The sequence below is a fragment of the Glandiceps talaboti genome, chromosome 4, assembly GCF_964340395.1.
Source record: "Glandiceps talaboti chromosome 4, keGlaTala1.1, whole genome shotgun sequence".
Classification (NCBI taxonomy): Eukaryota; Metazoa; Hemichordata; class Enteropneusta; family Spengelidae; genus Glandiceps; species Glandiceps talaboti.
Genome location: NC_135552.1, coordinates 15,822,725 through 15,894,693, shown reverse-complemented (window position 1 = coordinate 15,894,693; position 71,969 = coordinate 15,822,725). Strand labels below are relative to the sequence as shown.

At 36.9% G+C, this 71,969-nt stretch overlaps 2 protein-coding genes across 2 annotated transcripts; one reads left to right on the top strand and one right to left on the bottom strand.

Annotated features, from left to right (window-relative positions):
* Window positions 1-12,394: 12,394 nt before the first annotated feature.
* LOC144433958 (uncharacterized) lies at window positions 12,395-25,440 on the top strand. Its single transcript, XM_078122375.1, has 2 exons — window positions 12,395-13,506; window positions 25,090-25,440. The coding sequence occupies exons 1-2, from the start codon at window positions 13,009-13,011 to the stop codon at window positions 25,159-25,161; spliced, it is 570 nt and encodes a 189-aa protein (XP_077978501.1). The 5' UTR covers window positions 12,395-13,008; the 3' UTR covers window positions 25,162-25,440.
* Window positions 25,441-29,987: 4,547 nt separating this feature from the next.
* LOC144433688 (uncharacterized) lies at window positions 29,988-40,521 on the bottom strand. Its single transcript, XM_078122039.1, has 11 exons — window positions 40,408-40,521; window positions 39,965-40,134; window positions 39,762-39,825; window positions 36,702-36,773; window positions 35,791-36,345; window positions 35,257-35,301; window positions 33,052-33,603; window positions 32,551-32,589; window positions 31,446-31,997; window positions 30,939-30,987; window positions 29,988-30,404 (listed from the first exon to the last, which is right to left on the bottom strand). The coding sequence occupies exons 2-10, from the start codon at window positions 40,103-40,105 to the stop codon at window positions 30,965-30,967; spliced, it is 2,043 nt and encodes a 680-aa protein (XP_077978165.1). The 5' UTR covers window positions 40,106-40,134; window positions 40,408-40,521; the 3' UTR covers window positions 29,988-30,404; window positions 30,939-30,964.
* Between the last annotated feature and the right edge of the window lie 31,448 nt (window positions 40,522-71,969).

The window sequence follows — 71,969 nt, the reverse complement described above, 5'->3', positions numbered from 1 at the left end:
ATTCTTTTAAGGGTCGGTGTGAAAAACTAGATGGGGTCGGGTAACCGGAACCAAACAACTTTTTTTATTAGACCTAATAAGACTTGATTAGCATTTGAAAAACTCACGAGAATACTGATTTTTTGTCATTTTTTTCAAAATTTTTCGTGGGTTTCTTGACTCATTTTTAGTTTACTCAAAATATAATGTTGTGTGACATAACCACCAATTTCCTAGACCTTTTAAAAAAATACTACAGCGGAAACCAAGCCTTCGACTAAGGCACAGGGCAACTCTGGAAAAACATGGCAAGTTATCAATGAAATTATCAACAGTAACACGAAAGGTTTCTCTCCTAATCAATTAAAGCTTGAGAATGGTGAGACAATTACAGATAGTGCAAATATGGCAGACGTCTTTTGCAATTATTTCACAAACATTATCCAAACCTCGTCTCAAAAATCACTTCCAGTGTTGATTTTCGTCCTTATTTGCATAGAAACCACAACGAGTCTTTCTTCTTCAGACCGATTGTTGCAGAAGACGTTGTCAAAGTTTTACTCGCACTAGACCCCAATAAGCTAAGGCTCATGGCCTTGATTTGATTCACCCTCTTCTTGTTAAAGACGCTGCCGAGTATATTTCTCATACCCTAGCACATATCATCAACCGTTCATTTCTTAGTGGATGTTTTCCAGACGCTTTAAAACTTGCCAAAGTTACTTTCCTTGTACAAAAAGGGATGTCCTCTTGATGTAGGAAACTATCGCCCATTTCAGATTTACCAGTTTTTAGTAAGGTTTTTTGAAACTATTGTTAATAAGCAGTTTGTGTCCTTTTTAGATAAACATGACATACTTTTGCATACACAATACGGGTTCAGAAAACATTACAGCACCAAACTTGCTCTGGCGGACATAATTTCTGACTTAATGGATCAAATAGAAAAGGGCCAGACAACTATTGGTATTTTTGTTGATCTAAAAATGGCATTTGACACAATAGATCATACTATCCCCTTCTACAGAAGCTTGAATTTTATGGGATAAGAGGCCAACCATTACAATGGTTTCACAGTTATTTTCAATCTCGTAAACAAGTTGTTGTTATTGATGGTAAATCTTCTGAGCCACAACAAATTAAATGTGGAGTGCCACAACGTTCAATTTTAGGCCCAACTCTATTTCTTATCTATATTAACGATATTGCTAACTCAACTAACTACTTTAATTTTCGATTATTCGCTGATGACACTAATGTATTCAAATCGTTTAACTCCACCACCATCAACCTCGATAATGTCAATACTGAATTTAATAAAATCAATACTTGGTGTGGGGCTAACAAACTTACTATTAATGTCAACAAAACTAACTTCATGATTATTAAAACACTTCAAAAGAATATTAATTTACAAGGCAATTTGTTTTTATCACATCATATGATCGAGGAAGTCACTTCGGCAAGTTATCTTGGCATATCCATTGACTTATCACTTACTTGGAATTCACACGTGAAAAATGTTATTTTAAAAATTAGCCCCAAATTTGGTGTCCTTTCTCGTATCAGACATTTTGTACCAAAGTCAATTCTTATCATGATCTATAACACCTTCATCTTACCGCATCTAACATACTGTTTAGAAATCTGGGGTAACACTTACACTACATTATTAAATCCCATTCTCCGCCTACAGAAAAAAGCAGTTCAACTTATTACATTTTCTAATTTCACTGCACACTCTGATCCTTTATTTCGCCAACTAAATATATTACCACTTCCGAAACTCAGTAAATATTCCTCCTGTCTATTTATCTTTGACTCATTAAATAATAATTTCCCTACAAATATCACTAACTATTTTGAAGTCCCTACCCATACTTATTGTACACGATCATCTGTTAGTGGCAATCTCCGAATACCGAATGCCAGACTCAGTATTACTCAACACAACATTGTATTTGCTGCAGTCAGACACTGGAATTCACTGCCATATTATCTAAAACAAATAAATTCAAGATTTAAATTTCAAAAAACTTTAAAGTCTTGCTTATCAGCTTTGTGATTTTGTTTTCTTTTTTTCCGTATGTTCTTTTATAGATTTTCTTTTTCTCGACACTGTGTGACTTTTTTGTGGGCTGTGGACCCGATTAGTCCGTTGGGACTACTTCCACAGTCCAAACCAGATATAATTTAGTATTCTTTTGTTATATTTTGTTTGTTTTGAATTGAGTTTATATTCAACTTTGTTCTATTTATTTATATCTGGTTGAATAAAGATTCACAAGATAGTCACAAACTAAACTACTGTTATGTGATGAGGGTAGGTTACACAAGTGGGCTATAGCCGTGCCTTTGTAGTGGAGGTATACGGGATATTTCGTCTTAAACGATGTATCAAGATCAGTGAGACTGATCACAAGATTTCATGTTGAGATAGAAACAATAACGATAATACACAAACATCCCCTTACACCTGTCTGCTCTGTATTCTGCTATTATGATAACAAAAACAAACTTAATACAAAGTTAATGTAATAATCCAAGATACTGTAAAAACTGGAAATCCCAAAAAATGTTAATCGAAAGACCACGGAAGTCATCAGAAATGCCACCCTACTGTGAGTACACTTAAACCAATGTTCATTCAATAGCTTACATCAACATGCAACAATACTTTTAGTTTTGTTAACTCAAAGCTTGGCTTCCGCTGTCCAAACCACTGTAATAGCAAAGTAATATTGTATCACTTTTCGTCCAGGGTCTTCCCAGCATACTCATGCTGGGGACTTTACCAATGTCAATTTGTTGTCATCAAATACCAAAGCGCCCCCAAACTTTCAAAAAAATGTGTATCTTTAACAGCTAAAACTTGTGCCTACAGAGTATTCGTACATATGCTACTAAATCTTCGAGACTTTGTGAGCGTTTAGGAAAAGAAAGAGGTCTGCGACCGGAAACAATGTTAGTAGATAATAACGATAATATCTCTTGATAGCATCAAAATGAGTATCGAATGGTGTTTTAATACCGTAGAGGTTATCAAGCGCTGAGAGTGTACATCATCAAGATCTGACAATTATGCACAGATGTTTGAATGGACTCTTGAAATCGACACCACTTGGTGTGTCAGCCATCGCGTCGAGTCAATGTACTAGACCCAAGTAAACTTCATGCATGTATACGGCACGTTTCTCTCTCTTCGTGTTTTCTTGGCCAAAACACTCAACTGAAAATAGATAATAATGATTATGTTATCTGATTTGTCGAGATAGTGGAGCTGACGAATTTGGATTTTGTTTGCAGAAATGAGATCCAGTTTCAACCGCCCCCCCCCCATCATTTGCGCTTACCTAAATATTGAATGGAACGTTCCAAGTACATTTGTACTAGAATCTCTTTGGTTAAAATAGTTGTTTGTACATGTACTTGATTTTAAACACATTTTGGTGTTGATGGATGGGGGGGGGGGGTTATTTTACACCACCATTTGTGTACTGATATCAAAACTTACACAAAAGAAAGTAAAATTGTTAGATAAAAGAAAAAGGTACGCAAATAGAAGCCTTGTTTTGTCTGTACAAAAGAGTTTGAAAGTATACACACAGGTTTAAAGTAGTTCGCTATATACAGTCTATCACATGATATGTCTATAGACGGAGGTCATAGGTCATATCAAGATGAAATACAAGTAAATAGAAATGCAATGAAAGTGTAACAGGATATTTGCCATTGCATAAATCATTTCACAAGACAATGGTAATTTGGGGACCCTGAGTATAAAACAGTATGTGTTCGTCCTCCATATAACATTTAAATGTCAATGTCTACTCTGTATAAAACATCTAGACCCTATCACACTACACTATACCTACACTTTTTGTAGTAACAATTTCTATTTTTTGGTTTAACAGTCTTGAGAAAAAAAAATTATTTAACATTTCATTTATCAGCAAATACCGGCTAATTCGTTAATTGAAGTATTGTAGTATCTCGCCGTGCCAGGCTGATCCGATACATACCATAGGTTTACAGGAATCATGATCGCCGGGGTATATGGGTATATGGTCCCGATTAAGTTATTGACTAAAGTGACCATGTGGGCACCTAATCCTATAAGCTTAAAATGAAGAACGGAGTTAAAATACAATTTTGTTTTTCCCCGCTCATTTCGGTCAAGATTGTAAATTTTGGCACATTTTGTTCTCTGTCTCTGTCTCAGTGTCTGTCTGTTGAGTCTGTCTGTCTGTCTGTCTGTCTGTCTTTTGATATTTTGGTTTTGTTTATCGTAAACATATAAAATAGTCTCCCCCCTCTCATGCTATAGGACGAAATAAATGATATCGATCATTCCACAGACTTTGTCTCTAATGACAGGTTACCATAGCGATGTGGAAGGGGGACGTGTCAGAGTTCTCGGCGTGCATATTCCCAGAGCTAGTGACTGGTTAATACTAGGTAAATAGGTTAGTCTTGTTTGCAGACGGAGTAAGCCAGGACTCGATTCTGACAATGTTCCTCCGTCATTTCTCCTGTCTTTTTTCTTTAGGGACATTGTCAGAATCGAGTCTAATACTCGTCTGCAAGCCCGTGTTATGGAAAAATTGTCAGATTCGAGTCCACGTCTGCAAGCAGGACTATAGCGACTAGTAGATTGTACGACTCAAAAAATGTTGCATCTATAAATTGACAGTTCCGGAGCCCCGGGCCAAAGTCTTTGCTTTGAGTTCAATGTGCAAAACGACACTCGGTGAAATGTTACAATAGATTAATCTGAACATGTTTCTTCTCGCTAGAAATTACGTGCAAATCTTCCACTGGTAGGAGTAATAACTTACCTAAAACTTTAATCTTTATTGTGGGCCGCTATCGTTGTCCTGTTTCTAATGTAAAACAGGAAAGAATGAATCCAAGGTTACAAGATATTATAGATTTTACGTGATACCGCGGTGGCAATAAGGGAGCCTTTAGTAATTACGTAAGGGCGAGGGGTACGGTCTGTTGCGCAAAATGTGACTCTTCTCTAATTGTTTTCTAAATGTGACTCTCCCTCAATTTGCCTTTCTCTAAAACATGACCATTCCCCTGTTTGAAGTATTTCAAAAACATTGAGTTAAAATACTGTCAGATGTGAAAAGGAACACTATTCCCTGAATCAATGGCAATGACTCGATCCCACCGCTGCCACCACATTGATAATTTCCAGGGCATTGCTTGTTTCTCACTACTACAGCCACAGTGAATTTGTGTGATGGAATCATGTACTGCGTTAAAAAAATCCCATGTTCAGACCTAAATGACATAGCTGGTGGCCATACATGTAACTCACAAACACTAAATGGTCTCCCTATCATCATTTCCAGGACTGGGTCAACTAAACTCAACTGCCCCACTCGACCACATTATCACCCCTGTGAGACCCTCCCTCCGTTCCTTACATCCGGGGGGGGGGGGGGGCTTCTCCCATATACGGCAATACGGGGAGGGTCCGCGCGAAAGGGGTCGGTTTTTATGCTGGTTGGTACCAGAACGGGTATACTTTTCATGAGGTGGTGGTATGAGAAAGGGTCGGGTGAATCAAAACAGAAACTATGCAGTCAATACTGGACGCGTTTCAACCAGGTGTATATACCTTCAAAACTTCCGTACTCTCGTCACTCGTGCCACACTAGATCTAGGGCTAGCTTTCCCTGGGAGCCCTGGCTTTTAATGACTTAAAATGCATCTTGGTATCAGAAAGGGTATACTTTTTTGCATAAAATTGGTATCACAACACATTGTGTTTCAATGTTTGTGAGGAGCCTCCCCATAATGTTACCCATGGAGTTACCCCCCCCCCTTACATTACAACTAATAATTTAATCACTGCATGGTGGTCAGAAGAGATTTGACTGATATGCTCTGATATTACAGTACAATGGTAGCAGTGGTGGGATCTGGCAGCGGTGGAATGCCAAAATCACAAAGTAATGCAAAGTTAGACAGATAATACAACGAGTCAAAGGTCACAGTAAAATGTGAGATTCCCCTTATTCCCCCTTTTCTAAAGTATGACCCTATCCGAGAACTGATTTGAAATATGTGACGCCCCCCCCCCCCAATTTAATTACTGAAGACTTCCTAAGAGTGTAATGTTTGCTCTGTAGATGAGGAATATACATTCAAAATTTAACAGAGCCTCAATTGCTATTATAGGAGGACATTTTGTACCTGTTAGATTATGCAAAAACTGTTCCCGGTAGATTTGATATGACAGTCGTTGGTCATGCAGCCTTTCGGGATGAGGGGTCGATTACATGTATAAAGCCAAAACGAGTATGTGAGTACCACATGGTGTTTGTTCCAGCCACATTGGCATGCCCTTTTACGACCATGTAGTGAATGAGCTAGTAAGCAGGGGGGGGGGGGGGTAAAGTGTGACTATTTATCAGATTTATACAAGAGTGAAATTGTATTGTAATATTCGTTGCACAGACAAGATAATGTTGGTATGTAATCACATCCACAGTATATGTCATTTTTGTCAATGTTTAGATGTTTTTGTTTATTCTTTTGTCTGTCTGTCTGTCTGTCTGTCTGTCTGTCTGTCTGTCTGTCTGTCTGTCTGTCTGTCTGTCTGTTTGTTTGTTTGTTTTGTTGGTTGATTTTTCGTAAACATGATTTTTCGTAAACATAACCAATCAAGACTGACCCCCTGTGATAATAGTAGCATTTCTTTTGTTCACTTATACTGTGCTAAGAATCTGAATTCAATATTTTACTTTTATAATGTATCCCTCAGAAAACGAACCACAAACTCTTACAGAGTTTTACATATACCCACTGTGTCATATGATGTTAAGTGACGTCATCTCGTGAGCTGAAGCGATGGGGAGAGTGGAGCTGTGCGGCATAGTCGGTAGACAGGGGGCGCAGCCAATCACAGAGGGAAAGATTTCATGATGATGGACTTGAATGGGTTGAGCCGTTGTAACATGTAATCGTATGAAGCTCAGTTACGATTGAATACAGAACCGGCGGAGGAAAGTCTAAGTACGTATTGAGACAAAAGAGGACAACGCCGAAATCAAACAAGCCACAGACGCCTTATCTGTGACATGGCAAAGTGTCTTGACTAACCTCAGACCATAGTGGTAATAATAATAATTAAAGGGACACAAACTGAGTTTTCGCTGTGTATTTCAAATGTTCTCAAAGTATTCTACTTACTGAAGCATACCTTACAAATGACTGAACTACCGTGGCCGAAGATTTGTCGTCTTCGGCCACGGTACTGAACCCAAACCTTGTAACTTACAAGTGACCCAGTGACGTAATTTGTTATACGTATAAAATGTTGAGGAAATAATATACCTATTATGCAATGAACTGATCTAATAATACCAGAAGACAATTGTAATATCATAGAAGGTATACTGCATTTGCATTTAACATTATACGAGTATTTTCCAATTTTTTAGTAAAAATCTTATAAACTCAGCTTGTCCCACTTTAAATGACAAATCCCCACAGTCACTTGTGGGCTAATATTCTATTGAAGGAGATAATATTCTATTCATGGAATTGTCATAATACAAAACAATGACCATACTTTCAGGTATTTACGAAATATTCAGAAAATACCATCACTGGTGTCTACATTCGAAAAGCGTACTCTTTCCCAATGTCGACACCAGTGATGGTATTTTCTGAATACTCGTAAATACCTAATAACGTCATTGTTTTTTTTTTATAGTAGTGCAATGCAGTACAAAAAGTCTTCCTTTTCTCAATTTGACATTTCTTAAATATTTGTATTTAGGGGTACAAAACATCCAAGTAAAATCGATTTTGTAGGATGAGAACTGACTAAAATGGTTCAAACCACCCCCCCGTAAAAGAATTTAGTTTTTATCCTATACTGAACTATTGATCTCGCACAGTACAGTCTGACTATGTTGAGATTGACTTCACATACCTAGTTTAGTTGGGACTGACTTCACCCTAGTAAATGTGCACATCAACCCGGACTTGTTCCTGTTAAAATGGAGTGAACACAAGTAGAATAGATGGACTGACGTTGCAATAAAATCGTTCGATTACAAACTGTAGACGAAATACAAACACGCTCCTAGTCCACTGTGATGATATACGGGGGTCGTGGTTTATTTGCAATGAAATTGATAGTGATTTTTCTGAGACATTTGACGTAAACAATACTTTTGTTTATAAGAGCGATAAAATTCATAACAGGATCGCTTACACCCCTCTTGAAATGCTCCGTTCAGTGTTTGTCAATACTCGCCAAGTGTTCCTACAAAGTGTCTACTTAAAATACGATGGGTGCTTGCATAGGTAACCTTTGACCCCGTCTGAGTTAGTGGGGAAACGGTATATCGATTTGTCAAAAATGTTGGTTTAGATTAAAAATGGGCTGTATGATTAGTAGATTTTGAAGGAAATATATAGCGACAAGTATCTATAACATTTTGTATGGCGTGAGAAGTTAGTATAACCAAAAAGAGGAAATGTACTAACCCAAATTGACCCTGACGGGAAACACAGAGACTTGTTGCGGTCGTTATCACGGAATACTGTTTATAGCACGTTGTATTTGCCGAGGTTACGGTTTAGTTGACGAAGTAGTGACTCAGGTACTATTTTTTGTATTTTCAGGGGAAAATACCGAATAATAATACCAAAAAAATAGAGAGAGAGAGAGAGAGAGAGAGAGAGAGAGAGAACGACTACACGTATAGTATAATCTATACTAACACTTCAAAAGTCTATGTTGTATATACGTGTGTATACGTTTGAAGCTTGTGTTCAGTGAAGCAAGTTTTATAGTATTTATGTTTAAAGATTCACTTGAGTTTTATTTTTTCCATCAGACAATCAAAACTATGTTCGCTGAATATTGTTAAAATACCAATAATTAGCTTGTTAATTAGAGGTTGGGTGTATCCATAAGTAGTAACTAACAAATTGAAATCTTGATCGCAGTGGAGAGCTGATTTATTTTTGGGTGCGGACCCAAAAATCAATTTGATTGGATTTATTGTACCGTATGTGTAGAGCTGCACTACTCCCTGCATGGGTGGAATACTGTTTCACGATGTACGATATGATGAGTAATTATAAGTCATTCAATCTAACAAACATTTTGAAAAAAAAAACGGTCAATTTAATGCAGAGCAGCTTTAATGTCTCAAAAATCAAATGTTAACATTTCTACTTTGAAGCGTAAATTCTAGGAACATGGTCAAATATAAATGTGGAATTTTGCTTTCACTGCCTGTTCTCTTTATGTCACAGCCAGAAAACTAATCAAACTTAGTCTGCCAGTATTACAATTCACAGTAACACCAAATACAATGTTATGTGTGTTTTATTTGGATATTTTACAAGCTTAGGTTACATTGATAACAATATCAACTGCAGACAGCAGACCTGGACAAACGGAACCAGTTACAAACAGAGAAAGTAAACAAATGAATTGGATAATAACACCTGGCACAGCATGTTGGAAGTACAGAGACTTGTATTACATTCCATCATTTGATAAGAACAGTTTTATGGCCACTTTACATAATAGTTCATGTTCACAAACAAATTTCCATTTCCCCTGGCATTTCATGTTCACTTAAAGAGGCCATAAAACTATTCTGATCAAACCATGGTGTGTAATACAAGTCTCTGCTGTTCCAACCTGCTGAGCCAAGTGTTATTAATCCAATTCATTTGTTTACTTTCCCTGTTTGTAACAGGTTCCGTTCGTCCACAGTCTAGTGTCTGCAGTTGTAACTTGGACAGTGACGGATCTCGTTATCATTATCGTTATTAAATATTAATCCAATTGGAAATTGTTTGAACGTCTTGCTATCGGTTAAGATACATAACACATGAAGATGATACGGGTGATAGAACTTTATTCGTAATTCAATTCAGACCCAATTAAATCGGTTGTCAAAGAAGAATACACAATTTATTCAATGATAAATGTACAGGAAATATATTAAGTGATTAGCTGCGTCACACGGTTGTACTTTTACTTGTCATTCCATCTGTCAATTAAATATCAGGTGTCGGTCAATGTAACATGTGGACCAAATCTCCAGTTTAAACAAGCCGGTATAATGAGTTTCTCAGACACACTGGTGCTACGTATGTGTATTGATTTGTACAGTTATTATGATCACTTGAACAGTTAGAAGTAATAATAAATGCTATTAAACATTTTGATTCATATTCTATATACCATATATAGTTAAACCTGTACTAGCAGTAACGGGAGTACTATTTTTCGGTCGACAATATATTTACTGTAAAATTCTTAACATGCCAATGATTAGACACTGCATGTGTCAATTTTTGGTTTATTTTATCTATAGTTATGCATAGTAATAAGTTGACATTGTGAGTTATCGGGGTGCTGATTTTAAGGTGCGGACCCCAAAATCATTTCAATTGGATATATTGCACCGTACCATATGTAATACACAAATATGCTTGTCTACAGGTGATACAGTACTGTTCAGGGTGTACGTTATTACGAGTAAATCTAAGAAAACAGCTTTTTTTCCTTCTCATTAAATAAAAAAAGTTCCAGTTCCAGTTGCAGCTAAAGCAAATTTTTAACATGACCAGAAAATAGGGTAGGTAGGTCGGAAATTTATTTCAATTTTTATCATTTTAGTAATCGCTAAAATCTAAGACTAGATATTCGTTGGTCACAATACTTCTGTGATAGTTTGGTGAGATGTAAAAGAAGTAAATGAAGACCATTGTATGTGAAGCACACAATATGCAGTATGTACTGTTTAAATTCAACTTACAATCTAAAAAGACCTAGTTTCTCTGGAATAGAATTTTTTTTAAATTGAACAAAGATACTCTGGCAAGAAAAGTTACACGGAAATAGAAGTAACTTCTCACCATTTTGAATGTACATGTATAGAAAAATGTTTAAAAGTTTACACGGCGGAAATAGAAGTAGATTTTTACCTTATTAAATGTAAAAAAAATGTAGGGTTGGCGGCTAAAACTATAAAGGCTTGTCAGATTATCGGAAACAGATATTTTTTTATCTGGTCTAACTAAAACTGCTCATATTGAATCGACACAGTGTTCCCTGGAGAACGTTACGATCTGTTGACTAAAACACATCCGATGGTGCGTATTATCTTAAAGAGGAATCTAAGGAAAGTCAAGATAAACAATTTCCTCTTTATTTAGCCAGATTATCCAAGTCCTTTCAGGAAAGCTATTACACTTGATTGATGACTCTCTGAATGGGCCACTTGACAAAATACCCACTTTGTCTGGAATGATAAAAATACTCCACTTTTTTTGTTGTTGGTTTTGGAGACCATGTCATATCTAGCAAGTGTCTGAATATTTGAATGTATGAGTCATATAATGTATTAATGGTCATTGATACACTGCATGGTGCCGCTACGTCCATAGAGAGATATCATTTTTTCAAGGAGTCGCAAGATCAACTCCGGGGTCAAAGATCAGCGACAAAAAGCAAAAAAAAAAAGTTGTATTTTTATCTTTTCAGAGAGTGCATCCTTTTCAGACACAGTTTCCGAAATTCATTACTTCTGTCTGTTGTTATTTATGTCGCATATTATAATTGGTGATAGCATGTTACACCTAATGATGATGGTGTACGTACATATGATTCGGCCCAGTTATTGTTTTCAAGCAATAGACAAGCTACTCATATACACTGCATGGATTCACATTTAAAGAGAATGTCACTTTCGATGATTTAAACTGTTCTTTTTCCGATCCATCATCCCAGCATACCCATTGTTTAAATCTCTCCCACGGCCTGATATTGCAGTCTTTATGGGTCGTAAACTTTGCCCTAGGGATGGGGGGGAGAATTCAATTGATACAGAGTGGCGGTGACTGTTGACCGTTTGCTTTACTAACTAGTGGTATCTGGTTTTATTAATACCTTCAGTGACGTGTCCGGGGTCATCCGTCGTGTCCCATCACCTGGTAAACCTTTTGGGAGCTTGCTGATGGAGTGCGAACAGAAACCGTGAAATGAATGGCCTCAAATTTTACGAATAGCAACCACAGTGACATATTTCTGCCACTTTTCATTCTTGGTAAGTAAGAATCAAAACTGGTGTAATTTTTTTTTTTCAAAAATAGTTTTACGTTTTTATTATTCCCGTGTATACAACCAAAGCGGTTGACTTTGTCTATAACGCTTCACAAATTAATTCCCGATCGCCTCAGCTACATATGCCAATATTAACCACAGGAACACAACTTTGACAATGAGTAGTGTATAGTAACTATCAATTTAATCGATATGGCCTCGATTGGATGTCAAGAGGCAGGTTTAATTGATGACCCCGCAGCTCCGCCTCATCTTCACTTTTTGTTGTACTGACTTTAGACCACTTGCTTCAAGCAATGTGTAGATATAATCGTAAACATATGTGGGTAAACTAAAACTGTGTGAGACCGCTATTCCCCATCCACTTCGACTCCACATAACTTTTATTGTCGTTTCGAGAAGTGTTGAGGTATAACTTCTTCTTATTTACATACAGGCAAAACATTGCATTTGGTTCGTCGTTTGGTAGTCGTGTGCCGAACTTCTCTCCCGATTGGAAAGTCAGTCAGTCGTCTTCGTATCGGGGACCTGAATTTCTCCGCGTGGCTGTATTTATACTATAAATGGTGACAGTGCGTATGTAAGGAGTGCGATACCGTATGGTCATATGTTTCCTTTGTAAATCTGGCGTCGATTTGATGGAAAGCACTGCAATTTTATGACAATTTGTTTTGTTGTTAAAACTGAACAATTGCAGCGGTCCTTAGCAGTTTGCATCGAACTCTAATACTGCATTGACGAGCTCTAAGTGACAACTGACAGTCATTCCTACTTCGAACTTTAAACATTCATCGGATGTCAATATTCGTGTCCTGCATCCCAAAGCATTATCGACCCAAATAGCATTATTTACTCTCCTATTTATCAATTTATGAAAATTTGTGAATGCTTAACGACTTTGGACGAAGATGACGAAAGGCAAGCAGCAAAGTGACTCGTCGATGGAAGATTCGATTTCAACCGATGGCGAACATTACGGGTGCGACGATATCAAGTTTGAAATTATCGATGACGCCACTGACCAGGACAACGGCAAAGGGAAGTCTCGTAAAAGGAAAATGAAGCCGGAGAGCCCTGTGAAACCACGAGAAAACGCCAACGCAAGGGAGAGGGACCGTACACACAACGTGAACACAGCATTTATCACTCTACGAGATTTAATTCCAACCGAGCCACCAGACCGCAAATTGTCTAAAATAGAAACGCTTCGTCTCGCCGCCAGCTACATATCGCACCTAGAGACATTGTTATTGATCGGTGACGACGACATAGATCAGCCGTGCCTGCATCGAAGTATGTACCGCCAACCGTATAGCAGTGCAATTGGACAGCAACCAAGACCAATCTGTACATTTTGTCTGGCGGCTAGAGGAAGTATAGTTGCCAGAGCAAAGACCATAGTACCGGTAAGTACCGCCTTATCTTTATGACTGTTGTGTTAACGAAGAAGTATAAACTGTTTTGTCACGGTAGTTCAATTTATAAACAAAGATGAACATCAATTCTTCTTGCTAAATATACAACTATCATTGGTAAACACTGACTGTGGCGCCCACTATCCTGTTGACCGTATAACTTCGTTGATTACAAAGAATCATCACAGAGTCATGGTCGTGGGAAAATTCTTAAATATAGGAATAAAACATCTCCGTATAATTCTTAAAAACCATTCCCCTTCTCCCATTGAACGTTCGTATCGTAGGCTGATTTGATACAACAACACAAGTAAGTATGGCCGGTAATGTAACTAAATAGACTGGGACAGTTTCAACAGTTACACGCAGTTGCTATACATGTATACATCTAAAATAACAGGTTAAGGGAAATCAAATTTCAATATTTTACTCCGAGAGAAAGTGGATAACAGTAGTTTACTTCCTCATCGAAAGTTGTCATGGATAAAGCGCTTCGAACTTTTCCAGATAAAATTTGTCTAGAGTCCAGTATGGTCTTTGGCTGGCGAGAGTTGTGATATTTTAAGTCACGCGAAATCGAATCGATTCTTTATCACGTCAACCACATGAACGACTTTTAGTGTAGATGCAGTGATGGCATTAGAAATAGTTTCACCTGTCAAAATAATATGTACTTGTTGATGCAACGAATCAGAACACAAATGTTATATTTAATCGTAAAGATATCATTAGTTACTCCAGGGAGTGCATGGTTCAATACGTATCAACATGCACTCCTTTCACGAATAACCTGTAGTTTTGAGAGTATGTTGCTGTACACGTTCGTTTGACCTCTTGTCATGGTATTTGAACATAATTTCTTATTTTTGTCATTTTTTGGCATATATCCACATAATTTCAGACGAATATTGTAGAAACAAGCCTTGATTGTGGGTTAACGGTGTAATTTTGATGTAAATTTTCATTATTTTCCATTTTACATGTATGAGGGTTCGAGTCTGCGTAGGTATGTGTTCTGCTTTGCAACCAAATTCGGTATAGCTATTAAAACGGACGTGTGTTTTCAGTGGAATTAATACCAGCAGGATTCTTCACAGAAAATTTCAATTATTCAAAAAGAAAAACCAACACTTTATGTTACCTCTTTGCCTAAAATGAGCAGTGGCAGTTCTCAAATCCTAGCTACCCCAAGTTGAATTTAAAACCATTGCAAACTCTGTAGCCTAGGTCCACAATTACAATCACATTTCTTCCAAAACATTACATCCATTATATGCAGATTTAAGTCACGTGACGATTTCATTTACTTTACTAAATAAACAACAAAAGGACAAAAAGTAAGATTATTCACATAGATTAGAATTACATAAAAATACACGTAAGTGTTACAGTAATTTTGGTTTTCAACGAGGCAAGTGTTTCGGCTTTTTATCATTTTAATCAGTGTTTAGCCAACGCCGAGTTTCCTTAGACAAAACCGAATGTGACCAATACTGGCTTACAATATATACGACCGGCATTGAAACTTTTACAAGGCATATATCACGAATTGCCAGTGTAATGTCAATATTTATATAAGTTTGTATCAGCCAAATAAAAAGTTATCTACTTTCATTACACACAACGACGTCTTGTTTAGTAGCAAAGCGTAAACTGTAACAGTTGTACCGTACCACCACACACACGTATCAATGCTAAAGTACTTACACAGCTCGATAAAAACAAATAAACAACACGACTTTTGTTTACAAATTCTGTAAAACAATTCGAAAGAAAAGATAACGTTTTTCAATCTTACGATTGACGATTTGATCGAAGTATGCGGAGCGACCACTATTTTACAGTATGCACATTTCAGACAACATTTAGTTATAACACTATGTGTGATGGTTCATCATGGAAGCACCAAGATTCAAACACTAGTTCTCTCTTCTTTTACTTTGGACAGTCATAACTAAATCTTCGAACACAAGTTCTCTTCTCCCATTTTAGAAGATTTAGTTATGACTGTACAGAAATTTGTACAGAACTATTATGAAACGAACTCGAAAAAGGCATGCTTGTTTTATGGGGCAACTTATATACAGTGGTAAATCATACGACCGATGCGTCTGTTTACATGTAAAAAGGATGCGATATTTTAAGATTTCCCATTCTACTTTCTAAATTTAGTAACACAATTTGACCATTACCACAGTACATGGACTTTGTTCCTTGATGGTGTTTGGCCTAAGAGAAAAAAACTGGTAATCTTCACAGTATATATACACAGTGTTTTGCTAGAGTTTTAGAACCCTAGTGACATTGTCGCAGACTCTGTTTTATTCGTAACTCTTTAGATAATTATATATGTAGCGCTTTCTAGAGTTTTAGAACAGAGGGGTGGAATCTGGTAAAAACTGTACGGTTTTCTCTATTAGATAGTCTATAGTATTGTTCTAGAGTTTTAAAACCCTGGTAACAGATCGAGGTGCACACAGAATCTGGTAAAACTGTAATGTTTCCTACAGATGCAGCGTTATTGCTAGACTTTATAAACCCCGTGAGTACAGAGGGAGAATCTGTTTTTACCTACAGATGCAATGTTGTCGCTGGACTTTATAACCCCGCCGTTAACACACAGGGAGAATCTGGTACAGTTTCCTCTACATCAACTGTTGAAAGTATAGGAAACTGTAAATTTTTAGCTGCAGTTCTTAACCTTTTGTAACAGGAAGGATAAACTTTAATAACAGTTACACAATTTAATAAGCATCCATTGTTTTGTTAAATTTTTATAACCATGGTAACCCCGGAAAGTCGATACATTTTAAACTTTTCTACCCAGGTGTTTGCTGAGATTTCAATACTTGTATTCGTGTAACAGAGAAAGTTGAACATTATTGTGAAAGTTTCTACAACTTCTTACACGTCAGAACATGTAAGGCGTAAAAAAATATTGCTTAGTTCCGGTTACCTGACCCCACATAGTTTTTCACGCCGACCCTAAACTTTTTTTTTCATATTCGAGAAAAAAATAATAAAATCGCGAAGATTGTGAAGTCTCGCAAGAAATAATGGATGCGGAATCTGACATCAAGTTGAAAAGACAATATAAAACTGTTCTTCCAATCTGTAATGGCTGTACATCTAATGAGAAGAAACCGATAACACAGAGGCCATATGGAAAACAACGGAAACATAACTACCTGAACTAGACACTCACATACAGAAAAATGTATTTTAAAAAATAAGATAAAAAATCTACCTACCCCCACCTATTCTAAAATTGAGCGTCATCGGAACCACACAAATTTTTTATTAGGCTTTAATAATGGTTAGAGTTATGCATATACATACACACACACGCATATATATATATATATATATATATATATATATATATATATATATATATATATATATATATATATATATATATATATATATATATATATATATATATAAATATAATATATATATGGATTGTGTGGATAACTGGAACACATGATAGCTACGGGTTATACTTATATTAACATTTGTACCTATAATACATACATACATACATACATACAGACAGACAGACAGACAGACAGACAGACAGACAGACAGACATGCTAGTACTACTCTAATTTCATTGTTTATAAACATCTAAATATTATATTTGTGCGGAAGACTAACTCATGCATGTCATTTACATGATGTAGAAGTAAAATATTGTCTCAGAGTGGCAGCAATAGAACTGTATGGTGAAGGATCTAGGGTGAAGATGCCAGTGGAGTTCTCGAAGCGCATATAATATACCAGTATCCTTGATCGGCTGACGTTCTCGAGGAGAAATCGAAATCACAACTGAATTTGTGTGTGTGTATATACCTGAATGAAAAATAAATCGCTGGGGGTAATTCACAGTATAGAAATAAATTTTCGAGATTTCCGTTGGTGCTAACTTTCCTATTCTCAAATAATAATTGCGAATGTAACAACATTTGTTTTTTGACGATAAGTTTACATCCAAATGTCTGACCGAATTGTCTGATTTGTATTAATATTTGATATAGGGACATTATACATAGCGTAAAATGTGTACGAGTAACCTTTTTAGTGTAAATGGAGAGAGAGAGAGAGAGAGAGAGAGAGAGAGAGAGAGAGAGAGAGAGAGAGAGAGAGAGAGAGAGAGAGAGAGAGAGAGAGAGAGAGAGAGAGAGAGAGAGAGAGAGAGAGAGAGAGAGGGGGGGGGGGTACATGTCAGTTCCGTTCAATGATGTTGTAGCATGACCGAGTTACATTTGCGTGGGAAAGAAATCGACATCACCTGTTCTCATCACTCGTAATAATAGGGAAAAAAACAAAGAAATGTACATGATGCCTCAAGGCAAACATATACAGCAAATTGTAAAACTGTTTTAATTGCCAAAACCATAGAAAGGCTAACCTAATTTTAAGATAGGAATGTGTGCACATCATATTTCGTAATAGGTTGATATAGGATCGACATACATTAATTATCAAGTGTTTCATTGATCAATACATAAAGTTGTATGATACATAATAGGACAAGGCTTTCACCTCTGTTATGCAAGACTTCAGACTGCAAGACACATGTGCATTGCACGTCAGTGGTAGCTGATACTAGCGTGGCAAGAATGCCGTACCTTACAATCAAGACTGTTGCAGTCATAAATTAAGGTTTGAGAAGAAGGCGACCCATTTGTAAAAAGTGTATCTATCTATCTATCTATCTGTCTGTCTGTCTGGCTGTCTGTCTGTCTGTCTGTCTGTTAGTCTAGTTCCTTTACAGTATCGTTACCATTTTCAACGCCACTCACAGTTAGAAACCACAGTTGGCATCCAGACTTCTGTCTGTCTGTCTGTCTGTCTGTCTGTCTGTCTGTCTGTCTGTCACTCTGTCAGTCAGTCAGTTTGTCATTCTGTCTGGCTGTCAGTTTTTTTGTTTTTTTGTTTGTTTGTTTGTCTGGCTGTTTGCAAATCATTTGTGTATTGTATTGTATTGTATTGCATTGTATTGCATTGTACTGTGTTGTGCATTTCAGTTATGGATCAATAAAGTTTTTGTATTGTATTGCATTGAATTGTATTGTAAAGTATTGCATTGTGTTGAGTATTGTATTGTATTGTATTGTATTGTATTGTGTTGTATTTTTTGTATTATATTGAATGGTATTGTATTGTAGTGTATTCTATTCTATTCTATTCTATTCTATTCTATTCTATTCTATTCTATTCTATTCTATTCTATTCTATTCCAAAGTATTCAAACGACCAATTTTAAATGTAATATTGGTAATTGTTCAGTTCATAAAGGATATACACTTTTACCGATTTTATTCGTATAGACGTGATTATCCTAATATGAAGGGGGACATACGTTCGTATATACTGTGTTCACTGTATATGTGCATGTATATTTATACCAAACACATTTCCTACAACATTCCAGAATATCATAGTCCGCATATAAAATAACTGTGGTATGGTGTAACATAAAAATACACAGTAATACATCTAACTAACATGTGTTATAAATGATACACATGACAAACAATAAATACGCAGAATTCATTACACAAGCAGAGAAGCAAAAATCTTAGCCAACATTAAGACAGAGGTCAAGCAAGACGATAGAATGTAGTAATATTAGTAAGATTGTTGTTGAGTCAGACGATAAAATGTAACAATATTAGTGAGCCAGACGATAAAATGTAGCAATATCAGCATTTTTGGTGAGCCAGACGATAAAATGTAGCAATGTTAGTAAAATGTTTGTTGAGCCAGCCGATAAGATGTAGCAATTTTAGTAAGATTTTTCTTCAGCCAGACGATAAAATGTAGCAACATTAGTAAGATTATTGTTGAGCCAGACGATAAAATGTAGCAATGTTGGTAAAATGTTTGTTGAGCCAGACGATAAAATGTAGCAATAATAGTAAGATTTTTGTTGAGCCTGACGATAAAATGTAGCATTGTTGTTAAGATTTTGATGAGCCAGACGACGTTTTGTTTCACGTATCGTGATTTTAATTGTAAAACATTTTAGCGCCAATTTTTGTTTTGCCTGCTGAAGTCCTCGACATTCGTATAATATACCCCAATTGTCGTGTGTGTATGACAGTACACCCGTGAAGGCACGACTCGGTCACAAATGACGTCTGGTTTGGAAAGATGGCTCCCAATGTTGACGTAAATTACATTCCATGGCGACCACATCCTCTCAAATGTTACTTTCTATCGTTAACAGTCACAAATAAACTATGATTTACAGCAAGTAATTATGACCATCGTCTGTCACCATCGTAAATTATCTAAAGCATTAATAATGAAACGACAGCCAGGATAATGTAAAGTGACCTCACCTTGGTTTTCAGATACTGTATGGAGATCTGTATACATTGCAATGACTGAACAGATTCCAAAGTCTAAATTTGGTAGGGAATTAAACCTGCCCAGCTGTAACTGTGGTGTTATTTTTTCGAACAGACAACCAAAAATATTTTCACTGAAGATTCTCTAAACACCAATAATTAGACATTTTACATGTTAATTGAAGGGGGGGGGTATTTTTAAGTGACTGGAGGGCTGGTGTTTTTGATAAGGTTCGTTGTGAAAAACATAATTTGAAGTGTGGGGTCATTTGGAGAACACCACTTGAAGTGGGGATACTTTGGAAAACAATAAGATAGGTATATTTGTCATTTGGTGCCATGAACTAACTACAGAAAAACTCTAATTAGTCAAAATGTTCTACCGCAGGAGGGGCTATCCCCTCCTGTACCCTTCCCATTCTTAAAACTACATATGCATATGCCATGTGCACTATACAGTCAATCTTTTAGTATTAGGTATACATTCATTCAAGAATGGCTGGTTGTATATTAGCTTAGGCTAGGGTTAGATTAGAGTCAGACCCTTTCAGGCTCTAAACGTCACTGAATTAACCATAGGGACCTGGCAGGGGCTATATATATATATATATATATATATATATATATATATATATATATATATATATATATATATATATATATATATATATATATATATATATATATATATATATATATATATATATGGTAATATGTTATTTATTCGATTTGTCAACCTCATAATAAAAAGTTTATGTGACTGAAATTGTAGACGCATTATGGTTTATGCAACATCTGGATTTATTAAGGGAAGCCATAAAAACATCGAAAACTATGTATAAATTAATTGCTTTCAAATTGGTATTAATAACGGCGCAGAAAATTAAATTTGATTTCGCAATGTTTTGTTACATGTCATATTGCAGTGTAACTTAGGGGTGTCGGTGGCCGAGTGGTTACATTTGTAAACCACTTGCCTCTTAGTCTTACCACTGCGGTCGGGGTTCGAACACATTCTAGGTTTTATTAAATTTACCACGCTGTAAGTAAGAGTGTCATTCAGTTTGACTTTATACCGAACAACGCAGGTTTTCCCGGGGTACTCCAGTTTCCTCCTGCACTAACACTGAACCTTCCTCTTGTTATTGGGCCTAGTGGATGGCATATATAAACAAATAAATATCATACACTGTTAGAGTTTATATCTAAAAAGACATACATTTAATAGATTGTGAATAAAATATTGCCGCGTATACTATAATACCATAACAGTTTTATACACCATTAGGTAGCGTTATTCAAAAACTGGTTCCTGTCAACATTTGCCAAATTTGCGGAGACCGGTTATGATAGATAGAGTTATGCTGTGTACTGAGGTACACTGAAGACAAATATACGTGTACATAGAAAACAAAAATTGAATCACCAAAGTAATCTATGCTTTTAAATTCAAAACATTCAAACTTTGAATAGTATTAAGGCATAACAAATGTATTGGATAGGGGGGGGGGGTCATTTTGGAAATTGTGGTCTTCCTGTGGGAGTCATTTTGGCTTTAGTCATCAGGGTCAGTTTTAGAAGAAGAAAAACATGTTCAACTTCAAAGCACCAGCCCCTGCAGTCAGTTAGAAATGACCACTCGATTCGGCTTAATTGTATCCATAATAACAGATTGAATTATTAGCGCATTGAGGAGCTGATTTTCGGGTGCGGACCCAAAAAATTCGATGTGAGTTATTGTACCATATTATGTGTATAGCTACACAAATGCATTTACCCACATGGGATTCGATATATTCGTGTATATTTTATACATGAATGTGGGTCTATATATACAAATGTTTATACATGTATGTATCTGTACTGTGTCTGTGTCTGTGTCTATGTACATGTATGTGTCTATTTTTGTCCCTGTCTCTAAAATTCCGACCTTGTAACAACTACTCTTGAGTGAGATAGAAAGTAGGTACAATGCTATTACAAATGGATGGATACGTTATTACGTCCAGCCGTGAAGAAGCAGCATTCTTTTAATAATGATACACCAACTATGATAATTTACCTGTGAGTTTGCCACTCAGTTTGTAGATGTCAAAGTCATTAATATCCTGTGATAAGTTTCGCGTATTTATTCATTTAGCTGTGTATTTTAATTAACTGAACAATATTTGACTTGAAATCTAATCTTTGCTGCATGAGTTAGGTGATCGGTACTGGATTCAGTTTACGTTGTGTTATCTGGTAAATCAATCTCTTGAATAGTGTTATCGATCCGACTAGACGATACTTGTTTCTCTCTTCAGCCTTTTCCAAAATAACAGAACGCTGTCAAAATTACATTTGTAACATTACAAAGGAAGTGAATAGGAAATCCTATTGGAATACCCCAAAAGTTACCACTGTGCATGGAATTATATAGATTTTGAAATGCAAGATCTTAAGTGTAAGAACGGGTTCCTTGTGCCTATTCAGTATTGTGAGGCAGACACGTGGGGAGGGAGAGAGAGAGAGAGAGAGAGAGAGAGAGAGAGAGAGAGAGAGAGAGAGAGAGAGAGAGAGAGAGAGAGAGAGAGAGAGAGAGAGAGAGATAGAGAGAGGGAGTGTGTGTGTGTGTGTGCGTGTGTGTGTGTGTGTGTGAGAGAGAGAGAGAGAGAAAGAGAGAGAGAGAGAGTGTGTGTGTGTGTGTGTGTGCGTGCGTGCGTGTGTGTGTGTGTGTGTGTGTGTGAGAGAGAGAGAGAGAAAGAGAGAGAGAAAGAGAGAGGACAGACAGACAGTCAGACAGACAGACAGACAGACACATAGAAAGACAGAGGCAGAGACAGTCAAACAAACAAACAAACAGTCAGACAGACAGACAGACAGACAGACAGACAGACAGACAGACAGACAGTTAGTTTGATGGATCTTTCAATTGAACATATACATGTTTCATGTCCACCTCTGTAATTCATTTTTACCCAAAGTATCAATCAACTTATACTAAAAGTTGGACAAACATGTGTAAGCTCTCTAATATTAAGATTTACAAGATACACGATATTCTTTAATTAACCGGTCACATGTACACAACTATCAATTTCACATTGAACACATGAAGCCTAGTAATCCAAATGAAAAACAGGGTTAATTAGCTGGTTAGAGTTACCAGTAATGAAACAATAACCGTAGAACATGGGTCATTATGTTATTTTTCTTTGCTCTAGATACAATAAATCATATAAGCGACCAATAAATTATTAATATTATCATTATTATAACCATATTTCTCGAGTATCATCTTGCTAATAAAGTAAATTATAGAAACCGCGAAAAAAAAACCACCGGTGCGTTTGCTTGTTCATTGTAAGCAGAAAGGAGACAAGAGCCAGGATCCCATGACTCTGTTTACTGATAGAAAATGATGGTATAACAATCGAGTATGACTGTAAGTGTTGCATTATAACTTCTGCAGATATAAGAGTCTGCCTGAAGCTACATCAGAGGCACCCCTGTTGTTTTCGTATCATTTGCATTGTTGTTTTTACAATCTAAGTTTGTCATTATGCGAAGTCTTTCCTTAGTTCACCCCATTACATGTAAGCAAATGCAACGATGTTTTTTTCGCGGGTTGCGTTTATGTTTACATCCATCCATCCATCCATGCATGCATGCATGCATGCATGCATGTATGTATGTATGTATGTATGTATGTATGTATGTATGTATGCATGCATGTATGTGTGTATGCATGCATGCATGTATGTATGTATGTATGTATGTATGTATGTATGCATGCATGTATGCATGTATTCATGTATGTATGTATGTATGTATGTATGTATGTATGTATGTATGTATGTATGTATGTATGTATGTAAACATGACGCCATGTCCACTATCATCTAGTGATGTTTTATGATATCTCAAAACACTGTACAGTGGAGGACTGAGAATAGACAATATGGACAGATAAAATTGTTGACACCAAATGTGGAGATTTAAAGCTTACATGGACAGCAAATTAAGAAATAAATAGCAATTCCACTAATAAGTTACTTTGGATTAGGGCACCTTCAGTACAAGGGGAGAAGACCAGAGGCCGAAGTTAGGGAAGGTCACATTTTACAAATCGGTTCTCGGTGGAGTGGGTCACATTTTACTTCGACGCGATGCATTGTATTATCTAAAAAAAGTATCTGCATTATATTTGTGATTTTGGAACCCCACTGCTGCCAAACCTTACCACTGCCACCGCTGTATCGTAAATTTATATCATATTGGTGATATTATAGTGAATCGTCTGTTTTCTTTGGTACTGCAAATTGCTCTCAGCGATTTTTTTTTATACAGACACAGTATACAAATACAAATTAAAACACATCGTACAGATTATTGATTCGGGTTTGGGTCTTGGTTTAAATTACATGTAAATAAAGAACAAGTGAAATACACATTTTGTTTATTCATCCAATAGTCACACAGAAGTAAAGGTTTTTGTAGGGATGTGTGTTCTTCGAAGACTTGTTTTGTTTAAGTAGGCTTGGTTTGATGTGTGGTGGTATGGTGTGGCTTGGTATTAGGTTTGGTTTGGTTAGGTTTGATTTGGTTAATTTTTGTTTGATTACCACATTCAACAGAGATTTTTTTTCAGATATTCCATACACAGTTTTGGATTTTTAAGTTTGTGTGAAATGCTTAAATAAGAGAATGTCTTTCTACATCAACTTCTACAGATATATATTTTTTCTACATTATCAATGTTGATGTCTACTTCTAACAATAGGGTGGCATCTCTCGGGATGTTTCTAATGTTCTTAAGATATAACGGGACAGGCACAGCTCCAACAACGACAAAAATACAGAGATCGCAAACAACATATTTCACTTTTAGTAATACTTCACACTTTGTACATAAAGAACCGTGAGAACATATTTGTGTTGCAGCTGCTTGCACCAGTCAACAGGGAGAGAGCTGACCAGCCGGAGACACTCGAGTAAAACAATCCGTCGAGTGGATGCACTATGATGATTTGGCAACGTTCTGGTCATCTTCACCAACAAGCAAACGTGACAATTTGAAATATTTCACCCGTATACAGGGAAAACGGTGATGTCCATAATTTTTAACTGTTGTCAAAATAGCCAGACATTTTATTCCGTTGAGTCATGAAAACTAGATAATTTATTGCCAAATTGACTAATTGCTTTCTGTCAACCTTCTTCTGTCTTACAGGAGCCTTCGAGAAGCAAGACAAGGCTGTTATCAATGCACGATCCAACCAGTCTGAGTGGCGTGTTGAGATAAATAGAACTCTAGCTGGACGGGGACGGGAGTTAACTTCACGTTCACGCGAGAGTTCTACATATGCAAACACTCAAATCGAAGCTGGAGCTATAAAAAGTGTTGGATTTTTATTACAGTTCCGTGGCATATTAATGAACGTCGTTACGAATTGTTTGAATGTGTCAATTGGGACAAAATTCTTGACAGTTGAGAAATTCGAGAAAAGAAGTCGTGGTTATAATTCAGTATTCGAAAATTGAATTTTCGGACTTCTTCCACACTTGTTGCTGTCAAAAAAAAAATAAAAATGATGCACCCAAATGAGAACGACTGATAAAACACTTCTCAAACACGGACCTCATCAATATACATATACATAACGTGGCTAAATAGCTTTTATTTGCCGCGTTAATAAACCGTTTTCTGACATCGCACGCAATGCTTTGTGAATTTTATGATGACAGCCAAGACTGTTTTGACACTCGCTCTCTTAAAGACGAGTACTAGAAATATTATAAATAACGTTTTATAGATGAGATGTATCAAATCACCTGAGACAGCTCAACTTTTTGCAAAAATGCCAAATGTACATCGCATGTTTTTTTTCCTTGTGACCTGCACATTGAAGACAATTGCAATGTGTCAAATGTCACCATTTTTTATACTATCACGTATTGAACGAGTTTCATATTGAGATGATAACGTAGATAGTCACAAGCTGGGTTTAGATGTTTTTGGTTTATATAGTTTTTTTTTTTTTTTGCTGCATAATTAAAAATCACTCATTGTGTTCTATTTACTGAGACATATGCAATTGACTGAACTCAAACCTGGTATAAGATACAGTGATGTAATGTCCCATGAGTGAAACACCAAGCCTACAACATTTTAGCTGTAATGTCCCATGAGTGAAACACCAAGCCTACATCATTTTAGCTGTAATGTCCCATGAGTGAAACACCAAGCCTACATCATTTTAGCTGTAATGTCACATGAGTGAATCACCAAGCCTACAACATTTTTAGCTATAAAACCTATGCATGATCAGATGACGTAATTTATTCGAGGAAATCCTTACAATGCGATCAACAGTTCTAACACAAATTGTAATGTTATAGAAGGCATACGTCGGCATTAACATTACTTTAGAATAGTATAATCGAGAGTTATGTAAGTCTTTTCATTGGACTATTAAAAAGTCTGTAAAATCAGCTAGTACCATTTTAATTTGCTCAAAACGAAGGCAAATAGTAATCAGTCAGCCAGGAATAGGAAATATATTTTTTAACAATGAATGAAATTGACAACCTCTTTGAACATGCTGTCTATAAATTTATAGAACGATATCATTTCCAGTTCCGCTTTTCACATTTTAGTAGAACTAAATACGACGATCGCATTTTTTCCCTTTTGTTTACGATGACAAGACTAATTTGGTGTTTTAGTCGAAAAGTGTAAATAAGTAAACAAAGAGTTAAATGCTCAATTTTTTTTTAATATGTATTTCTCATTTCCTTTGTAATCGTAGAGATCTATATTGTGTACATTGCAAACTAGTCATGTGCGCCTACGTACACGTATATATTGTTCGTTTTGTGAAGGACTCTAGATACATGTGTATTCCTGAGCTTGCAATGATAACAGGGTCTAAATTTGTACCTTTCACTTGACGATGGAATACGAAACAAAAGTGTCTCCTAAATGTCAGTTAATTTAATTCTATAATCATAAACCTCTTTCGGTCCTTTTTTCGTCACGACTGTTTCAGTTTTGGTCGTTATCAACCGTTGATGATACTAACAGACATTTGCTGTCATTTCCCTATTTAGTATGGCTATACAAATAATGCTGATTTGACCTATGACCTTTCAGGTTGTATCTATTTTGATATGTGTCACCTGACGACTAGCCGATGCTGCAGGCTACAAGTCTTGTCGTTTGGTTTTAGCTTAGTTTAGTGTTATGTTGTGTTATGTTAGTTCATACCATACACGAGTAACTTATTAGTTCTTTTCACCTGTATCGTTTAAATAATTTAGTAAATAAAATGATGTTTTTGAATTTATTCATGATTTGTGTCTTACACTTTCCAGATTGTTTAAATTGCCATGGTTAAAAGGCTTGGGAAAATGTTGGGTTGGGTTGAGTAATTCTATCACAAAATGTTATAGATTGACTAATGCGTATCATTGCATAAATCACCGAACTTACAATAACTAGCCCCCCCCCCCACCTTCCCCTAATGTGTAGCGTTGCATCAATCACCGAAATTAACTACCCCTCCCCATCCGAGTACAAACGATGCCAAAATTACATATATATGACATGTAGCTCGTCGAATCTTCCATTGTGAAATAGCAAGCGTTATTCTCAGTTCAAGAATATTGTATACTGAAATGGTCATGGGGAAATGTCTCATTGACAAATGACAGCTTGCAGCGTCAAAGTGTATTATGTATGTAGTAATTGTGGCATTGACTGAATACTATAACGGCCGTCTGAACACATATCTCATCTCGGTGGGAACAGGAAATACATGTAGCGGGGGAAACAAATTAAGCAGTGTGGACATCTTTATAAATTACTAATTTCCTAGAGTCACAATGTATTATGTTACTCTAGGGAGTGTAACAGCAAGAGGTGACAGTAGAGAAAAGTATGGAAGTGTTTTATATTGAGTATAGAATCGTATAGAGTGAAAGTCCGAGGGGACAGGAGATATAACCCACCACAACGCAATTCGTATGGAAGGACGGCTAACAGCTTTGCATGTCATTAAAACGAGAACTTCACTATAAATATGAATAATCACTTCATACGTAAACAGTGGTAGTAATACTGTATTTATCAAATCAAATTCATAATATGAGCCTTCGTCATGATTGTACTGAACTGTCCTGTCCCTAGACTGACGCACCAGACCCTTGGGATAATTTTCGTGCTCGTAAATTTTCACCAATGTTTGAGTTTGTAAATTCACTTTTAACAAGACCGGCCACAATGTGTCATGGGATAACACCATGGTTTTAGGCAGAGAACAGGACTGGTTGAAACGTAAAGTAAAGGGAGTTATCTACATCAGACAGAGGAGACCCATCATGAACAGGGACCATGGATATCAACCACCACCAACTTACGGACATATTATTCCGCCAGTTCAGAGATAAACATTAACGCTGAATAATTAAATCATTGCGTGATCAAGGATCGAAACGTCGCACTCGTTTCCAATTTACCCTTCCAAAGTAACTATATTGTACTGTCCAATTCACTTTTAGTTTATGTCATTGCATTTTATTCTTTTTTATTTTTTCCGGTTACTTAAGCTTGTAGTCTCACAATACTGGGCTCTAGTGTTCACCCGACTGTCTCGCAATCACTCGATCACCCAGGTTATCATTTCAATACAGTGTGTGGTGTGATGTGCGTGTGTGTGTGTGTGTGTGTGTGTGCGTGTGTGTGTCTGTGTGTGTCTGTGTGTGTGTGTGTGTGTGTGTGTGTGTGTTTGTTTTGGTGTGTGTGTTTTTTTGTTATTTATTGAAAAAGGCCCTTCGAATTCTACTCTGTTCCTTAAGCTTCCCCTGATGATATTCATTTTGGTAACAAAAGTGCTTTAATATGAGCATTTGCATTCCTGGGTGTTTTCTGTTTTTGAGGAAATTGTGTCATACAAAAAACAACCTATGTAACAACTCCATGCAATTCTTTATGTCTTTGGGTTGATTGAAATGTGATAATGGAGACCTGTCGTGTCTCTATAGTCTTGGTTCTCTAAATCTACTGAAGACGGTCTAAGCAACATATCGTGTCTCCTACAAAATTAAGTCATCTTCAGGTTATATCACTCATCGGATTCATAGCTTTGGTTCAATTCTGATTAAGAGAAATATTTTTCTTTTTCTAAGTTTGTGTTACTCGTGAATAGACGTTGAATTTTGCTTCGGAGAATATAGCCCTGCTTGCAGACGGTGCACGGGTCTAGATTACTGACATGACCCTCAACATAAACAAGGAAGGGACGACTTAATACTCCGTATGCAAGCAGACATAAGGAGAGTGGTGCCTTTTTAGTAAATGCACATTACAGACTGTCGGGTTTGTTGTCTTCATGGTGACATTGTTGTCATCATCATCATCGTCCGTCACCGTCGACTGTTGTTATTCGTGTTGTTTCATTTGTGACCTGTATGTTCAGTCCTCGTGGCGTGGAATGCTGTATTCATCCCCTATTATTCATTCCAAGAGATAGGTGCCGTTTTAATAGCATGTTGTGAATTTGATATTATCCGTGAGAAAGTCATAATAGTCAAACAGAACCGGGGCACTAAATCCATTTACAACAGATGACAGTAATTTAAACCGGAAGAATTCAACCACCTGAGGTCATTTATCATATCGCCGGACCACTTTACCAATAAAAAACAAAACAAAGTAACTTATCTGGCATCTACAGAGGGCGGTACAAAGCGTAACGAGTGAAAGAGGCGCACACAAAAAAACATTATGCCGAGACATGGTAGTAGGGATACAGGCGCTACCCAGAGTCGACAGTGGGCAACCTACTTGTGTAATCAACGTTGAACAACAATAGTAAGCTTAGTAAACAAAAATCTCAACGAACAAACGAACGAACGAACGATAGAGTGAGTGAGTGAGTGAGTGAGTGAGTGAGTGAGTGAGTCAAGTTATCATACGCCATTTCATACGTGATCTAAAGCCAGGTAAATGAGTACGTTGCGTCTGGTAGTTCCCTCAAAAGTACACCGCACCCGTTGATTGTCGATATCGATACACATAGCCAGTACAAAGAACGTGACATGTTCTAGCAAAGCTTTATTGAGGCCAAATTAAGGGAGTGATTTACATTGACACAACACTCCCAGAAACGATTAACTGTACCTAGTAGATGAGATAACAGTCTCACCTTGTCCTATTAAGTTTGTTTTCAATCGAATAAATGCCATTGCTTGTTACTTTACTGCGGCGATTATAATAGTCTAGTCCCGGTATCGTTACGATTTACACCTCCAATCATGGTTTAGCTAGAGACCATGTTGACATCCAGACTTAGTGATGATGTAACAGCAACTTTTCCCCATATAGACGTACTCTTCACGTAGCAATGAATGGCTTACAAATACTCGGAACTCTCAAATATTTCATTTTACACAAGTTATTGGTATGGATATAACATTTCACTGTAATGACGTCATTATTAGCTTCTTTTGCGCGTGCGTATAGTTTTAGTTACTGAATATATATATCTGTAAAGAGATAGAAAGAGATACGAGAACAATGTCAAAAAGGCTTTGGAAATCGCGGCTTCTCTGTCTCTACGAAACTTTATATTTAATATAATAATAAGTTTATAATCATTTTTTTTACTCAAAATAAATATAACAGTGGGTAAATAGGGAGTCAGATAGCTAGTCTGGGCCTGTCTCCTCACATATTTATATACAGAAACTCACAGCAAGGTACTCAATATGACTCAAATTATATAATGACACGCGATTAAAATTACAAATAAAATACAGTTGAACAGTTATACTGCACCAGGAGATGTTGTTTGAAGGTTTGTTGGAGTTACATTTTAGAGTTACATTTTAGAGTTACATTTTAGGTTGACTTTGATGTCGTTCCAATTTTTTGCGCCATAGATTTTGATATATAAGCATAAACGACTATCATAGTCGTGACCAGTTTAACTCTAACATAATTATAATGAAGAATGTAGTAATCGTTGGTGGATCAAACCATAAATATTTTTTTTAAACGCACAAATAAAGTCAACTCACCATGTAAGACACCCAATTTGTCAAGACTACTTGTCACCACCACGAACACCTGCAATAAAAATAATGTGAGATTTATAAAACTTCCCCCACATCACTCAAAGCGCTCTTTACGAAACAAATAGATTCGAGTACACTGTCACTAGGTTTATATACAAAAAGCGAAAAGCTGATGACTAATAGATTTACGAAATTTGTTTGGCGACCATTTTATTGTCGGTGGCCGAGTCACCCAGGCTGTGGTCGGGGGTTCGAGCCCTAGAATCAGTGAACTCTACAAAACACTGTGACAATTCAGCCTCAGGTAATACTAATAGTATAGGTATACGTAGTTCCTGAATGTAAATACTATGAGCTGAATACTCTCTCTCTTTCAAGCGTAATGAGGGGTCAATGGAAATTATATTGACAGGTGGACTCCTACAACAATAACAAGACATATCTCAAACAAACTTTGAAAATCAGATGAAAAATTAAAGGAAAATCACGTGACCACAGTTATATACTTACAAGTGTACTGAACTTCAAGGTATTTGAAGGTGCCTACACAGGGGTCCCCAAACACGTTGTTGCTGGCCTGTACGGAGCACGATGTCTGGCCTTCACACTGTCCTTGCACAACATCAAAGCTAGTCTCAGCACCACATTCGGTAGTTCGAATCGAACGGTGTGGACACGTATTGCCATCAACAGTACGACCATAATTAGCTGATACAATATGGATACATCCGTAATCACATTCCAACGCCAACACCTGATGTTCACAGACGAGTGCGTCTTGTACCAGGACATAGACGTGGTTCGCCCATGGTCCTCCCTCACCGTCGTTCATACAGCTGCCTGATGGACCATATTTGTCGTATGTGTCAAGGGCATCAGCACTGGAAGCACACCATCCACCATGCTGGACAGCAAATATGTTAAAGCCACAACGTGATGCGGCATTAGCGCATTTGTTGATTGCATCCTGACGTCGTTTGTAGGCGCCATCGAGACGATAGTCCTGTCCTTCCAGTGTTGGTATAGCACGTTGGCTTGTATCACGGAAGCAACCAATTGATTCTGTAAGTATTTGATGGTATGAAAATGTGAAATAAGTTTCTGTTGAAATATAGCAGTGACATAGTACGCCGAAACTTAAATAAATGGATTCTATTCCGAAAGTGAACAACTTGGCGGTGATCTTGGCCAATAATACACAATTCTTACACCATCAACGTAAAAAAGGCCTGCAAGACTAGTAATAATTGGTAGTCAATGGCAACAAAATAATGGTGATGAATATCGCAAATTCTCACTAAAATATTCTTGACAGAATTAAGAATCAATTAAACATAAAGGACAGTATGTTCCAGAATTAATTGACACAGAAGGCAGAATATTCCAATATTAATTAACGTAGAGGGCAGTATTTCCAGGTTTCACGACTATCGCATTCTTATATGAAGTCTAGAACTAACGCTGCTAATTGTGATAACTGGCAATCGTCGTTTGCTACTAGAATCATTCGACGTGCGTGTTATGTGCAATTATCGTAAACATGGGTATTTGCTGTCCAGTGTTTCCATGGACTTATCATTCAAAACAAAACGGAATTTGAAATAACCTTACATACCATATTGCTGCAATGGATCCTCCTCAAAAGCATCAGCACCTGTGCGATAGAAAATTTGAAGAGTTTCTCCTTTTTTTGGAAAAATCACGACAGTCAAAGATATGATTTTGTATGTGTTTTGCGGTATAGGTATCTGCTACTTTTTACTGGCATTTTTGTTTCCTAGTCATAATAATAGAAACATATACAAATTAATATTGTATATGCATATATACGTTTTGGAAAAAAAAACGTAAGTCCAGATTGTTCTAAGTATGGTGAATCATTTGGTTTTTGTTCCTCAGACAACCAACACGAAAATACATGAACTTCAGAAAGCATGGAAATTCCCTGTCTATTCCCTTTAAAAAGAGTATGCCATTCATTGGTATGTAAAGCTGTGTATGTTAGATTTCAGGTACCATCAAGTTTCACGTATACATATAGTTCATGGTGTAAAACATGTTTGATCATCCAGAACGTTGTTAGTATTACACATTTAAAATAACCAAAAGTACTCACAATAATATTTGACTTCCAAGTATTTGAATGTTCCAACACACGGATCACCAAAGACACTGTTGCTAGCTCTGACACTACAAGACTCTTCACCCTCGCATGCTTCAGTAACAACATCCACACTGGTCTCAGCCCTACATTCTAGATCTGTAATGGAGCTGTGTGGACACGTCTCTCCGTCGTCGGTTCTCCCGTAGTTGGCTGCTACAACGTGAATTTTACCATGAGAGCACTGCAAGTTAAGTTCTTGATGTTCGCAAACCAGATGGGAATGGACGACAGCGTAAACCTCGTTGGCCCATGGACCACCTTCTCCGTCATTATGGCATGCTGTTGACGGTCCGTATTGGTAGTACTGCTCTCCGGCGTCTTGACTAGATGCACACCAACCACCGTGCTGAACAGCAAATACATCGAAACCTCTACTGACGGCCGCTGCTGCACACTTATTAATGGCATTATCTCGTCTCCGATATTTACCATCCAGTCTATGATCACTACCCTCCAATGTTGGTATAGCACGCGCAGAAGTGTCTCGGAAACATCCCAGAGTTTCTATTCATGTCCGAAAAGAGAAAGAGAAAAAACCGCACAAGCAAAAAGTTTGTACTTTTTGGGGGCGTAATATTCCCTGCACATTTCAAAGGTACACACAGTATTCTGCTATACTAAGGCATTCTTAACCACCACAAGACTGAAATCACATCTGGTTCTAAGCTTATAAATGATCCGATGACGTAATTTATTGTACGTGTTAAAAATGTAACGGAACTTCAAACCATGCAATTAACTGTTCTAACAATATAAAAACACAATTGTAATATCATAGAAGGCCTGCAACAATGTTAACATTATACTAAAATAATCGAAGTACTTAGATTTGAGTAAAAAAAAACTCACAAACCCAGCTTGTGCCACTTTAACTCTGTTCAACTATATATACATCGTTTGAATTACAAATGTATGTTGTATAACGAAATTAAAGAATTTGGACATGCAAAGAAACTTATGATTTACAACACTTTCAGTTTGGTGTGATATTCGAGTAAGAACGCACACCATACCGTGTATGGAAGAATACTTGATGGGCGAATGGTTAGAGTGGCCGGCTTTGAATCTACAGGTTGCACTGCAGGTTGCAGGTTCGAACCTCCTTGTTTCCGTTTGTTTCTGAGTTGCTAAAGTCCTTGGGCACGATTTTAACCACAGCTGTGCCTCAGTCAACCCAGCTTTATAACTTGGTATGATAGACGTTGCAATGTGAAGGCTTTAATCCTATGTGAAGGCTTTAATCCTATTATAGAGGCTGCAATGGATTGTATGCTCCCAAGAGAGTTGAGGACCGGTTGTGAAGGGTAAAGGGCCGGTTGTGATCCTTGCCAAGGGTAATAACTGTAAATGTAAATAGCTTCAAAACGCCTACATATAATGAGAGTCTATAATAGGTATGGTGCCAGCAACAAAGATTTAAAGCGTATTTACATTCTCCAATGTTATTTGGCAAGGAAGGCTCCCAGACAATGTGTGTAAGATGTTTGCATCGTCGATAGTAAAGGACAATCATAGACTTCATCACTCACCGAATCATCACAAGTACCATACCAAATACAAAACGACGAGAAAACAGTCCCGTTGTGTATATAGCATTAGGGTGGCTGAGTCATTGGTTTTTAGTTTTGTTTGTTTGTTTGTTTGTTTGTTTGTTAGGTAGTTAGTTTCTTGTGTTTTTATTATTTATGTATCCTTGGTTATTTCGCAGTGGTTTGTTCGTTTGTTGTTATTTTAATATGTACCGGGTTTTATTATTCCCCATAACTGCATTTTAACTTTAATCATTGTACTTTGTATTTGTTAGACTTTTACGACTTTTAGGACTTGTTTTATTGATCAACTTGGTTGTTGTTGTTGTTGTTGTTGTTGTTGTTGTTGTTGTTGTTGGTGTTGGTTTGTTTTTGTGTGGGTTTTTTTGTGGGGGGGGGGGGTTTTGGGGGGGGGGGTTTGTTTTTGAACATGTTTATTTTACTGATGTGTGAACTCAAGCAATTTTACATTTTTTATTTTGGTCACATTTTTGTTTTAATAAACCTGGTCCATGTGTTATTATTGTTTAAATGTAAAGCGCTCTGAGCACAGACTGGGAAAGCGTTATATAAAAACCAACATTATTAAGAAGAATGGCTTGCAGACTCTGTGAATATTTTTACTCACCATAATCAATATCTGGGATGGTGTAATCCAATGGAGCCTTGCCACCTGTGAAAATAATGGACCATGCAGTAACGTCAGACTTGGCTCTATTTCATTGTCACAGTCAATGATAGATAATGTCTAACCAAGGTCCAGTTAGTTAATTTTTGTTAGTTGCTTTATTCCCGGAAAATAAGTATGTATGTAAAATGATAGCCTAAGGCTAGAATATAGTCGTGTGGTGAATTTTGATCTGGTCTTTGAATGGCCAGAGTACAAATCCCTTACAAATGGATTCCATACTAGGCTAGTGAGACAATGAATCATTCTCATTGGTCCAGGCTCCTGTTAGTGGCCTGAGGTTCTTGTTAGCACATTACGTTGTGATTGGCCCACTGTGACTTATCAAACTGTCGTGACATTCTAGTAAATTTCATTTTGTATTGAAGTGTCCCGGGGAATTCTTATCTTTGACCATGGTTTTACAATGTTACAGTACAATATATCAGACATTAGAATATGGCATATAAAAACATACATGATATATGTACTTACAATAATACGTGACATCGAGATATTTGAAAGTTCCGACACAGGGATCACCGAATACACCGTTGCTGGCATCAACACTACACGATTCTTTCCCATCGCAGAGATCCTTAACAATACTCAAGCTATTTTCAGCTCCACATTCAGTTGTGCGGATGGATGGGTGAAGGCAAGTTTCGGGGTTATCTCTTCCGTAATTCGCTGAGATGATTTGGATCTGGCCTGCCTCGCATTCTAAGGACAATTCTCGGTGCTCACAGACGAGTTGCTCTTCTACAAAGGCATACACCTGGTTCGCCCACGGTCCTCCTTCTCCGTCGTCTTCACAAGCGGAAGAAGGACCGTATACATCATAGGTTTCAGATGCGTCAGAAGTTGATGCGCACCAACCACCATGTTGAACGGCGAAGACAAGGAACCCACGACTATGAGCAGCTTCAGCGCATTTAGCGATGGCATCACTACGTCTTCTGTAACGACCATCAAGACGGTCGTCCTTTCCCTCAAGAGAAGAGATTGCTCGCTGGGCGGTATCTCGAAAACAGCCAATTTGAACGTACCCTGAGATTAAAACAAATATATTTGAATACCAGACATCTAATTTCAGGAAGTCGAATTGCCATTACATAGGAAAATCAATCATCATTGCATCAAGATGTCCATGTGATGTCATGACTCACGACCGATATCTTTGGGGTAGCCTGTCCTCTATAATAGCATACATTACAGAATTAATATCATATATAAAAAAGAGAAAGCAAACCGTTTCTTTCTGGTTTGGACATACAACTAATACATTTGACAATCGTGCAAGAGCTTATCAGTACCACTACATGTATACGATATGTATAAGATACAGTGCTCACCTAGACGTTAGCGTTAGGTAAACTACAATGACACTATATTTAAATACTCACGTAATGATTCTTGATCGCCCCTGCTTTGGATTCGGTCGAACAGATCGTTCGTCATTTCTTCGTAAAAATCAACTAAATGAAAATAAACAACGTGGATTGAGCACAGTATGTATGTATGTATGTATGTATGTATGTGTGTGTGTATGTATGTATGTATGTATGTATGTATGTATGTATGTATGTGTGTGTGTGTATGTATGTATGTATGTATGTATGTATGTATGTATGTATGTATGTATGTATGTATGTGTGTATGTATGTATGTGTATGTATGCATGTGTATGTGTGTATGTATGTATGTATGTATGTATGTATGTATGTATGTATGTATGTATGTGTATGTATGTATGTGTGTGTGTATGTATGTATGTATGTATGTATGTATGTATGTATGTATGTATGTATGTGTATGTATGTATGTATGTATGTATGTATGTATGTATGTATGTATGTATGTATGTATGTGTGTATGTATGTGTGTATGTATGTATGTATGTATGTATGTATGTATGTATGTATGTGTGTATGTATGTATGTATGTGTGTATGTATGTATGTGTGTATGTAATAAATGCCGTCCGGGTAAATACACGCCGACGTAGGAGGCGTGTATTGCCAGGATGGCATTTATCTTGTACCCCGGCTAATAATTCGATGGTGTCATATTCTTACCAGGAAAAAGTTCATACACCCATTGTTTATGTTTTGATTTTCGACAAGACACCCTGACGCCAACGTGACTTCCAATCGAAGCTGACACGTGTCAACAAACTGGATACACGCCTGTGTCAACATTCAATGTCACACACGTATATCGCTATGTAGCACGACGAAAATAGCAATTTACATCCCAATGTACATCCCAATGTACAGTGTATTTCATACCACTATGTATTTGCTCGATATTATTATGCAGGACATTCATACTACAAACTACTCAATACAATCACATCCATCATGTGTATGCAACTAGTGATATGAAATTTAATCGCCACTGATAAAACGTACCCCTGGCTACTGACATCAAAAATACAACTTTCAGCGAAATTGTTTATCTGTGTCTAGTGTAAAGAAACAGCATATTAATTACATGCAAATGAAATACATCATTCAAACTTTTGAAATGTCGTGTATTACGAAGCAATAGCAGTACCGTCTACCTCTCGCAAGTTGTAAGAAAATACACCATTCAAACTACAATGCAATACCGTCCACAATTATTGTGACTTTTTGTCCATTCCGTCTTCATCCCTATCTTCGCCCAACTATTCCAAACTTACATGATGAGCTAGTATTTTTTTCAGTGTATTTCTGTGTGTTTTTCAGTACACTTGCCTTCAGTTTCTGATCTATGTCCTCAGCTGTCATAACAGCAAACCGTCGCTTTCCCCCTGCCATTATACCGTCTACCTTGTAGTATGTGTATTTTATTCACCTTCTAAATACACTCTGAGGTAATGTTTATTATTACGAAAATAGTGTTCAACGTGTGAACGGAAGTCTTATCTGTTCAGTCACAGTCTGGGGTCATGTTTTTGTTATGATTGTCTGCGTCTAATCACTCTTCCCTGGATGCCATTAATTGGATCTCATACACAGAAAATACACTCCCGCCACTAACATTTGATAAATTTGCTACTCTGCTCATACACCTGTCTTCACGCTTTTCCCTGATTGGTCAATAGCCCTCATTTGTAACTGTCAGTCGAAATTTAACGCCCAGCCGGAGTACAAGTATGTATGTATGTATGTATGTGTGTATGTAATAAATGCCGTCCGGGTAAATACACGCCGACGTAGGAGGCGTGTATTGCCAGGATGGCATTTATCTTGTACCCCGGCTAATAATTCGATGGTGTCATATTCTTTCCAGGAAAAACTCCATACACTCATTGTTTATGTTTTGATTTTCGATGAGACACCCTGACGCCAACGTGACTTCCAATCGAAGCTGACACGTGTCAACAAACTGGATACACGCCTGTGTCAACATTCAATGTTACAACTTTCAGCGAAATTGTTTATCTGTGTCTAGCGTAAAGAAACAGCATATTAATTACATGCAAATGAAATACACCATTCAAACTTTTGAAATGTAGTGTATTACGAAGCAATAGTAGTACCGTCTACCTCTCGCAAGTTGTAGTAGTAAAATACACCATTCAAACTACAGTGCAATACCGTCCACAATTATTGTGACTTTTTTGTCCATTCCGTCTTCATCCCTCTCCTCGGCCCAACTATTCCATACTTGCATGATGAGCTAGTATTTTTTTCTGTGTATTTCTGTGTACTATGATTTTTCAGTACACTTGTCTTCAGTTTCTGATCTATGTCCTCAAATATCATAACAGCAAACCGTCGCTTTCTCTCTGCCATTATACCGTCTACCTTGCAAGTACAAGTTGTAGTATGTGTATTTTATTCACCTTCTAAATACACTCTGAGGTAATGTTTATTATTACGAAAATAGTGTTCAACTTGTGAACGGAAGTCCTATCTGTTCAGTCACAGTCAGGGGTCATGTTTTTGTTATGATTGTCTGCGTCTAATCACTCTTCCCTGGATGCCATTAATTGGATCTCATACACAGCAAATACACTCCCGCCACCGACATTTGATAAATTTGCTACTCTGCTGATACACCGGTCTTCACGCTTTTCCCTGATTGGTCAATAGCCCTCATTTGTAACTGTCAGTCGAAATTTAACGCCCAGCCGGAGTACAAGTATGTATGTATGTATGTATGTATGTATGTATGTGTGTATGTATGTATGTATGTATGTATGTATGTATGTATGTATGTATGTATGTGTGTGTGTATGTATGTATGTATGTATGTATGTATGTATGTATGTATGTATGTGTGTGTATGTGTGTGTGTGTATGTGTGTGTATGTAATGGCTCAAAAAATCTATTTGAACAATATTTTATGGTTAACTCATTTCGGTTGATTTGGTTGATTCTCGACCTCATCCGTCACTGTTTGTTAAAATCTAATACCTGTATGTGATGGCATGAGGCCAGTAAATACAACAAAATAAAAAAGTGAAACCATACCTGTATTTGCGTGTTTACGGGTGAGGTAATCCTTCTTGGTTTCTGGGATTTTTTCGTCCAATTCCTGTCGGCAAAAACAGTTATCATTGATTAAGTTACAAAGAAAAGAGAGAAAGGGAGGGGGAGAGAGGGGGGGGGGAAATGAGCAACAAATTTAAATAGGCAAAGAAGGAGATAGAGGGGATGAAAAATTATAGACTTACCTGTGTTGTTTTATCCTCCCTTTTTATGCTTTCAAGCATATCCACCAAATGTTCCAGTTCGTCCTTCTCCGTTTCCAAGTACCTGGCGGATACTGCACATGCGCAGACGAGGAATAGCATGACCGAAATTGAACGTCCCATTGTCCAAACTGATGGCTGTGCTTGACTTTCTGTATTGGGTAAAATGAACAAAAACCCATACACACTAAAAGGACGTATAGTCTCTCACGCATATATTCAAATGATTCTACTCTACTACAAGACACAATTGTTGAAATGCAACAGGACATATGAGATGAGTTATGGTTGATGTACCAAATTGAGTTAAATTTGAAGAGTGCGTTTTTAAGATATAGCCTATCTAATTACTGGAAATCGTTAATTTAGCAAATGACTTACTAATGAACGATAATAAGATATCGGCTTAACACCCTCAGCCTTACCTTTAAAAAATCTGTGTGACTTATGAACGCTTAGAGTAAAGGTACGCAGATTACAAGAACTATCAGTTCGGATGCCGGTACAGGTAAAAGTGTTGTTTTTTTTAAATTCTGAGTTGTTGCTTTATATAGGTGCAACATCGTGACATAACTCGGACGTTTGTCTTTGACTGTGCAACATCGTGACTGAATCGAACCCGGACGTTCTTTAACTGTGCAAGATCGTGACAGACCCCCTCCCCCGGACGTTCTTTCATCAAGAAACATGATGCAATACAAAAGTTAACGTTACGACTGATTTAACATAGACAATGGGGCATTCTTTGGATTGGCAATATCGTGTCAGAATCCGGACTTTCTTCGCCCACGTAACACGATACAGTATACACAAGATGTATCTAAGAAAAAACATAAATGGAACATAGGGGAAAACAACCGTCAAATTAAGAAAGCAAAAGCGAAATTCTATGTAACATACGTAAGAAAAACGTAAGGTATTTAAATATTACACCGAGTTGTATACATCTAGCAGTCCAGTTTTAAATACGGCAGATATCTATGGGTTTTTTACAATAGTGATAACATTTCTAAAGTGAAGAATGAAAAGGTTGGTACTTGTGACGGATTGTTATCAACGGAAGAGGTTTTTCAAACACTTGTTAGTGGAAGCCAGTCTGAGAATTTTTCAACAACATTGTCCCTAGTATCTTATAAGGACATGGAGGAAGTCATTTAGAGACATAACATTTTGCCTATTTTCGTGTTGAGCAACATTAAACCTTTCCCTGATGACAAGTCTAGATTTTGCAGTCTTTTTTCTCTGAATAGTCTTTGATTGTGTATTCTCAGACTGAGTTGGTTTCAAAATGACTTGCCCTACTCAATTTTATCGCGTGATGTGTTTGACAGGTTTTGAACGAAAACGTTGAAGGGGTACAGGTGTAACACCAGAAGGTCAAGATATTCAGCGAATAAAGATGGCATGCTCTGTTGAAGGTATGAGAGAGTCTATCCACAAATACGTCATACACGATGGGGAATTTTTCAGGAAGGGAATTGTGGGCGATTGGAAGAACCATTTCCCGGTTGCTCAGAACGAAATATTTGACGAGGAAATCAAAAGTTCACAAATGTTAACGTTACGACTGATTTAACATAGACAATGGGGGCATTCTTTGGATTGGCAATATCGTGTCATAATCCGGACTTTCTTCGCCCACGTAACACGATACAGCATACACAAGATGTATCTAAGAAAAAACATAAATGGAACATAGGGGAAAACAACCGTCAAATTAAGAAAGCGAAAGCGAAATTCTATGTAACATACGTAAGAAACACGTAAGATATGTAAATATTACACCGAGTTGTATACATCTAGCAGTCCAGTTTTAAATACGGCAGATATCTATGGTTTTTTCAATAGTGATAACATTTCTAAAGTGAAGAATGAAAAGGTTGGTACTTGTGACGGATTGTTATCAACGGAAGAGGTTTTTCAAGCACTTTAGAAGTTCCAAAATCTCCCAGTGATTTGATTGGCACACTCCTGACATCGTAAGGAGCTATGTCAACATCTCTACAACATTGTCCCTAACTACATTTAATACCGATATATCTTCTCATTAAAAACTCCGATTCGCATGTGTATGAAATAACAGTTTCCTAGTGGGGAGAGTGTGGGAGACGGTGTCCCCACCCACGCTGAAAACCTTTCGGAAAATAAGGACATGAAGGAAGTCATTTAGAGACATAACATTTTCCCTATTTCCGTGTTGTTTTTATCTAGCCATTTTAAACATCAAACCTTTCCCTTATGACAAGTCTAGATTTTGCAGTCTTTTTTCTCTGAATAGTCTTTGATTGTGTATTCTCGGACTGGCTTCCACTAACTGTGAGTTGGTTTCAAAATGACTTGCCCTACTCAATTTTATCGCGTGGTGTGTTTGACAGGTTTTGAACGAAAACGTTGAAGGGGTACAGGTGTAACACCAGAAGGTATATATGGTGCATATGATTAACTGTAAACATTTGTCTATGGGTGAATGGAGCTATAAAGAATTCGCACTGGGATACTTCTGACTTAACGCTTTGTGTTGGTCCCACTCAATCCTCGAACTTTATCTCCGGTTCCATTCACTCTGCTTCAGTGACCTATGTTCTCTCCAAGTATCAGAATTGCCGAAGCAGATACAAACATGTCTTCGTTTGAAATATATATGAATTAATACGCCATGTATAAATTGAAACTGAATGTTCCACATTGGTTGTAAAAGAATATCAAAACTACATGTATATTTTCCAAGAATCGTTTATGATACAATTGTATGTTCACAGTTCAGTGTTGATAGACATTCCCACAGAACCCTTGTTCATTTTGAGATAAAATTGAGGAATTAGAATGTCAATGGATCATCATCATCTTAAGATAAAAATTGAATGTCTCTGCATCATTGTTAAAAGATACTGAATCACAATATGTCTGATTTATACGATGACGAGAAATAACCAAAATAAAATGACCGACGGCGTGTCCTATATAAGTTATAACACTATGTACACGTTCCTATTGGTAAAGACAACGTCTTTCAAGTCATTTACTTTACCCACGTCCTGTCAAGGACCTTAAGGGAATACTCACCAACTTCTATAAACTTCTCAGATGTGTGAACTGCAAAACGCAAAGTTGTCAAAAATAGCCGCGACTTCAGGTTTTTCGAATAGATATACGCTTGCGTGTGTGTTGTTCACGTATTTTCTCGTCGTGGCAGAAAATGACCCGGGGACACTGAGCTGATCCGAGGACTTTCTTCAGGGCCACTTTTAGTCCCGAGCATGTCGTCCTCCTCTGTAATTTGGGTCCCACTCAGTCCTCGGACTTCATCTTCGGTTCCATTCACCCGAATCTGCTTGATCTATGTCGTCCCCTGCAACTAGGCTATATGTCTCTCATGACATTCACGATGCACCAGCAGAGTTGACTCTGACTTTCGACCTTGGCCTTCATCCTCAAGGTCAATAAAATTTGGTCAATAACTTTAGAAGCTTTGTTCATAGGGTCACCACGCAATTGTCTACACCAGTATTATCAGAGGTAACTTTTCTGATAAACACTAAGTCGTGAGTTTGCCCTTTGTTTTCATGGACAGCAATTTAAAGGGACACAAGCTGAGTTTGTAAACCTTTACTTTACATGAAAATACTTGCATGGAATCTCGATTAACCATAAGTTATAACGTTACGGTATCAATGTCAATGTATGCATTCTATAACATTACAATTGCCTTCTGACATTGTTGGAACTGTTTATTGCATAGGATGGATTCCTCGACATTTTTGGTACGTATAAAATATTACGTCATTGGATTGTTTATACGTTATATCTTAATACCAGTTTTGTGTTCATCATAAATCTCGCCCAAAAACTTATAAACTCAGCGTGTGTCCCTTTAATCCATAGATTCAAAACAAGTGTGTACCTCCATACTGTTTTGATGTGTGATTTGTGCGTAAAACTGACCTCAGAACTAAATAAAGTTGGCGCCAAATTGCAGTGTATTGGGGTAAATTCACCACACTTTTTGTGACTTTATACATTGCTGTGTGATCGTGTGACCTTACTAAATTGCAGAACTGTGATCTTAGACACTAGTTAATGGCACATTGATCTAAACAGATAGTTTTTTTAACGCAGAAAAATTGTTACTCTCAACAAAATCTTGGTGATTATTATTCAGGTCCCCAGTGATTGTTTAAAAGGGGATTTTTCATACAGTAGAACTCCTCATCCGTGATGAAGGGTTTGACCAGTATTACCAGTAACATGAGTAGCCGTATGTGGAAAGTAAACTTTTATTAGTGTCAATTTGTTGGACATGTTGGAATTCCGTTTTGAAAATGCAAAATTTAAGCTTAGAAATGAATTAAAATGTATCTCTGTTAATTCTTCAGTTGAATAGTTAAGAAAACGTTGTGTAATACTCTGTAAACCATAGGTCAAGTTGGTACTTATACTATGTTCCCGAGTAATAGCGCCCTCAGTGGCCGAGACGTCTTTATTCATAAGTCTGGTGTAATAATATACGCTGTCCCTTACTCTTGGATCTCTTTACTGCCGAAAACAACACATCTAGGAAGCCATCAGTAATTACAGGTGGAGGGACCAGAGGAATTGGGGTGGGCCGGATTTTACGAATTGGTTTTTAGGGCAGGGTCATGTTTTAGAATATAGAATTAGGGAACGGTCAGATTTTACTTTCTTATATTATGACTTATTGTATTATCTAACTTTGCATTATTTTGTTATTTTGGCATCCCACCATTGCTACCGGTGCACTGCCTCATCCGACTACTGTCACCACTGTACTGTAATATGAGAACATATTAGTCAAATCGCAGTTGACAACCATGCAGGGTACCCGAGACTAAGACTAAAATAACATGCAGAAAGTCATACCCGTGTACAGCATTACGTAAAGGTGGTGGTGTTCGTGGGTTCTGAACTGTAGAGCGCCCCCAACGACTGAAACATCATTATGTATTTAACTAATGGGTCAAAAAAACATCCTTTAATAGAAGATAGGGACGTGGACGGCGCATCACTTTAAAATATATCCAAGTATTTACACACCCCTACGGTGACCCCAACTCCCACCCTACCTCTAGGGTGCTGAGACCTGAAAAGACTGCTGTGAAGCAACCAATTACCACAGTCTCATCCAAAAATCATCTAACATTCCATATACAACTGTCACTATATAAGGAAACCCTGCGAAGAAAGTGATTTTTCAAGTGTTAAGGCGATGTGCAAACCTTTCATAAAGACATACCAGGATCATAGTGAAAGTTCAATAAAGTGTCAACAAATCAAAATAGGGCAAATATTAAGTACAAAACAGTCTCCTGCCACTTTTCAGAAAAATTATACTTTCTTCGTCGGTTTCTCGTTTCGTGTTCCAAAACTAGCCACCTTTCAATATTTTGAAGATTTGCCAGTGTGTATGCAACTGAATTATGGAAATGAAATAAGCGAACGTGACAAATGAATAAATGTATAAATAAACAAATACACAGTAAATATATACTTAATGAATACATTACTTGTTTTCATATATTTTGTTCTCGAGAGAATCTAACTTGCAATCTTGCTGGATTTAAAATTTGTATTATATATTTCCGCCGTCGTTGCCATATTTCAAAAATTATCTGGTTTCCAAGAATGATATTCTGCAAGTACACCTGGGGTATTAAAAGAGCCAATCTGTGTTAAAACATAGACCCTGGCACGTTGGTGGAGGGTCTATGGTTAAAAGACACACAAGCTGAGTTTATAAGCTATTTGATGAGTTAAATTAGTATACATAAAATGATAATGGTTTTAAACGCTATACCAGTACATGCATGCCTTCTATTTGTACTCTAATCGGTGTTAGTACACTTGGCAGCATTACCTCCACAGTTTAGTATACGTATAATAAATTACGTCATCGATTCGTTTATGTATTACAGCTAAAATGAAGTAGGCTTGGGGTTTCACTCATGGAACATGACATTTGATACACACCGCCCTCAGACAACTTCTAATGCAAAAGAAACAATTACATAGGTGCTGCACACAGTGGGGATGTAGAAGTAGTCAAATTTGACATGTTGATTATCGGTTAGAAAATGAACAACTGCAGCCATTCAAATCATCAAGTCCATGTGTAATGTTTTCATTAGAAGCCTGTTTTTACTGCACTATGAAAGAATAGCAATGCTTATCTGTGTTTGATGTGATTGGACAAAGAATCCTGCTGTGTTTATTGTGTCTATGTTATTGTTAGTCTAGAGTTGAAATATGTCTATCTGTGTGTCAAAAACGTAATGTCCCATGAGCGAAACACCAAACCTACATCGTTTTAGCTGTATGTGCGAAATATCAGGTTTGAGTTTTGTCAATAGCAAGTGATAGTAAGATATGCTTATGACTACAACATATATATTTTACAAACTGTTATACATGTATTACAAAAAGCAAACATGCCACAGCTTTGAAAGAGATAGGGTATATTCCATAGACCATGTGTGGATGAATATCTAATCTGACCAAAAAAAATGTGTGCCTATTTGTCCGAAACATGTCGTTTGATGTCGACTATCACGTGACTCTGTAAAAATCACTAATAACACTCGTACAAAGCTTCAGTCCCAGATTGTAGACAAGTTTGGGTGATTTTTGTGTTTCGAACGGACAGATTTCAAAAGTTAGTCAGTACAAAACGCAATCCTTACCCTAGATATAAGTACGGTGACCTCATTAATTCCCCCATCCCCCGCCCCCCACCCCCGGCTTCACAGAAGATGAGGTGTGTGTATATAAAAGGCCAAATGTCAAAGGTGACCACCCCCATAGCTATAATAGAATAATCAATCAAAGTCGTCAGTCGTGGTAATACCAATGTAATGATCAGTATTTGATGAAAACTCATCACATTTCATTCAAGTCATCGTGAGAGACAATATTTCGCAGCAATACTCGTATTTCTAGCTGTAAACTTACCCATTTGTGTCATGGGAAAGTTTTGAAGCAAACAGCCGAACGTTCGGAACGTGACGATTTTGTTTTCAGAACGGGATTTCTACAGAGCCGTTTTTAGTTAACGACCGACAAATATTGTTCGTCAATCCGTGGTAGGTTAGATGACAATGAGTGTTTTAATGACCTTTCTTTGACCTTTGTGGAACGTGAACACAACTCGTCAAAGTCTCTGCAGCAGCACTTGTTTCGAAACGTGGCATATAAATCCTCTCGCTAACGCTATGTGGTTTTTAGCTCAATGTGAATTCTAAGCTGTAAAGTGCATATTTTTGAAGGAGTGCTACTGTATATATAACAAACACTGAGTTCAACAGGGTTCTCTCTATGTGTTAGGATCTGCCAGCGTTGATGGTAAACAGTTCAAGATAACTCGATCTACCCATTCAGCCGGTCAACATGTCTTATGATTATATGAACTTATTTCGACACATAAGGTGGAAACTATCAATTTGCAACAGAATAAATGAATTGTTTCGAATTTTGTGTATAAAAATTGTAGTCTTGAATTGCCTTCTCTCATTATTAGGTCATTTATTGCAGTCCATGACCATCAGCTAAAAATACAAAAAAAAATATGTTTATAATAACAGGAATTGAAAATTTAATTTCCTGTATTGTAAGTATATAAAAAAAGCTTCTAAATCAGCCACTATTTCTATCACCCTTGATATCATACCGTGTTATATCTAGTGCAGGTCACACAGGTCAAGTGTTTGCAGCACCTACGTCACACCAAACCACGCTGAGTTTCAGTGATTCTTTGAACAGTAATCTCAAGTACTGGGATTAGAATATAACATCAAGAACTCATGCTTTTACCATTAATTAAATGATAATGTTGACAACAGATACGAACATTGCAATTGTGTTACTTCAAATTCCCTTATTAACGTGCTTCCATTTGTCTGTTCAGATCAGGTTTTTTTTTGTATATTTATTCCAAATTCAGTAAGTTTAGTGAAGCAATTAAAAGTTTTAAACAGGCAGAGAGGAAAAAAAACATTTACGATAGCAACGGAACTTATCGCAGAAATAAGCTTGAATGTGAGCGGCATTTAGATGATTCCAAAGCATTGAACGCGAGTATTTAAAAAAAAAAAATCCCGGATGCCAAATATTTCGCAATCTAGCAGGTGTGTTTATCAGTGAGCTGGACGGCTTACTCAGATAGGAAACATTTAACGGCGTCAGCTGAGTCAGCGAACACTCCCACAGTTTCCTATACAGCAAAAAAAAAGAAACCCTGCACAGAGAGTAGAAGGTATGTAGGCCCACTTATCATATCAAACTATTGTCAAGGAGCCGGTTGTTGACCTTTGAATAAAGGTGAGCTAATTCTATTCAAGGTGTATTCATGATACTGGCCACTGATATTGGAATGTCTGTTTATTGGCGATGGCTTTTCCAACGACGAAACTCCTCTAACCACGCTACGGTTTGCGAATACAATAAATTATGAATATGCGGGTTTCAATTTTATCGATCTATTTGTCAGAAATCGGATTTTTGTATGATTTGGGCTAGATTGGCGAACAGCCGAACGTCGCACCAAATCTACAGCTATCTGAGTAAGATGGCAGAATGTACACATAGCACGACACTTGACTAATTGTGGGTAAATATTGCATTATTTGGTCTCTATCGCACTTATTGACTCAGGTGCGTCGCTGAAAGCGTGAAGTTGATGACAGTTTAGGTTGGAAGACAACTATAAGAATACACAGAGTGGATATTTTACTTTTCCTTGGCACCTATTACCCGTCGATAAATCCCAGGTAAAACATTTTTTTTTGGTTGTCCAGAGATAATTACAGGAAATGTTAACTTGATGCATGTGGTATTGTTTTAATGTTTTGCATGCCATATAGTTAGTGTATAAAGCTCTTAAACTTGGCCTTGCGTGCTAGCCACAGAACAGCACTGTTGTATTCTCGATACAACACCACTGTTTTTTGAGGCTCTCAAATGCCATCAACTCTGCAATGGCTAACACGTGTGGCTACACGATAAAAGCTTTTGGTCAACACCGCAGACTAGAGACTGTGAAATTTCGCCACGCGTGAATGCAATCTGTCGGTCTCAAATTTGCAACCTGAAGCTTTTTATAAGCTTGTAGGACGAGTTTCTATACATGTATTAACCTGGTAAAATTGGGCAGACCCTAGTTGGATTTACACTTTTGTGGAACACAATTTGCATCATTATAAGAATTGGTAAGTTTACGTTAGTGTATACTATATCATATGGCTTTGTCGATATTACAGCAGTGATCACATTCAACGCATTCGTATCAAAAGCATTGCACTGGCTCAGTGTCGAACTCAACTATTGCAATGATGTCATAGTCTTGTTGGGTATAATGGTCAATTTCATTATCATGGTGTATTTAATACATTAAGGGGTGGGTAGCACGGATTAACGTCAAAGGTATGTCACTGATTACCAACATCCTTATCTAACTGTTTACCGCTCAAAAAAGTGTACACATGTAGCATACTCAAGAAGTACAAACTTAAACCAATTTTCGCTGGCGCCTCCCTCAGCGGGCCTGACCTATTAAGGGAAGCTCGCTGGCTAATTGATGTCAAATCGCGTCCATGGATACGTTTATATTTTACGCGAAGCTGTCCATTTCTTGCGCCGTCGTGGAAATAAATATGGAGGTATTGAAATGGCACTATGATGTGAATTTCAAGTAGGTGAGTTGTGTATATTTCGTTTTTTTATTCCATGTGGTGCGATACAGTAACTTGGCTACCCATCCAGTAAATATGTCGATTACAGTATTCCGTTTGTGTAGATTTGATACTACTACATACGAGATGCCATCGGAGGTTTTTTTTGCACTCATTTCAAATTGTCCACAGTTGCCTCTCAAAATAATTAGCGTCACTATAAAACCTTCGAGACAAAGTAGACAGCTACCAGTAATAATTGTTGTGCCTAAGCATGGCGTCCTATATACAGAGAATTAAAACGTGACACTTCTTCACTGTTTTCTTCAAGATGTGAAGTATTACAAGTACGCGTCTGTGTAATGATTTAAGCCAGTCATGCAAAGAAAAATGGAGAATGTGGGGACGAATATAATGATGGCTGGAGTTTTATATGAAGTCTGCATGCAATCGTTATACTGTAAATACAAAAGTTCGAAAATGCACAATTTAGAGATTTTGCTTCTCTTAGAGCGAGTCTCCCCCTACCACCACCACCACCACCACCATAACCACCACCACCTTCAGAATTTTACTGGTGACAAAGTGCATGGTATCAAAGCTGGCATGGTTTATCAGCCCACTCAGTAGAGCATGTACTTAGATAGCGGTTAAGTACGTCCACTGGTGCTGATCAGTTTTAATACTTCGTTTCATCTTTGCAATAACTTAAAGGCTACCAGATACGCCAAGGAATGAAACTCTTCCAGCTGTCACATTAAATCAGACCAGAAAAGTTGCAGACTACAAAATATATATCGTGCGGTGAAAGCCCCTTTGGAGAAGTCGTTATTTTCGCTGTAATTAGATCGTAGCCATGGTCTAGGCAAGAATTAAAGAACTTACAGTTCAATTTGTATCTAATTTCCGATTTAATTTGTGTCAGTTTATTAGCTAGGTGAGAATATATGCAAACATTTTTTTTATTTCAATAATTAGGTTTAACGTTTTTGCCATCGTGATTAGCTGAGAAAACTTAATACTATAATTGTTTGAGACAGGTTAAGGTGGAATACGCCTTGGGTAGAACTTTCACTGAAAGCCACCAAAGTTCTACAATTCTCACCAAACTTTGCCATATCATGAGCTGTTTTCCTGTCTTTTTGAAATAACAAAATTTTTTTTGGATTCACAGTCTTGTTTTCAAGGAAATTGTCAATCTTTTAATTTTCCCATAAAGTTAACACAGTATTCGGCAGCCATATTGGATTCCATAATGGATAAATGTTGATATCATTTTCACATCTATTTCAAAACTTTGTAAAGGATAGAGTTGTGTTTTCTATCAAGGATAGAGTTGTGTTTTCTATCAAGGATAGAATTCAGTTTTCTATAAAGGATAGAGTTGCATTTTCTATAAAGGATAGAGTTGAGTTTTTATAAAGGGTACAGTTGAGTTTACTACAAAGGATAGAGTTGAGTTTTCTATAAAGGATAGAGTTGAGTTTACTACAAAGGATAGAGTTGAGTTTTCTATACAGGATAGAGTTGAGTTTACTACAAAGGATAGAGTTGAGTTTTCTATAAAGGATAGAGTTGAGTTTACTACAAAGGATAGAGTTGAGTTTTCTATAAAAGATAGAGTTGAGTTTACTACAAAGGATAGAGTTGAGTTTTCTATAAAGGGTAGAATTCAGTTTTCTACAAATGATAGAGTTGAGTTTTCTATAAAGGGTAGAATTCAGTTTTCTACAAATGATAGAGTTGAGTTTTCTATAAAGGATAGAGTGGAGTTTTCTATAAAGGATAGAGTTGAGTTTTCTATAAAGGATAGAGTTGAGTTTACTACAAAGGATAGAGTTGAGTTTTCTATAAAGGATAGAGTTGAGTTTACTACAAAGGATAGAGTTGAGTTTTCTATAAAGGATAGAGTTGAGTTTACTACAAAGGATAGAGTTGAGTTTTCTATAAAGGGTAGAATTCAGTTTTCTATAAAGGATAGAGTTGAGTTTTCTATAAAGGATAGAATTCAGTTTTCTATGAAGGATAGAGTTGTCAATGAGTTTTCTTGAACAAAGTAACAGCTATTTTAAGGTAAATAAGAACTACTCAAATAGTAAAATCAGAAATTCATGTTGAAAAACTTCTCTTTTGTTGGATTGTTATCCAATCATTCGATCCATTATAAATCCAGTGGTAGCATTAAGTATACCAGGAAAAAGTTCAAATAAAATGGCATACATACACTTATTATTAATTATAAGATCAAATAAAAAAATGTGTTTCCAATAACCCGACCCATCCTATTATAAGCCCACGACTCTAAACATTTTTTTGCATGTAAAAAGGGCAATGTAATACTTTAGGTCTATTTCCGTGTACACTTTCATGACTTTGCCTCATCTGTGGTCACTTTTTAAAAAAGAAATTGTATTCCAGAGAGAAACCAGGTCTTTTTAGACTAAAACAGTATAGTCAGCAGAACGTATTCGTCCACTTAACTTATAATTATCTTCATTTACCTTTTTACACTTCAGCAAACTCTCTCGGAAGTATTGTGACTGACGAGTAACTTATATCTTGGTGTCAAATAAAATCAAATTGAGACCTACCTCTTATCATGTTATCGGAAACAATTTTTATTTTGCCTAATGGTGAAAAAAAATTCAAATACACCTCAATGTCCACTAGGTCTAATAGAATTGAATGTACACTATATCTAAAGAACCGACTGTACACTCGACTCTACCTAGTTAATTCCCCGGAAATTAAAAAACCACTCGTGTCAATAGCTATGTGTGATGTGTTACGAACTGAGTATACCTCTTATTTTAATGACCATTTACAAATATTGAACTTTTTTATTAAATTTGAGCGATGGCATTGTTTTTCTCGGTCGCCGCCACTCGTGTGTGAAAACCTTGCCCAGTGACTTGTTATGTTCTATTAATACATGTTTATATATTTGCCAAACATAATATTGCATCTTTTGTGACCCTCTCAGCTGATAGTCACGGAATGGATTTGGATTTTCCGACAAAGTCCAATTTCTGTTGCCGTCTCAATTTTGAAGAATCCCCGGGAAACGCAGCTGTAGCCTGCTGACTTTGAATCCAGTTTTAAAATTTGCTTATAGCAAGACTTTGAACTTAACAGTTGTAAAGTGTTGTATAATTTGATATCTTCGTCAGGGTACGTTCCCGCTTTGAAATTACCTGACCATAATATTGTGCGTGTTTGTTGGTAAGCTTTGAAATGTCTTAGCTTCTTTGTCACAGACTTGAATCAACGATATAATGGTTTGTATGTTCATTTTAATGTATAAATGTATCTCGACCTGGTTTTGATTAAGCATACAGTAATGTTCACTAAAATCAGATCTATAAGCATGATTGGCAATATTGACACGTCCATGTGTGGTACTCTAATACAGCCCTTTTCATGTAAGTGTTTACTGGCTCTGTTTGATGCAACCATACAGAAATCAATAATTAAACAACACATTCTATACTTTAACTGAGATGGCAAGATGGCAGTTTCTTGCTACATTGTGCCTACATTAATTAAACGCACCACAACTAGACACAGACACACGGGCGCCAATGTTTTGATGTCTGCATTTGATGTCTGCATGGTGACACGTTAGACTAGATCATTTAGATTAGACATAGTGTGGCAAGAAACCTTATTCATTCAATTCATCTGCCTGTCTTAAAGTGTAGTATGGGCAGCAGTTTCTTATCGGTCTCTGTGTGGTTGTATCAAACAGAGCCAGTGAACACTAACGTGAAACGGGTTGTAATACATCATAACTATTAGACATACCTTTTCCATCCAATAAACGATAACATTAACATGTATTGTGCTAAACTTTCTGAACACACAGTTGAAAATATATTATTGCCGGAAATTTTCGACTGCACTTAGTTACCACCATCGAAGAATGTTCATTTGAAGATAAAATTAACGTGTGTTTTAAATTTTCTATTTTCTAAAGTTTCCTGTCATCAAAGTGTGCACAGACTTATTTTAAAAGAAGCATGAATAACTTTCTGCAGGACATCTTATTGAGATACATGTAGGTCATTGGCAATATGCGATTTGGGGGTCAAATGTCATTCACTACCGTAGCTCTACCATAACAGTTGGGTTTGGAGTGTTAAATCTGCACCAGCAGCAGCAACAGGCACATTTTTTCATCGAGCAACCAAAGATATATTCACTAAAACTTATTCAATTACTTATGGAGACGTTGTACTTGTATTGTAAATGTACCTTCATAGTGGTCGATTTTATCCATTATTTACTGTGGTTACAGATTTAAATCTTGAACAAGCACTTGGTTTTTATTCCAACGCCATATTATTTGTTATACTTGCCTTGATAGCTGTTATATGACAGTGCTGCTCTTTACATATTCAAGCACAATCTAGGCCAAACAATTTGCAGCCGCAACGATCACTATTTAGTATTATTTCACGGCGTGTCTTGTGAATACTCATGTTTTAGTGTAAAGTCAACATGTTCTGGTCGACAGAGGTGCTGTGTTTTGAGCCCGTCCCATAAAATACAAAGTTATTACAATTTTTACGGTGTTATGTGTACAGCTACATACACACAAGTTTACCTGTAAATAATTAAATACACCTCACAGTGTACCATATTGAGAGTAAGTGGAAATGTACACATATGTCACATTTCCTTTTGTTTTCATATAGCGTAAACCCGGTTTCGTCACGGTAGATAAATTAGACTTGAAGCATAGAAACAGACAGACAGACAGACAGACAGACAGACAGACAGACAGACAGACAGACAGACAGACAGACAGACAGACAGACAGACAGACAGACCACAAGAAATGTTTAGTGATACATTTGTGACATTTAATTCCCATACAGAGGTTCAAGTTTAATAGAGATCGCAGGATATGAGTCAAACGTTATTGGGGTTAGGGACAGATCAGTTTCTTCGGCGGCGGGTGTTGGTGTTTGATGGATTCGTAGGGGGTCACGCTGTTTTTTAACGCAGAAGTAGGGGTATACCTGTATTGAAAGTGTCTAGTGTAGGGGGTGACTTTGCGTTTTAAATCATGATTGGTGTACAATTCATTTCTACAATGACACGGTAGTTTTGAAGTATGTTATTTCTGCTTCCATCTATTTCCTACGGCCATTATTATTTTTTCACTTAGAGCGAGAGCAATTACAAATGCACGGGCAAGCTCTAGAAATATATACCCTACATGGACACCAAAACGTCCAAGTCACCGTGGAGCATATTTCCAGCCTGACAGCGAGCCATGTACCTGGTACATAACAACATGTTTGTTTTACCTACCATAATAGTTATTATACAGTATGATCTAAATACTGTATAATAACTTAGAACTTACATAAACAGCAGTAAAATGCTGTTGCCTAAAAACCTATTGATAGACCAAAAAACTGCTTTAAGACCTTCAAAACGACCAGGGAGGCCTAATTCTTCCCATAGCTGCAGAGCTCTCGTAGGAAAACAGATAATATTGCATCGAAATGAAAAATGAATTTCATGTACACAAAATTGACAACCCCCCCCCCCCCTCACACACAATCTTAAAAACCCAGGGTTTCTGGGGAAACCTCATTAGCTTCCTTCGATGACATTTGCCATTGGATATGCTGACCTTCTACCACGCATCATGATACTATTGAACTTTTATTGACCATACAACCCTGTGTATGATAATTCGAGGCTTGTATATGATGAAATTGTCTTGTAAAGTATTTATAACTGAGAGATGTAGAGTCAAATAGTCGAATGAGACGTTTTACCCCTCATGTGTAAAAAGGGGGCGTCATCGTTTGTTTTATAATTAGTGATTGGGGAGGAGTATTGTGTGGTTTGGTTTTTGCAGGGCGGGAGGGGGGAATCAAAGACATTTTGTTATACGTATGACAAAGTCCACCGACCTCATCCCCCCTAGACCAAAGAAACAGACCAGACCCTTCATTGAAAATATCAGTGCACTTGAGTTTAGAGTTAAAATAGTTAAAATGTTTGTTAAGTGCAGGAATGTTTGCCCCTATTGTTATATTGCATTAGATTTAACTTCTAAGTGTTCAGTCATCCACTTGGGATGACAAACGAAAAAGGAAACCGTATCACGATGTTTTTTCTGTCTTATTTTTCTAATCCTTTGAAACCGGATGATTTTGTATGAAGAGTGATGGACATACACCATAGAATAAAACTATTTATCATTTGGTTATATCGCAGAACACAATTTATCAGAGAGGGAGAGGGGGAGAGAGAGAGGGAGAGAGAGAGAGAGAGAGAGAGAGAGAGAGAGAGAGAGAGAGAGGGGGGGGAGACAGACAGACCGACAGACAGACAGACAGACCGACAGACAGACAGACAGACAGACAGACAGACAGACAGACAGACGACTAACAGAGACAGAGAGAGACGGAGACAGACAGACAGACAGACAGACAGACAGGGAGGGGGATACGTCAATAAAAAGTTAAATGGAATATGGATATATCGTGTATATGAAGTTTAATTCTTTAATTGATAACAAGTGAATGGAGATATACTGAAGACCAGTTGAATGGCACTATTACCAAAACTATTACAAATCAAATCAAAATTTAATATAATAATTGGTCAACCAAAACATCAAATTTTTTCTCGAGTGCATGTTGTCGAAATGCTATAGCGCCAACATTATCAGGGTCCTCTTCGTAATATCCTTCGTTTTTGCGGACAGTTCACATATGTACAGTTGACATGGTTACCAGTGCTGTTCGTGACCATGGGGTATCTTTGTAAACCCTATCCCCACCCTGCATCCCATCCCATCAACTTGCACCCTCGGCATTATTTTGAAGACATTTATTCATAACGTTAAACACGTGTACCTTTTGTGATTTCAATTTGGCATGATTCTCCCTTTTCATATTTTTTTTTTCATTTTTAACTTTATGCATACCTCATTTAATATTCAAGTGGCAAACAAGATAACATTTTAGTTCGTATATGGTCAAAATATCACAGGCGTTACGGTCATGAATGGGATATTCACAGTCAGAGATACCGTAAATATCACGATGTGTCAGAGCGGGTGCCGCCTTTAATCCACCGTCACCGTTTGAACTATGGATTATCATTCCCCACGTGGTTAAAAACAACTTGTAGTAGTAATACACTTACACAAATTGATCGAATAACTACAAGAATTCACAGTTAGTATTAAATGGTCGTGAACCCTTTAAAATACATCTGTCGATGGACGTCTTACTGATGGCCATTCCTATATATATATAGTTCACTGTTGGAAAATCATGTAATCACCGTGACTCCATGACATCATGACCGACATTTCTGGTGTCCTCTTAGTCCCTTCAAAGCTTTATAAAATGCCCGCTTCACCATTCTAATATCTCACTATAGAAACTTTTCCTCAGATTTCTCGTCCAGTTTCATTTACCTTTTGTACACTCTATAGCTAAAAAGTGATTCACCAATTCTTTCAATGACGAGGGCTTAGTATATATTTGTACACTTTGATCATATACATATCCATGTAACCGTTCAGTACGTCGAAAAGTCATACACTTTGTACGTGTTTCTGAGCGTTTTGTAAAGCGAGGTCGTATTTTACTTCCATCTTATCTGAACCATGTGTCCGTAGAGAGATATTCAAACCCCCATACACAGTGGAAAACGATTATTTGAGAGTAATACAGGACTTGCATTCACTTGGTCTGATTAGTTTCAAGAAGCAGGGAGTAAACACGAAGACCATTTTTCAAGAGCACGTAAGTGTTCGTTTAATTGTCAATCTTAAAATTTCAGGTGTCGCCATCTTTGTCAGGTGTCACTTTGCATAATGCGTATACGGTATACTGTTACTGACGAGAAATGGGCTTTGTAACTTTTTTGTGACGGTACAGAATACGTTTCTGAACAATGTAGGATGAAAATTGTGGACACTAAATAGTTTAATTCTCAAACGTCCACTTTTGGTGAAAACTATTGAGTTTTCGTTTGCCAACGTATAACACCGTCGGCCATGTTGAAAAAATGGTGTTTTGCATGACATCGTGTTATTTGTTCTTCCTACAAACTCACTCTGGTGCCATATAAGTCTTACATTTATCTGCGTTGTCTGAGAAAAAAACAGTTGATGAAAAATACAGCACGCGAAACTTTTTTCTCCGTTCGTTTTGATGTCGGAACATTAACATGTTATTTAATTTCACTCATTCGAACATACATTGCTGGAGAACTTAGCTCGATATTAGTACCAAGGAATCGAAATGGAACTGAAATTCGACTTTCGACCTTACCTCTGAAAACGTAACGTGGTACATTCGTTTCACAGCCAGCAGTGTTATGATTAAACTAGACCCACAAAAGACTTAGAGTTTTATAAATAACACACGTTCGAAAATGATATTTACTTAGTTGCTAAGCTATCTGTGTCGTTTGGCTGAAATTGGGTTAGGTAAAGTTATCTTTACTATTCAAAATGTCGTGAATTTGTATTATTTCTAGAAGCTGTATTATGTGTTGTCAACTCAGTGAGCTCTTATGTAAAGGAATAAGTTTTCCAGATGGCAGCATTTTAGTTTTGAAAAGTCAATGTGTGGTAAACGGTACACAACATTGAATTTCACCATATGTTTCATACCTTGTACGGCATTTCTGTTTTAGTTGATGTGTGTTTAAATGGAGAGCGGCAGAAGAGGATCGCACGCAGAACGATAAAATTAATTAGTCTTTTGAACTTGAAAGAAAAAAAGACAGACAGTAAATACACTTTAGCGTGTTGTTGAAAACAAACCTAAATATTTTCCTGTGCGGTTTCCAGTTAGGTATGGGAGGACATTCTACCAAGCCGAAAACAACAAAAACAATACGCGTTAGGGTCAAAGACTTTTTAGTTTTGAACGAATTTTTGCCCTCTGCGTTCGATGAAATTGTTTGTTTTTATTCGGTTATTTAGATTTTGGAGAACAAAACTCACTGACCATTGTTTTAAACGGAAATTAGTGATGTCATCGCCACGGTCGGACACCGAATCGAGCTAAACTTGATTCTATGAATCACCAGTCGAACGGAAGTGAAATCAAATTGTTACAACAGGTGTCATCATGCGATCGGTTGTTTTTGCAGACTGTTACGATGACCCGATTTCCTGCCCCGTCTGAGTTTTGTCACTTCATATCTCAACTCAGGCAGTACAATCGGCTCGTATTTTCAAAATATTTTTCCTGCTTTTAAATAATGTAGAGTTCCGTTTCTTTTGCTCGTTGTGGATAACGGTTCCGGTGTGTATGTGACGGACCACTGGAGATTTCCGATCCCAGAACTTACCATGCAATTCCTTTGCTTATTTTTTCATACATGGTGCATTCGTTTTTAATCAAATTGAATGCATCGTCTACATAAATCTTACTTTGCAATGTTGCCGGCAGTGGAGCCCACTTGTCAGATATTTAAAATTATTTGTGATGATAAACACTAAGGTGAATTTTTGATGGCGAAAATGGACGACATGCCATTCAATCATTCACTTATTCACCAGAGTATCCGAGTCTAAAGACACGTGGTTATCACACTTTGCAAATTTTTGATCGGAGAAATCACTCTTTTTAAGATCTTCCCGCGCAGTATGCAACTTTCCAAGCAGTCTTTGTTATTCCGTTATTATAATCATTCCAAATTTATTTCAAAACATCTCGTAAAAATATGCATAATTACGTAAACTCGATGGTTAATTGTTTACTTGACGGCCCCATTGGTTTTTTCGCAACCGCCATCTTGTAATTGTCAGCATGAGATGGACTGTGGTTTTCAGGAACGATTACTTTTGAAAGAGTGCGTCTAGTAATAAAACTTGGCAGGAATATGTAGGGTAGAGACGTTATTGGGCTTGAAATAGTTGACTGGCGACAAAGCAATGACTCCCATGGCTAAACTTAGAAGGCCTGTCACAATGATTTTCCCGCTCGTCCTCGGAAGCTTTCAATGTTCACAGCGTAACAAATCCACTAGTGTGGATAATTATTAAGTGTAGGCTATGGAATTCCTAAACTGAGCCACCACAGCGTCTGTAGTCATAATGCATTTATTTTTGAAACGTTACTTCACGGCAGGAAGACGATAACTGCTGGAATTATGTTAGTAGACACTGCACAACTCTAACTTTTTGAAAGTGGCTAAGCACCGTGACGCGACTCCATTACCACTAGTTTCATTCTGCCCGTATTTCGTTTGATTTTGTCACCAAAATCTAAAATTGATTTCGGTTAATTATTCACTTTTCGAAGTAGGCGAATAAAGCCATGTTCTCGGGGGGGGGGGGGGGGTTCTGAGTCAAACTTCTGATTTTCAAATCAACGGCATTCTACACCACGCTGTGTTTGGTAAACTATGACACACAGATCAATCGACTTTGTAGTTGCTGTAAGTCTTTTATTCCTAGACGGACAAATAAATTACATATACATGATCTATCTAATTATTCCCTGCAAATACCAGACAAACAGACGATACAAACACACTAGGTTTCCCGCCCAAACATGAATATTTGGCTGACTGTCGTCTTCTGTATTTTTTGGTCCAATTTCACAAATTCGTTCAACTGTGACTATATCTACCTGTAAGGACATTCTACAGTTCTGTGAATGGCAACTACAGCAGTGACATCCTTAGGTAGTTTTAAATCAACGATTCCAACCAAAAGTAACGAATGTAGTGTTTTTTTAGCCCCTGCAAAACTTCTTGGTGTATTTTCACCTCCTATATTTCGTTCCAGATACAACTTCTTGTAAATATGTCACCAACATGAATGGACTATTGACTGAATTATGAATTGTACAGTCACGTGTGATATAATTTAGTAAATGTTTGAACTGACAACCACTCAATACACACCTGAAATAATTATCGCCAAAATGTGGCAATTTCTTAATTCTGATGTTGATTTATTTTGTAGCCTTTAAAAAACACCATCAAATCTCAGAGCCGGTAAAGTTCCGCACATTGTTAATGCGCATAATTTCTGACAGTTTATTGATTGGTTACGTTTGACGAACCAATTACTACAGTAGTAACTTACAATAAGGTATCGATTCAGTTAAGCAATGAAAATAGAAAAACTGGGGGGGGGGACATCTACAGTGCACTTGAAGTGCTTTTTGGAGAACATTTATTTTAACAAGCGTATCTTTGAGAGAAACCATACCTGCCACCATTGTCGAGCTCTTCGACGACCTAACTGAGCTATATGCTGTGTGTGTAACGCGGTCTCTAGAACTCGCTCCATCGACCCGTTGTTACTATAAAATAATCATTTACTATATCGTAAATTGTGTGCATTCGGTTAGCCCAGTCATGTCCTCCTTGGTGACATTATTCATAAATTATATAAGCTTATGTATTGTAATATGTAGGTAATAATTGCCATACTATTTATAAATTAATATGAATTACAAATATGTTGAAACGAACCGATACTCGGCAAATCTCGGCATGTCCTAGTAGGGCATTCTTGTTATGAAAACCCAAGACATGTGAACGGTATTTGGAGTAATTAACAATGTATTATAACAGGAATTTTTGGATGTTAACAAAAAAAAATCATACAATTAAATATTTTCGAGACCAGGAACATTTTAACCTTAGCTATAAATGCCATTTTTGAGTTGCATTTTAAACGTAACGAGTGTTACTGTTGATACATGCCATGGTGCTACGTAATGAATGTATCCCAGGTCGACGCCGTCCCCGCGTGTCAGCCATCATCGTCTTCGTCGTCGTCATTAGGTGCCGAACTTAGACCACAATGCCATGGGTCAGTGGTTTTCTGTAAGAAATGGTTGTACGTTGAACAGTTTGGTCATAGTCAAGCCATTGCTGTACACAGACTTTGATGTGACATAATAATAAATATATTGTTGATAAATTGCACCAATTGACGCTGTCTCCTTAGTGAAAATTGTCATGGTACGAAAAACAGTAACTCCGAATAAACGTCGAGTCTTTATTTTCAATACTTAAAAAAAGCATGCTCCAAACATACAATACGGCAAAATAGTATCTTTTTACTCACCAGTGAATTCACCAATTGCCAATTCAATTACAAAGCCGCATTCTTCTTATGAAAACCCAATTTGGTGAATTTTAAACTTATCATTAGTTGAAATACAAGATACTTTACCTACCTGGTAGCGACTAGTAGTTGCCTTTGAAAGTTTACAACAGTGTGCAAAGTTGTTGAGTTTAAGAACAAATACGGGATTTAACGTTTTTAAAACTCATTTTACGATTCACGTGTATTCAGAAACGAATGGGAATTATGTATAAGTTGGATATCATTATTGTTGATTGAGAGAGGAAAAATGATGCAATATAGACAACCGACAACGTGTTTGCGGAAATGGTCAATCGGAAAGGGTGGTTTTCTAACCACGCATGTTTTTAAAATTCAAGTCATTTGAAACTGGTAACCCTCCAAGGCAAAGGGCAAAAACACCCGTTATACACATGTAACTGTGCAGTACAATATGAAGACTTAGTGCATAAATATCGGGACATGCGTCTGCCCATTCTTTCTATCAAAATAGTATAGTTTTTCAACTGTATGCATTTGATGGTATTATTTTACGTGTACGTTTGCAACATGTGCGGTAACATTTTTTTGTCACAGTAGCTGCTGTAACTGTGCTTCAAAAGTCTGGTTAAAAAATCTATACACATTTCTTTTTAAAAAAACATGTCCAATATTTTATAGTTTTATTACCGAGTCTACCTCTCATTGCACAAGTGGGCTGTAATAATTTTAAAGTACTTATTTGGTAACGAGTATCGCCCAACTTCATAACTGTGGAGGCCACTCCTTTACGTACCTGTACCTGCATAAAATATCATGATGACCGATGGTATACCTACTGTCTCTGTGCCTGTCACAGTCAGTGGTAAGTTGTAGATGTATTAAATAGGAAATGGTTGCAAGAATAACATACAGTCTTGGGTGTACAGGAAAATGAACTCCGACCACTGACTTTGCCTTAAGTTACTAAATCGGCTCCTGAAACAAAATAAGATAAAATAAAAACAAATAAATTTATCAACAAAATATAATTATAAGAACAGTTTCCATAATGTTTATCGTGAATTCAGCGACAGATGAAATTATACGTATACCAATCTAATTGTATGTTTTTTAAATATTGATATTATCTTTTTATGTATTTGAAATCAAAGTTTTACCGTTACGTTGACACAGTGCACAATTTCGTCAAAAACTGGTTGGATTCAAACAAACTGAAAAACGGCGGAAAATGCTAAGTACATGCAGTAACGTTGATTCCTCGAAACTGTATACATAAAGTACATATTATTATATCGGCATGTCAGAAAGTTGTATCATAAAATGATCCTGTCAATGAACGGCTCAGTTGTGAAAAGAAACTGTCCGGGAGAGTGATATTTCTCACCTGTTTCCATGGGTCCTCAGAGTGGTTAACATTTAACGTGTATCTGAATTATTCTCCGTTCTGTTTTGCACGGGATGTTAATCAGTTCGACGTCGGACACTATTCCTCGGTGTGTGAACTAGTGGATTGCCTATAGAGGTAATCACACACTCGCAGTAGGTACAAATTCGTCACATGTTTTCGTTCAATTTGATCTGTGATGACACGACGTCAAGTCCGCGACCTCTCCAACATTTTCCCACACCTCTAACGACGCAGGCTCCCCAACCATATTCACAACGTCGATTCCACTCGAGGAATTCCGACTATGTAAAGGTGGTCGACATTTCAAAGTTCCTACGGTTTTATCAAATTAAATCCCAGTGAGGATATTACTATTGTTGTTTACAATAGTTGCATGGACACTCGTGGGTCGAGCCTCGTATTACAAAACATAAAGATATCGAGACGACAGCACTTGACTCGAAGGGTTGATCACTGCGTGTTTGCAACTGCTGTATTCCAGATTCTATGGTAAAATATTCTAGCAAATTAATCGTACAAAACATAACTCTGAAAAGTCGCAGACTTCTCTCTCACTTCTCCGTTTTCTCTCTGTTGCTACCTTTCTCTTTCCCCCTCTTTCTCTCCGTTTCTCTGTTTCTATCTCTCTTTCTGTTTCCTTCTCTTTCTTTCTGTCGTTTTTCTCTCCCACCCTCTTATCTTTGAGTCTCTCTCTCCCCTCTCCCTCTCCCTGTCGCTCTCTCCCTCCCCTCTATGTCTCTATGTCTCTCTGTCTCTCCATCTCTCTCTCCCTCCTTCCCCTGTCTCTCTCTGTCTCTCTGTCTCATACTTTCTGACACAATATTTCACTACTTCAAAATTATCGCTGTCAGCAATATCACTTCCCTCTGAGCTTAGTACTTCTTGTTTACAATTATACATCAGTTACCTTCTGTTCTTTATAGTTAAAGTCACTGTTAATCATATCCGCTGCAACCGTGGAATACGACATCTGTTATGATTACCATCGTATTTGAAGTAACCCCCTTTTATTTTATTTTATTTGGGGCAAAAATTAAGAGCAAACTTTTTATATCAATAATTAAACATGGAAGTTTAGTGACAGACTGGACTGAACATACAAGAAATTAAAGTGCACTCATTCTTAGAATGAGAAGTGAGCAGACAGTCACGCTTATGTATTAAATTTGTCTTCACCTTTAAAATGCTATCAGTAACAAGTTGTACTGCTGACCATATTGAAGAAATCGATTGAGAAAATGTTGTTATTTATGCATTCCAAAACCTGAAAAAGTCGAATCTATAAGAGACACGCAGAATCGTTTGATGTGGTCTTTCCATACGGTAATCGTATAAATAGTCATCCTGTAGACAAACATAACAACAATTATGTATCAAAAATCTTCAAATCAAATTTCATCAATAATATCGAACTGAACTTATGTGCCAAACACAAAATTGAAAATTGAAAAAAAAAATCATGTTTAGTTAGTTTTTGATAACATACATTGTGAAAAATAAGGAATATGCTATATAGAGGATTGGACTTTTAGAAACTTTGGAGTTTATTTCAGGTTATGTTATCATTATACAATATTTTACCCACAACTCTCTCACACATAAGCTGCTCCAATTCAAACAAATCTCACCAGTGCAAAGAGTTTTGTGTGAAAACACTTTTTGTCATTTTTAAATTGTGCTTTTGTCACTGATGAGTTTCTAAATACAAATTGTTCATTGGTTCATATATATCAAATGATTTTTTTTTATAGAAGGAGGTAAATTTTTATTAATTTTTCAACATACGTTTTTGAAAAGGCATGCAGAATATTTGCAAGCAAACTAAGGAAAGTATTTGCACTTGTAATTACTTCACAAATATATTGTTGGTGATTATTTGGTGTTGAAAAGTATTTTATTCAAAAAGCACGTGTATCATGCCGCTGTGGGTATGTTTTTATGTTTAACTTTGCAACTTAAAGTTTCGTACTTTTGTTACATACCATTCAACTATAATTGTTATGATTAATATGGTTGTGTGGAGGAAGTGATAAATTAAGGAACATCCAAATATACAAATAAGATAGCGTTGTGGGTAAAATATTGTACAGTGTTATGTTACGTTGTGTTGTGTTGTGTTGTGTTGTGTTGTGTTGTGTTGTGTTGTGCTGTGCTGTGCTGTGCTGTATTGTATTGTATTGTATTGTATTGCATTGTGTTGTGTTGTATTTTAATAATAAGTTTATTCACCAATATAATAATAATAAAAATTAATCTTAAAAAAAAGATACATATACAGAATAAATGGCAAAAAGGGATCAAGAAATAGCAAAGCTAGTCAAGCTTGTATCCCCTTAGTGACTAACAAGCACACTCGTACTTGTAGGTGTATATATTCGATGTTCAAGATTGCCATAGAAACTATAACAAATAAGAAACATAACAAAATGACAAGGCACAACAATCAAAAGTGGAACAGTAAAATTGATACACATACAATCACCACAGTCAGTTCACGAAAGAAATATAAAACTGTACATTGTATTGCACCATTGCGCTGTCGTGCATTGTATTGTTTTGCATTGCATTGCATTGCATTGTATGTATACATGTATCCCTAAAAAAAACTAGTTTATGGTCATTCAAAATACATTTCTTGAAATGAAAAATGCACTGTCTCTTTTCACGAAGTGGTACAGATCTAAGCAGTAAGGGTGGTACAATTGAATATTAAATATACACAGACATATTGACATGATTTAGATGAACTCGGTCTGTCAATATGGGGCTAACAGAGATAATTGAACGATCAGTTTTCAAAGTGCTGCAGGTATTTACGTTTTGTTGTTTGAAAATATATTTCCCCATTCTCATAGTTTTCTTTCACCAAGTCTATAAATATTTTCAAATAACGAGTCCTTACATCAGACTTTGTAGAACGAAGTGTAATACATCTATCTATATGCAAAGGTAATCTTGTTCACAGACATATCCAACCACAACATAACAAGGTCGTGAAATAAATAAATCACTTCGTTTTACAGGGGGATTACTGATTCCAAAGCAAAACAACATAACATATATCATGACTTAATCCAAGTGTAAAGTACATTTTACATTCACTGAGGTTATGTGGTCTTCGGTCCAGACACTGTGGCACCACCGACTTTTGACAAATGCGAATTGGCATGGCAACGTAGCCCCCAAATCCGGGGATCGCGATAGGGAGAGCCGGGTCACAATGAAATACCAATTATGGGAAGTTTTTTAAAACTGATAAATCAAGACTTTATGTTAGTCTTCAGGTTAATAAATCCGTGGGAAAGAAAAGCAAACTAATCCCCTTAGATTGACGGTAGTTTGTTTTCATTATAATACTATCTCATCTTACAAACACTTTTACGGTAAATGACTTATTTCATACATCAAAATGTCACATAGTGATTGTATTATCAATCGTTAAGGTTATAGAACATATATCTCGTACCAATATTTAAACTACTTCCACGTTTATTGTGAATGTAAGTGTTTTGGAGATTACTTGTTGTATATACTGTTTTTGTTCAAATTGCTTTTTTTTGAAAAGATTATCTTCATAAAACAAATAATATGAGAAGCTTGAGAATAGCATATTCATATAAGTTCTACTAGCCAATTGCAATCAACAGGTTTCTGAACCACTCCTTACTTCCCTCCTCTCCCATACCCCCCTCAAACATTCTTAGACTATATTAATTCAAAAAATTGAATGACTCTTTCCCTCCCTCCCCTACCCCTCTATCTCTCTCCCTCTCCCATTCCCTCCCTCTCTCTCTTTCTCTCTCTTTTCCTCTCTGTCTTTCTCTCTTCGTTTCTCTGTTTTTATCTCTCTCTGTTCCTCTCTTTCGTTCTTTCTGTCGTCTCTGTCTGTCTGACTCTCTCTCTCGCTCTCTCTCTCTCTCTATTTGTTATTGTGTGACTTAAAACACTCTATTCATGGAAGTACTTGATTCGTTTTATTTTTAATATATTCTACAAATAATAATATTTTGGTTAATTCAATGAAATCTTTAACTTGGCGGGGTTTCCTCTGAAAATTCACAATTATCGCTATATATTTTTATCTATTTATTTATTTAGTAATCTTTCACATAGAGACACAATTTCAACGCTTAAGCACTGCTCTCCCAAATGGAACCTGTTGCAAGACAGAAAAATGAACAAAAAGGGACAAACTAGGACAAAACGTTACAGAGGAACAGTGTACTTGAAAAGATATCCAATTACATGTACATTACCAGAATACATTCTTAAGACGTCTTTTAAATATCGATGGGTGCGGAGCTGATCTGATGGATAGGGGTAGATTGTTCCATAGAACAGTACCACTGTATTGGAATGCCAGTTTCCCATATTCAGTTTTAACTGTAGGGATGTATATGTTACCTGTACTGGCCTGTCTTGTGTTATGGAGATGAATTTGGTTGGTTGGATAGACTGAACATTTCATTGAGGTAACTAGGTGCATATCCTTAAACCCTGCGTCAGTGTACATACGAGTTGAAAACGTTAAAAGAAACAGATTTAATATCTGATATTCATTTCGTCATTTTTTGTCAAATTATACAACTGCATGATACCTGAAATGAAGGAAGACACGTGAATTATATGGTTGTAACACTGACGTCAATTTAGTCCAAATAGCATTGAGTTTTCGATTTTTGTTGTAACCTTTGTAATTCGTTTGATCTGCCAAGGTGCATTAATGGTCATTTATACAGGAAAACATGTTTTTTTTAAAACATATATCAAAAACGAACTGACTACTAATAAAAATGTTTCAAGTACTTGTATATAAACGATACCTGCTTAAAATCAAGTTAACCAAACCTTCTCGGAAAGTAAAGATAAAATTCTAACTATTCTTTTAGTGTATTAAAAAACATGAACAGTTTGTTCATCAGAGATCAAAGACTGGAACAGAGGCGCAATCGACTAGCTGTTAGTAATTTTCGTCTCCCTTTCACACAAAAGTGTCGTATATCACAATGTTGTTATACATTATACTGTATGAATAAAACTTGATGTATGTATGTATGTATGTATGTATGTATGTATGTATTGTATGTATGTATGTATGTATGTATGTATGTATGTATGTATGTATGTATGTATGTATGTGTATGTATGTATGTATGTATGTGTGTATGTGTGTATGTGTGTGTATGTTTATTTGTAGTAGGTAGGTAGGTAGGGAAGTCAGAGTCTCTGGTAATTTTACACTTTATTAAAAAAAGAAAATAAAAGAAAACCACATCATACACACTTTATCAATTGTAATGGGAGATACTATTATCAAATTTCTTATGATATTTCTTTTACAACTACAACATTTTTATTTTTCAAATTGTGTTTCGGTTTGTCTGATCAACGTGGTAACAATTAGGGTTTCTTTAGCATCCATGTACATTTTTTGGAAAAAATTAACAAAAGTAATACACGTTATCTTTAAGTTTGAATTCGCCAAGTTAACAGCAGGTTTCTTTGCTCCGTAGGCTAATATTTACCTCCGTCATGTTATTTTAGTTATTTTCAGTTGTAAAGGTTTTTACATCAGGTTTGTTTTGCACAGTTTTCCTCTGGCTTTGGTTTGAACTAAATCAGCTATTAGCTATACGCCTAAAATAATTGTTTGGTTCCGGTTACCCGACCCCATCTAGTTTTCACTGCCGACCCTAAACTTTTTTTAGTACATATTCGAGAAAAAAATAACAAAATCGCGAAAATTGCGTGAGGTCTCGCGAGAAATAATGGACGAAGAAAGCTACTTCCAATCTGTAATGGCTGATGAGAAGAAACCAATAATTAACACAGAGACCATATGGAAAAGAACAGAAAACATAACTATCTGGACTAGACACTCACATATGTAAAAAAAAAAAAAAATTAAAAAATTAAAAAAAATCTACCTAACCATCTATTCTAAAATTGAGCGTAATCGGAACCATACATTTTTTTAGGCCGTAGCTAGATATCTCACTTCTAGTTTCCGTGTGATTTGATTTAGTTCTTTGTTTTCATATTTATTTTACTTTCACACACTGGCTTGTATCTCACTATCCACCTCGTCAAGCCTGCTGATAGACACTAATGACATCACATTAGACAGTAAAACATTACAGCTGTTCAAAATATACAGTACTCACAACTGTGCTGCACCCTCAGAATATTACAATATGTCATATAAAGCAAAAACTAAAGTTAACTTACTGTGTGTTGAGGAATTAGTAGTGCATATTGAATATCATAAACAACATTACTGTTACGTTAATGTTGACACGGTCCTCTTTCAAATCATAGCACAATAACGAACTATGCCATTGACTTTTCTCTTTAGATTTACCGTACGTTTCCGTACCATAGATTTTGGAATACATGCCTGTAACTAGAATTCGGTTTAATCGGTGTGTCGTGTTGTCGCTAGGCGTTGATTTGTTGGCAGCATACCGCTGTCCCCTCCACCATTGTCGAGTACAACACTGTTTTTACTGATGCCACACGTGTTACTTGAATTGGAACACCTGTACTTTAAGTAAATTTGCCTATCTTGCGACTGTGAATGGAAAAATGGGAAATAGGCCAAATTTAGACGCGTAGAAAAAGTACTTAAACAGTGAAAGTACGATAACTTAAGGGAGCCTTCAGTAATCACAAGAGGTAGGGCCCGGGGAATTGAGGGTCATATTTTACAAATAGGTTCTCGGGGGAAGACCATATTTTAAGAAAAAAAAAGGAATTGGAGAGGGTGACATTTTACTCATTGAATTATTTGGTTTTTTTGCATTATTTTGTGATTTTTGGTATGATCCCACTGCTGCCACCGGTTCCACATTCCACTGTTGCAACAGCCCACCACTGCCACCATTGCACAGTAATATCAAAGCATATTAGTCAATTCGCTGCTGATAACCATGTAGTGAATTTTTAGTAGCTGTGGTTTGAGGAGAGGGGCGAGTCCAAGCTCACGGGAGTGAAGGGGAAACAGGTGGTAAGGTATTGGTGATGATGTGATGGAGTGGTGATGTTGATCTAAACCCTGACAATGTCGGCTGTGTGTGTTTGGAAGTCTGGCATTCAGCTCTACCAATTAGATCAAAACATATGAATTAACTAAATGCAAATTCACTGTGGTGGTAGTTAGTGGGAAAATGCCATTTCCTTTAAAATTATGAATGTAATGGCAGCGATGGTATCGAGTCCTTTGCCATCGAATCTTGGACTTGTGTGTCCATCATAATTTTTTACGTCTGACAACATTTTAATCAATGTCGTTTAAAAAAAAAAATATTTATACAGCTGAAAGTCAAGTTCTAGAGATATGAAATTGACGGAGGGTCACTTTTCAGAAAACGGTATCCGATTTTCAGAAACAGGCCCGACTTGATCCCCCCCCCCCCGGTTTCCTCCCCTTTGTAATCACTGAAGGCTCCCTTAGGACCAAAAGTACGATATCTTTAAGGACGAAAAGTACGATAAACTTAAGACTCTATTGATGACCCTAGACGATTCGTGTGTTATCCATGGATAGATGGAACCATTTCAACAAAACGGTGACTGTCACACAACGGAACATTGAAATAACACGACGTTTTAACAAACACGCTCAGTGAAAGTGCACTTCTGTCAAACCGAGTACCCGTTAAACTGCTTTCAATAGCTCCGAGACATAATGCCATGAAAGCCTCTGCCAAGTGTTTTATGGAACAATAAGAATCTTGAAAATTGACAATTTCGTAATTCCTAAAATGAGTCTTGAAGTTTGGTGCCAGTGCTCTGTTACAATGTGACCATTTTATGTCACATTGTAACATTGTATATATATATATTAGTTTTGACCTAATAAATTATAAATTGTCATGGTTACCTGAGATATTTTGTTTGAAAGTTTACCTAGGGTCGAGCAGCATCTAATTTTGAAGTGTGTTATTTTGCAATGTCATACAGCATTACGTGACAAAGTACTTTTAATTGAATAACACATCACATTCCGAATACGGTGACGTCATCATGCCCTCGGGTTTAAAACGCAGAAGTATTTAGATAACTCAATTAACGAGTATTTAAGACTATGATTTGGCATAGTTTCTCTATCTAGTACCCTACAATCTCTTCTGTCATCCACTTTTTTTAATTAAGCGAATTTGTTTCAACTACATCATTAAGTGTGTTTATTACTGGGAAAATAGTACACGGAATGCTATGTTCAAGATTTTCATTGGTTGACGTGGACATATGCAAGACTCGATTCAAGTTCATAGGCAAACTATTATGACTAAAATGGTTTCTAGATATATATCGTTTGTAGATAAATTTCTAGATACTTCAATTTCCAGCTTGATGGATGTATGGATGGATGGATGGGTGGATGGATGGATGGATGGATGGATGGATGGATGGATGGATGGATGGATGGATGGACCACATCAAAACATACCCATCACATCATACCATACCACATCACACCACACCACACCACACCACATCACAACTTACCCCATCACTTCACAACATACCACACCACATCGCTACATACCTACCATATCACAACACACCACACCACACCGCACAACATCACATCACATCACATCACATCACATCACATCACATCACAACACAACACAACACAACACAACACAACACAACACAACACAACACAACACAACATACCACACCACACCACATCACATCACATCACAACACAACATATCACATCACATCACTACATACCCACCACATCACAACATACATCACTACATACCCCACCACATCACAACATACCCCATCACATCAAAACAT

Excerpts from the sequence above, each read along its gene's own strand:
- LOC144433688 (XM_078122039.1), bottom strand. The coding sequence starts at position 40,105 with ATGGGACGTTCAATTTCGGTCATGCTATTCCTCGTCTGCGCATGTGCA. Across the intron at positions 36,774-39,761 it reads CCGTAAACACGCAAATACAG|TTGATTTTTACGAAGAAATG; the intron begins GTATGGTTTCAC and ends ATTTTCATTTAG. Across the intron at positions 33,604-35,256 it reads CATCCCAGATATTGATTATG|AAACTCTGGGATGTTTCCGA; the intron begins GTGAGTAAAAAT and ends GGACATGAATAG.
- LOC144433958 (XM_078122375.1), top strand. The coding sequence starts at position 13,009 with ATGACGAAAGGCAAGCAGCAAAGTGACTCGTCGATGGAAGATTCGATT. Across the intron at positions 13,507-25,089 it reads GAGCAAAGACCATAGTACCG|GAGCCTTCGAGAAGCAAGAC; the intron begins GTAAGTACCGCC and ends TCTGTCTTACAG.